The following is a 72,089-nucleotide window of genomic DNA, read 5'->3' as shown; positions in this document are numbered from 1 at the left end:
GGTTTCCCGAATTTTTCAGTTTTGCGCCGAATTTCGCCTAGATTTTGGCGCACACGACCGGATTTTGGCGCAATCGCGCCGGCTTTCACGTGACAGAAATCGGGGGGCGTGGCCTTCGGGCAACCCGACGGATTCGGAAAAACCGCGGAATTTAAAAAACGAAATGTTTCGCAAGATCAAGCACTTACATGCACCAAGAAGAAACAGGTGAACTCCGGCGGACCTCGGCGCAGCAGCGACACCTACTGGATATCGGGCGCACGACCTTAGTGAATCCCGGCAGAACACGAATCCAAGTCGGACAACGCGCCGCAGGATCGCGACTGGACCGGGTAAGTAAATGAGCCCCAATGTATTCTGTTTTGCTTCTCTATCAGTTATGCGGCATACAATTTGGGGAGCCACTTACTACATAGAAAATAATAAGAGCATCTAGGGATAGTTTTATGTAATTGCCATGTCTATTTCTGATATGGTACTAAAAGAAATGGTAATTTAATGGGATATAGATTATTATTGTCGGTATTGTGGTTTGGACTTCTAAAAATTCTTTTTTGATATGATATTTTCCAGTAGCCACAATAGAAGATCTTCTTTTATAATCCGTGAAGAATCACCATTGTGATCACAAAAATGATTAGAAGCTTTTACCTCTATATGACAGCCTCTTGTAGCCAGCACAAAAACACAGCAATTAAGGAAGGTACAGGCTGTACGCGGTGAAAGATGTCATGTCAATCATATGTCCGGAACAAAGAGCTCACGTAACAAACATTAAATGTTCCAATTAACTGCCTTTAATTTTGTCACTAATTTTACGCAAACACGTTGGTCACGTTCCTATAATATCAATGGATTCAGAACAAGAAAATAACGTTTTTAACGCCTATTTGCGTGCATAATGACACACAGAATTTTACTTAGCTCCATGTGCTCGGCTGTGGTGTGCGGTTTGTGGCTCACAAAAATAGTAATAATTCTTATTTATATAGCGCCTACAGATTACGCAGCGCTGCACACAGCATGTCAAATTGGTCCCTGTCCCCACGGGGCTCACAATCTAATCAACCTACCAGTATGTTTTACAGTGTGGAAAGAAACCGGAGGACCTGGAGGAGCCCACTAAATCACGGAGAGAACATACAAACTCTTTGCAGATGTTGGCCTGGGACTAGAACACAGGTCCCCAGCGCTGCAAGGCCGAAGTGCTACCCACTAAGCTACTGTGCTGCCCTAAAATATAGTTTATGTGCCATTATTTTGCCGATCCCTCATATAACATTGTGGCTTGTATGCATATGTATGCATATGGTAGAGGTTGGAGCAGGGTCATACTGGACCCCACCAGTGAAATTGATCCTGGGTCCCACCCTACTGGTACATAGAAATATTCTTGGAACCGAAAAACATCAGGAAATGTATTGGTACTGCTACGCAAGCTGAGAATTGTCTCACAATCTGACTATCCGTGTTTAGACACAGGCATAGGGCCTACTCTGTGATACTTTAGAGTTGTGCACCTGTTTGATATCACATCACCATCAACAGATTTGTATCCACTGGAAGTACTGTGGACTGACAGCAAGCAGAGATCTAGAAAACTCAGGAAAACTGAGGAATTCATAGAGAAAGTATAAAGGAAAAGTGTATAACTTTTTATTACACAAAAAATATCAATTATTTTCTGAAAGTGGACAACCCCTTTAAGTATTAACCAATAAAAATAAGTGACAACATGAAGAGTAGTCCAGACCATTCCCATTTGTGGGTCAGTTTTATTACATTGATGCCAAGTCTGAAAAATGATGGAAAGAAAGGACAGTCAATGATAAGGGATGAGACATGCTGTATATCCTTAAAGGGCACCTACCACCACGATTCTACCTATAAAGGTAGAACGGGTGGTAGGTGGATGAATGGGACGTAAGGATAGCCCTTTTTGGGCTAATCCTAACGTCCCGGCTATCCTTTTGTAAACTTTAATGTCTTTATATGCTAATTTTTTTAAGCGGCTACTGGGGTGTGGAGTAGCCTGACATGAGGCTACTAGTCGCGGCTACTCCACGCCCCAGTAGCCTCGTTCCAGCGCCTAGCAGGTAATCTTCGGCGCACAGCTCCTCGTAGCTGCGTGACCTCGTGCGAATACCCTCAATTTACCTCAAAAACTAAATATATTTTCATAAACTGCCATTAGAGAGCATTGCCTCTATCCCTTCATTGTCCCTCTACATGCCTGTAAACTTAAGCAATAATGTACTAAAGCACACTCCCCCCTGTGCTTGACTGACAGCCTGTATAATGGCTCCTCCATGTGCTTCCTGCTGCTGGCCACCCCTGCAGCCTGTGTGTATGAGATACTACTATACACATGACTGACAGTCTGTATAATGGTGTGAGGTATAAAGGTGTAATGGCTCCTCCATGTGCTTCCTGGTGCTGGCGCCCCCTGCAGCCTGTGTGTATGAGATACTACTATACACATGACTGACAGTCTGTATAATGGTGTGAGGTATAAAGGTGTAATGGCTCCTCCATGTGCTTCCTGCTGCTGGCCACCCCTGCAGCCTGTGTGTATGAGATACTACTATACACATGACTGACAGTCTGTATAATGGTGTGAGGTATAAAGGTGTAATGGCTCCTCCATGTGCTTCCTGGTGCTGGCGCCCCCTGCAGCCTGTGTGTGTATGAGATACTCCTATGCACATGACTGACAGCCTGTATAATGGTGTAATGGCTCCTCTATGTGCTTCCTGGTGCTGGCGCCCCCTGCAGCCTGCGTGTGTATGAGATACTCTTATACACATGTCTGACAGCCTGTATAATGATGTGAGGTATAATGGTGTTATAGCTCCTGTATGTGCTCCTTGGTGCTGGCGCCCCCTGCAGCCTGTGTGTGTATGAGATAGGGTGATGCCACACATGGCGTTTTTGGTCCATTTGTAAGCATTCATTTTCAGTCTGCTTAACCCCTTAGCGCTCCGCGCCGTAGCTGTACTGCGCTGAGTCCTGCGAATACAGCTATGCATGGTAACATGCATGGTAACACTGGAAAAAGCATCTCGTCCCGCAAAAAAAAATGCTGTCACATGGCCCCAATAACGAAAAAGCAAAAATTTTATAGCCTACAAAAATGGGCCAATGAGGAAACTAAAATCTTGGCAGCTGCAGGTCCCTCCTTCCCTTCTGCGCCGTGCACCCATAAAACAAGTAACGGCCACATGTGGGGGGTCTCTGTAGTGGGAAGAAATTTCATAAAAAATTGTATGATGGGATTTCTCTTTTTATCTTTTGGAAATGTGTAAATTTTAGGGCTAAATGAACGTATAACCGACAAAATTTGACTATTCTAAATTTCACCTCCATTTTGATGTAATTACTATGAAGATCTCAAGGGGTTAACAATCTTCCTAAAAGCTGTTTCTGATAGTATGAGGGGTGCAGATTTTAAAATGGGTTGGTTATATAGGGGGTTTTTAATGCTAAATATGTAAAATTTCATTTAAAACAGTATTTATCCCCAAAATAGCCAATACTGAAAATATGGAAAAGCGATATTCGATTTGTAAGCCGCGCGACATCAAAATATATTATCCAGACATTTCAAAAATTATGAAAATGTAAAGTAGACATATGGGAAATGTTATTCAGCAACTTATTTAGGTGGTAAATCGATCTGCCTGAAAATGTAATGATTTCGAATTTCAAAAAAGTTAAATTTTTCAAAAAATTCATCATTTTTTCTTTTTTTGGAAAATAAACGCAAAACTTATCAGCCAAAATTTACCATTAAACCGAAGTACAACATGTGGGGAAAAAAGATTCTCAGAATTTCTTTGATAAGTAACAGTGTTCAAAAGTTATAACTAGAGATGAGCGAGCACTAAAATGCTCGGGTACTCGTTATTCGAGACGAACTTTTCCCGATGCTCGAGTGCTCGTCTCGAATAACGAGCCCCATTGAAGTCAATGGGAGACTCGAGCATTTTTCAAGGGGACCAAGGCTCTGCACAGGGAAGCTTAGCCAAACACCTGGGAACCTCAGAAAAGGATGGAAACACCACGGAAATGGACAGGAAACAGCAGGGGTAGCATGCATGGATGCCTCTGAGGCTGCTTAATCGCACCATTATGCCAAAATTATGGGCAACAGCATGGCCATGACAGAGTGACCGAATGAGGCTAGATAGCATCTAAAACATCCAATAATTGACCCTGACACTATAGGGGACGGCATGCAGAGGCAGCGGCAGCAGTGGCAGGCTAGAGAGTGTCATGGCGACATACCCTAAATGGACTCAGGTTTCCCCAAAAGAGGTGAAATGATTTCCTATGTGAACAAAAGGTTGACGGTATATTTAGTATGGTGGCGACATAGTGACCAAGTTCCATAACGTATCTGGTGAAACACCCGAAAAATGAGCCTGACACAGCTCGTTTGATAAGGGGACGGCATGTGGAGGCAGCCATGGAGACGACTTCCATGATTAAGAGCAACAGTATGGGGCATTCATATTGCGCTGCTATGATTGCAACTTCAGGTCTCCAGCATGGCGGCGACAGATGGGCCGAGTTCCACTATGTATCTGGTGAAACACCTGAAAATTCTGCCTGACACAGCTCGTTTGATAAGGGGATGATGTAATGCATATCCTCTCGTGCTCCAGCGTCTGGGGTATAGAGAGTTGAAATGAGACATTGGTGGACGCTGTGGAGGAACGTGGAGGCAAAATGGACAGGAAACAGCAGGGGCAGCATGTATGGATGCCTCTGAGGCTGCCTAATCTTGGGATGGAGCTGGCGGTCCACTGCCAGCCCCAAGCCCCTGTCTCTCGGCTCCTCCCCACCCAAAATGGGCCTCGGGGCCAGAAGCGTTTACTTTGAAAAAATTATCATTTTCAAAGCAGGCCGGGTCGTTTGAATATTTCACCTAGGAATAATGGAATAACATAGTGGTTCTATTTTTAATTGTTTTTACGGAAATGGTTCCATGATTAAGAGCGACAGTATGGGGCATCCATATTGCCCTGCTATGATTGCAACTTCAGGTCTCCAGCATGGCGGCGACAGATGGGCCGAGTTCCACTATGTATCTGGTGAAACACCTGAAAATTCTGCCTGACACAGCTCGTTTGATAAGGGGACGATGTATGGAGGCAGTGAACTAGTAGTAGATTAAAGGTGCTGCAGTTAAAACTATGTTAGTTGGATCTTGAGATGGAGCTGGCGCTCCGCTGCCAGGCGAGCTTTCGCCAATCCAAGCCCCTGTCTCTAGGCTACTCCCCAAACAGCACTTCTAAGAACTTTTTGTATAAGATCAAGTGTAGTAGCGTTCTTATAGGTTTAGGATATGGCGGGTGAGGGGAATGTAAACAGATGCGCAAGAAGCGCTGAAATAATATCGGTAAATGATAAAAGTTTGCCAGTATATTTTGTGGATAACACAGCAGGGTGGCGACAAAGTTAACAAGTTTGATGTGGAAGCCATGAAAACAACCCAAAATTCTGCCTGTCACAGTTCGTTTGATAAGGAGACCATGGAGGCAGCTATATGGACGACTTTTGGAGGCAGCTATGGAGACAATTTAATTTGGATAGTGCCTGTATGTGGCAGTCCAAAAAAGTTTTCAAACCAGAGGAGCAGGTAGGTGGTCCTCCAGAAAAATTAAATACATAAAGTACTATAGCTAGAGCCAGAGCCAAAAAATAGCCAGTTTCCTATGCTTTAGTGTACAAAGAGGAGGAGAAGGAGGACAATGAGGAGGAGGAGTGCATACATTATTCAGGTTGAGCTTCTTTCACCTGGTGGAGAATGAAAATCCGGAGAAATCCAGGCTTTATTCATCTTGATAAGCGTCAGCCTGTCAGTCGACAGGCGTGTACGCTTATCGGTGATGATGCCACCAGCTGCACTGAAAACCCGCTCGGACAACACGCTAGCGGCAGGGCAGGCAAGAACCTCCAAGGCGTACAGCGCCAGTTCGTGCCACATGTCCAGCTTTGAAACTCAGTAGTTGTAGGGAGCTGTGTGATCATTTAGGACGATGGTATGGTCAGCTACGTACTCCCACACCATCTTTCTGTAAAGATCAGCCCTACTCTGCCGAGACTGGGGACAGGTGACAGTGTCTTGCTGGGGTGACATAAAACTGGCAAAGGCCTTGTAAAGCGTACCCCTGCCAGTGCTAAAAAAGCTGCCTGCTCGCCTACTCTCCCTCGCTACTTGTCTCGCAGAAGTATGCCCTCTGCCGCTAGCGCTGTCAGAAGGGAAATACTGTTTCAGCTTGTGCACCAGGGCCTACTGGTATTCATGCATTCTCACACTCCTTTCCTCTCCAGGGATGAGAGTGGAAAGATTTTGCTTGTACCATGGGTCCAGGAGACTGAATACTCAGTAATCGGTGCTGGAATAAATTCTTTGAACGCGAGGGTCACGGGATAGGCAGCCTAGCATGAAATCTGCCATATGCGCCAGAGTCCCAACGCGCAAGAATTCACTCCCCTCACTGGCCTGACTGCCCATTTCCTCCTCCTCCAACTCCTCCAACTCCTCTTCTTCTGCCCATACACGCTGAACAGTGAAGGACTGAACAATGGTCCCCTCTTCTGTCTCGCCAACATTCTCCTCCTCTTCCTCCTCATCCTCCTCCACCTCCTCCGATATGCGCTGAGAAACAGACATAAGGGTGCTTTGGCTATCAACAAAGGAATCTTCTTCCCCCGTCTCTTGTGACGAGTGCAAAGCTTCCGACTTCATGCTGATCAGAGAGTTTCTCAACAGGCCAAGCAGCGGGATGGTGAGGCTGATGATGGCGGCATCGCCACTGACCATCTGTGTTGACTCCTCAAAGTTACTCAGCACCTGACAGATATCAGACATCCACGTCCCCTCCTCATTGTAGACTTGAGGAAGCTGACTGACCCAACTACCAGTTCTGGTGGAAGTTGACATCTGGCAGTCTACAATCGCTCTGTGCTGCTGGTAAACTCTGGATAACTTGGTTAATGTTGAATTCCACCTCGTGGGCACGTCGCACAACAGTCGGTGAGCGGGCAGTTGGAGGCGGCGCTGCGCTGCCCTGAGAGTGGCAGCATCTGTGCTGGACTTCCTGAAATGCGCACAGATGCGGCGCACCTTCGTGAGCAAATCAGACAGATTGGGGTATGTCTTGAGGATACGCTGAACTATGAGATTTAACACATGGGCCAGGCATGGCACATGTGTCTGTCTGCCGAGTTGCAGAGCCGCCACCAGGTTACGGCCGTTGTCACACACAACCATGCCTGGCTTCAGGTTCAGCGGGGCCAGCCACAGATCAGTCTGCGCCGTGATGCCCTGTAATAGCTCTTGGGCGATGTGCCTTTTATCGCCTAGGCTCAGCAGTTTGAGCACCGCCTGCTGTCGCTTAGCGACGGCACTGCTGCTTTGCCTAGAGCTACCGACTGATGGCGCTATGCCCACGGATGGTAATTCGGAGGAGGAGGAGGTGGAGGAGGGGTGGGAGGAGGAGGAGGCATAGTAGGCCTTTGAGACCTGGACCAGGGTAGGCCCCGCAATCCTCGGCGTCAGCAGTATATGACCAGCCCCAGGGTCAGACTCGGTCCCAGCCTCCACCAAGTTAAGCCAATGTGCCGTCAGCGATATATAGTGGCCGTGCCCGGCAGCACTCGTCCACGTGTCCGTGGTCAGGTGGACCTTGTCAGAAACGGCGTTGGTCAGGGCACGGATGATGTTCCCTGACACGTGCTTATGCAGGGCTGGGACGGCACATCGGGAAAAGTAGTGGCGGCTGGGGACCGAATACCGAGGGGCAGCCGCCGCCATGAGGTTTCGAAAGGCCTCGGTCTCTACCAGCCTATAGGGCAGCATCTCCAGGCTAAGCAACTTGGAGATGTGGACGTTGAGGGCTTGGGCGTGTGGGTGGGTTGCGCTATACTTCCTTTTGCGCTCCAGCGTCTGGGGTATGGAGAGCTGAACGCTGGTGGATGCTGTGGAGGATCGTGGAGGCGAAGATGGGGTTTTCGCACGAGAGGTGTTTGGGCCGGGGTCCTGGGCAGGGGGCTGACTAGCAGATGACACAGGGGAAGGAGCAGTGGTGTGCCCGGCCGGAGGTGAACGGGCTTGGTGCCATTGAGTGGGGTGTTTAGCATTCATATGCCTGCGCATACTGGTGGTAGTTAAGCTAGTAGTGGTGGAACCCCTGCTGATCCTGGTTTGGCAAAGGTTGCACACCACAGTCGGTGGTGTTTCTTTAAAGAACCTCCAGACTTCTGAAAATCAAGCCCTCGACATGGGAGCTTGACTACGGGCAACATTTGACGCTGATGCACCAGCTCTGGCCCTGCCTCTCCGTCTGGCCCCACCACTGCCTCTTCCAACCTGTTCTGCTATAGGACTCGCCTCCGTCTCAGAAGCACTGTGTTCACCCGGCCTATCAACCCAGCTTGGGTCTGTCACCTCATCATCCTCCGATCCCTCAGTCTGCTCCCCCCTCGGACTTCCTGCCCTGACAACAACTTCACCACTGTCTGACAACCGTGTCTCCTCATCGTCCGACACCTCTTTACACACTTCCACTACGTCAATAATGTCATCATCACCCACAGACTGCGACCGATGGAAAACCTGGGCATCGGAAAATTGCTCAGCAGCAACCGGACAAGTGGTTTGTGACTGTGGGAAGGGTCCAGAAAACAGTTCCTCAGAGTATGCCGGTTCAAATGCCAAATTTTGCTGGGAGGGGGCAGACTGGGGGGAAGGAGGCTGAGGTGGAGGAGCTGGAGGAGTGCTGATTTCGGTGACATGGTGGACTGCGTGGAAGACTGACTGGTGGACAAATGGCTAGAAGCATTGTCCGCAATCCATGACATCACCTCTTCCCACTGTTCTGGCCTCAACAGTGCTCTACCACGAGTCCCAGTAACTTGAGACATGATGAACCTAGGGAGTGTAGCTCTGCGGCGTTCCCCTGCTCCCTCATCAGCAGGTGGTGTCTCACCCCGCCCAGGACCACGGCCTGTGACCCCTGCAGTAGGTGGACGCCCACGTCCACGCCCTCGTCCTCTACCCCTAGCCTTCGGGTTAAACATTTTCAAAATTAAAGTGTAAACTTCAAATTTTTTTTTTTGTGTTTTTTTGTGTTTTTTTTTTTTTAAACAAAACGATGCTATCCTATTGCTATGGCTAGTTTCTAACCTACACTGACAGCACACAACTGGATTTTGTGCTGTGCCTGATGACTTTGAGCTATATAAAGAAATAAAGGTAAAAAAAAAAAAAATCAGCAGACTCTGCCTAATTCTAATCAAACCCCTAATAAATTGTCCCACTTTGGTGTTTGAGGTGGATATGTGTGTCACTAAGAGCTAAACACAACGGTCGCAAGTCTCCCTGCAAATTCCTCACAATATGGTACTAGCTGCACTACTAATGCCAGCAAGCCCAGCCACAAGCAAACCAAAAAAAAGTAAAATAAAACGTTATTGTAGCCCTAAGAAGGGCTGTTGGGTTCTTGTAGAATCACTCCTGCCTAACACTATTCTAATATAACACCCTAACGCTTTCCCTGACCAGCAGCAGCTCTCTCCCTACCGGCATCCAGACAGAGAATGATCCGAGCAGCGTGGGCAGGGGCTAGTCTATCCCAGGGTCACCTGATCTGGCCAGCCAACCACTGCTATCGACGTGTAAGGGTACCACGTCATGCTGGGTGGAGTGCAGAGTCTCCTGGCTTGTGATTGGCTCTGTTTTTGGCCGCCAAAAAGCAAAACGGCGGGAGATGCCATTTTCTCGAACTGGCGACATACTCGTCCGAGCAACGAGCAGTTTCGAGTACGCTAATGCTCGAACGAGCATCAAGCTCGGACGAGTATGTTCACTCATCTCTAGTTATAACTAGAGATGAGCGAGCACTAAAATGCTCGAGTGCTCGTTATTCGAGACGAACTTTTCCAGATGCTCGAGTGCTCGTCTCGAATAACGAGCCCCATTGAAGTCAATGGGAGACTCGAGCATTTTTCAAAGGGACCATGGTTCGGGAATAAAATGTGTTAATTAATTGAAAAAGAATGTCTTCTGATAAGTTAGCAGATGTATACAAACATCTGCAATCTATTCTTCACTGTTCCGCGCGTATATTATCTCCCGACAAGTTAGCAGATGTGAAGAACAGTGAAGAATAGGATCATTTAAGTGAAAAACACAGTGAAGAATAGATTGCAGATGTTCGGCACATCTGCTTACTTGTCGGGAGATACGCTGTCTCCGTGCCCCGCTGTCTCCGTGCCCCGCTGTCTCTGTGCCCCGCTGTCTCCGTGCCCCGCTGTCTCCGTGCCCCGCTGTCTCCGTGCCCCGCTGTCTCCGTGCCCCGCTGTCTCCGTGCCCCGCTGTCTCCGTGCCCCGCTGTCTCCGTGCCCCGCTGTCTTCGTGCCCCGATGTCTCCGTGCCCCTATGTCTCTGTGCCCCGATGTCTCCGTGCCCCTATGTCTCCGTGCAACGATGTCTCCGTGCGGCTCCCCGCCGCTCCCCGATGTCTCCGTGCCCCGATGTCTCCGTGCCGCTCCGTGCCGCTGCCTGATGTCTCCGTGCTGCCGCTGCCCCATGTCTTCGTGCTGCCGCTGCCCCATGTCTCCGTGCTGCTCCCCGGTGTCTCTGTGCTGCTCCCCGGTGTCTCTGTGCTGCTCCTCGTTGTCTCTGTCCTGCTCACCGTGTTCTGCAATGTGTTCTTCACACATATATATTGTTCTTCACATACTATTTTGTTCGCACCGTTCCGCGCGTATCTCCCGACAAGTAAGCAGATGTGCCGAACATCTGTAATCTATTCTTCACTGTGTTTTTCACTGTGTTTTTCACTTAAATGATCCTGTGGTCACTGTGTTCACTGTTTTTATTCTATTCTTCATTGTTCTTCACTGTGTTTTTTTAATTAAATGCTCGATCTCGAGCAGGGGAAATACTCGTCCGAGCAACGAGCCGTTTCGAGTACCTTAATACTCGAACGAGCATCAAGCTCGGACGAGTATACTCGCTCATCTCTAGTTATAACCATATAAAGTGACGCAAGTCAGAATCCAAAAAATGGGGCTGAGCCTTAAGCTACAAAATGGCTGCGTTCTTAAGGGGCTAAAAACGCATGTGTAGCTGATGTCTGTGTCCCATACACACATGTGTATGGGAGGATGCAGCATGTCAGCAGATAAAGCACAGACACCAGCAATGAGGGGGGGCACTGCTGGACCTTATCCTTACCAACAGACCTGATAGGGTATCAAAACTACAGGTTGGGGGGAACCTGGGGAATAGTGATCATAATATTATTGATTTTGTATTATGCTTTACTAAGAGCGTTAGTGAAGGGGCAACCAACACTCTAAACTTCAGGAGGGCAAATTTTCAGCAACTAAGGGAAAACCTTAAAGGCATAGACTGGGATAATGTTCTCAAAGACAAAAGTACACCTCAAAAATGGGACTTTTTCTTATATATTCTGAAAAAGTCCTGTGAGAAACACATACCTTATGGGAAAAAGCATAAAAGGAACAAGAAAAACCCTTTGTGGCTAACTAGTCTTGTAAGGAAAGCAATAAGCGAGAAAGATAAAGCGTTTAAGGTGCTAAACGTGAAGGTAGCGATGAGGCATTAGAGGATTATAGAGAGAAAAATAAATCCTGTAAAAAGCAGATAAAGGCCGCAAAAATAGAGACTGAGAGAAATATTGCCAGGGAGAGCAAAAATAATCCCAAATTATTTTTCAAGTATATAAATGATAAGAAACTAAAAACAGAGAGTGTGGGTCCCCTTAGAAATAACATGGGGGTCATGGTGGAAGGAGATGAGGAAAGGGCCAATCTACTGAATGTCGCCTTCTCAACTGTCTTTACCCAGGAAAATCCCCTGGTGGAAGACACAATGAGGAATAATGTTAATTCTTTTTATAATGTCAACAGTTTAACCCAGGAAGAGGTACGGCGCCGCCTCGCAACCACTAAGATAGATAAATCACCTGGGCCAGATGGCATACACCCCCGGGTTCTGCATGAATTATGTACGGTGATAGACAAACCGTTATTTTTAATATTTGAAGATTCACTGAGGACTGGTTATGTTCCACAGGACTGGCGCATAGCAAATGTGGTACCAATATACAAAAAAGGATCAAATAGCGATCCTGGAAACTACAGACCCGTGAGTCTAACTGCTGTGGTGGGGAAAATATTTGAGGGGTTTATTAGAGATGCTATCCTGGAGTATCTCACTGTGCACAACCTTATAACCCAGCGTCAGCATGGGTTTATGAGAGATCGGTCCTGTCAGACTAATCTGATTGGTTTCTACGAGGAGGTAAGTTCAAGACTGGATCTGGGGGACGCTGTGGATGTTGTATATCTGGACTTTTCAAAGGCATTTGACACCGTGCCACATAAAAGGTTGGTATATAAAATGAGACTGCTGGGAATAGGAGAAAATCTGTGTATTTGGGTAAGTAATTGGCTTAGTGATAGAAAACAGAGGGTGGTCATTAATGGCACATTCTCAGATTGGGTTGAGGTTACCAGTGGAGTGCCACAGGGGTCAGTATTGGGGCCACTTCTTTTTAATATTTTTATTAATGACCTTGTAGTGGGTTTACACAGTCAAGTTTCAATATTTGCAGATGATACTAAGCTGTGTAAAGTAATAAATACTGAGGTCGATAGTTTAGCATTACAGCGGGATTTGTGGAAGCTTGAGGGATGGGCAGAGAAATGGTTGATGAGGTTTAATGTAGATAAATGTAAAGATATGCACTTGGGCCATGGAAACAAAAAGTATAATTATGTTCTAAACGGTCAATTACTTAGTAAAACTGAAGCTGAAAAGGACTTGGGGTAAAGATGAGCGAACATGCTCGTCCGAGCTTGATGCTCGGTCGAGCATTAGCGTACTCGAAACTGCTCGTTGCTCGGACGAATACTTCGCCCGCTCGAGAAAATGGCAGCTCCCGCCGTTTTGCTTTTTGGCGGCCAGAAACAGAGCCAATCACAAGCCAGGAGACTCTGCACTCCACCCAGCATGACGTGGTACCCTTACACGTCGATAGCAGTGGTTGGCTGGCCAGATCAGGTGACCCTGGGATAGACTAGCCGCTGCCCGCGCTGCTCGGATCATTCTGTGTCTGGATGCCGCTAGGGAGAGAGCTGCTGCTGGTCAGGGAAAGCGTTAGGGTGTTCTATTAGCTTACTGTTAGGCAGGAGTGATTCTCCAAGAACCCAACAGCCCTTTTTAGGGCTACAATAACGTTATACTTTTTTTTTTTTATTTGCAGCTAGTACCATATTGTGAGGAATTTGCAGGGGGACTTGCTACCGTTGTGTTTAGCTCTTAGTGACACACATATCCACCTCAAACACCAAAGTGGGAAAATTTATTAGGGGTTTGATTTCAATTAGGCACAGTCTGCCATTTACTTTTTATTTTACGTTTATTTTTTTAATAACTCAGTGTCATCTCATCTGGCATAGTAGTGTGCTTTCATACTTGGCTAGAAAATAGCCATAGGAGAATCCAAACGGCTTACTTACGCCTACAGTAGCGTTATATATTTGATTTCTGGTTGATCTGCTGGTGGCTGTACTTGCTGCAGTGCATCTACTAGCAAATTGTGAGCAATTTGTAGTGAGACTTGCGACCGCTGTGTTTTGAGCTTAGTGACGCACATATCCATTGCAAAGACCGAAGTGGGAAAATTTATTAGGGGTTGGATTTCAATTAGGCACAGTCTGCCATTTCCTTTTTTATTTTACGTTTATTTTGTTTAATAACTCAGCGTCATCTCATCTGGCATAGTAGTGTGCTTTCATACTTGGCTAGAAAATAGCCATAGGAGAATCCAAACGGCTTACTTACGCCTACAGTAGCGTTATATATATTTGATTTCTGGTTGATCTGCTGGTAGCTGTACTTGCTGCAGTGCATCTACTAGCAAATTGTGAGCAATTTGTAGTGAGACTTGCGACCGCTGTGTTTTGCGCTTAGTGACGCACATATCCATTGCAAAGACCGAAGTGGGAAAATTTATTAGGGGTTGGATTTCAATTAGGCACAGTCTGCCATTTCCTTTTTTATTTTACGTTTATTTTTTTCATAACTCAGCGTCATCTCATCTGGCATAGTAGTGTGCTTTCATACTTGGCTAGAAAATAGCCATAGCAATAGGATAGCATCGTTTGGTTTTAAAAACTAAAAAACACAAAAAAAAAAAAAACACAAAAAAAAGTTAAAAAAAAATTAAAGTTATAACTCTCATTTTAAAAATGTTTACCCGAGGGCTAGGGGTAGAGGACGAGGGCGGGGACGTGGGCGTCCAACTACTGCAGGGGTCAGAGGCCGTGGTCCTGGGCGGGGTGAGACACCACCTGCTTATGAGGGAGCAGGGGAACGCCGCAGAGCTACACTCCCTAGGTTCATGTCTGAAGTTACTGGGACTCGTGGTAGAGCACTGTTGAGGCCAGAACAGTGCGAACAGGTGATGTCGTGGATTGCCGACAATGCTTCGAGCAATTTGTCCACCAGTCAGTCTTCCACGCAGTCCACCCATGTCACCGAAATCGGCACTCCTCCAGCTCCTGCACCTCAGCCTCCTCCCCCCCAGTCTGCCCCCTCCCAGGAAAATTTGGCATTTGAACCGGCATACTCTGAGGAACTGTTTTCTGGACCCTTCCCACAGTCACAAACCACTTGTCCGGTTGCTGCTGAGCAATTTTCCGATGCCCAGGTTTTCCACCAGTCGCAGTCTGTGGGTGATGATGACCTTCTTGACGTAGTGGAAGAAGTGTCTAAAGAGGTGTCCGACGATGAGGAGACACGGTTGTCAGACAGTGGGGAAGTTGTTGTCAGGGCAGGAAGTCCGAGGGGGGAGCAGACTGAGGGATCGGAGGATGATGAGGTGACAGACCCAAGCTGGGTTGATAGGCCGGGTGAACACAGTGCTTCTGAGACAGAGGAGAGTCCTCGACCAGAACAGGTTGGAAGAGGCAGTGGTGGGGCCAGACGGAGAGGCAGGGCCAGAGCTGGTGCATCAGCGCCAAATGTGTCAACTAGTGAAGCTCCCGTGGCGAGGGCTCCTGCGGCGAGGGCTAGATTTTCAGAAGTCTGGAGGTTCTTTAAGGAAACACCGGATGACCGACGGACTGTGGTGTGCAACATTTGCCAAACCAGGATCAGCAGGGGTTCCACCACTACTAGCTTAACTACCACCAGTATGCGCAGGCATATGAATGCTAAACACCCCACTCAGTGGCAACAAGCCCGTTCACCTCCGGCCGTGCACACCACTGCTCCTTGCCCTGTGTCAGCTGATAGTCAGCCCCCTGCCCAGGACCCTGCCACAAAAACCCCATCGTCGCCTCCACGATCCTCCACAGCATCCACCAGCGTTCAGCTCTCCATACCCCAGACGCTGGAGCGGAAACGCAAATATAGTGCAACCCACCCGCACGCCCAAGCCCTTAATGTCCACATCTCCAGATTGCTTAGCCTGGAGATGCTGCCCTATAGGCTAGTATAGACCGAGGCCTTTCGCAACCTCATGGCGGCGGCCGCCCCTCGGTATTCGGTCCCCAGCCGCCACTACTTTTCCCGATGTGCCGTCCCAGCCCTGCACCAGCACGTGTCAGACAACATCATCCGTGCCCTGACCAACGCCGTTTCTGACAAGGTCCACCTGACCACGGACACGTGGACGAGTGCTGCCGGGCAGGGCCACTATATATCGCTGACGGCACATTGGGTTAACTTGGTGGAGGCTGGGACCGAGTCTGACCCTGCGGCTGGTCATATACTGCCGATGCCGAGGATTGCGGGGCCTACCCTGGTCCAGGTGTTTCAGGCCTACTATGCCTCCTCCTCCTCCCACCCCTCCTCCACCTCCTCCTCCTCCGAATTACCATCCGTGGGCATGGCGCCATCAGTCGGTAGCTCTAGGCACAGCAGCAGTGCCGTCGCTAAGCGACAGCAGGCGGTGCTCAAACTGCTGAGCCTAGGCGATAAAAGGCACACCGCCCAAGAGCTATTACAGGGCATCACGGCGCAGACTGATCTGTGGCTGGCACCGCTGAACCTGAAGCCAGACATGGTTGTGTGTGACAACGGCCGTAACCTGGTGGCGGCTCTGCAACTCGGCAGACTGACACATGTGCCATGCCTGGCCCATGTGTTAAATCTGATAGTTCAGCGTTTCCTCAAGACATACCCCAATCTGTCTGATTTGCTCACGAAGGTGCGCCGCATCTGTGCGCATTTCAGGAAGTCCAGCACAGATGCTGCCACTCTCAGGGCAGCGCAGCGCCGCCTCCAACTGCCCGCTCACCGACTGTTGTGCGACGTGCCCACGAGGTGGAATTCAACACTGACCATGTTATCCAGAGTTTACCAGCAGCGCCGAGCGATTGTAGACTGCCAGATGTCAACTTCCACCAGAACTGGTAGTCAGGTCAGTCAGCTTCCTCAAGTCTACAATGAGGAGTGGACGTGGATGTCTGATATCTGTCAGGTGCTGAGTAACTTTGAGGAGTCAACACAGATGGTCAGTGGCGATGCCGCCATCATCAGCCTCACCATCCCGCTGCTTGGCCTGTTGAAAAACTCTCTGATCAGCATGAAGTCGGAAGCTTTGCGCTCGTCACAAGAGACGGGGGAAGAAGATTCCCTTGTTGATAGCCAAAGCACCCTTAGGTCTGTTTCTCAGCGCATATCGGAGGAGGTGGAGGTGGAGGAGGATGAGGAGGAAGAGGAGGAGAATGTTGGCGAGACACAAGAGGGGACCATTGTTGAGTCCTTCACTGTTCAGCGTGTATGGGCAGAAGAAGAGGAGTTGGAGGAGTTGGAGGAGGAGGAAATGGACAGTCAGGCCAGTGAGGGGAGTGAATTCTTACGCGTTGGTACTCTGGCGCATATGGCAGATTTCATGCTAGGCTGCCTATCCCGTGACCCTCGCGTTCAAAGAATTTATTCCAGCACCGATTACTGGGTGTTCACTCTCCTGGACCCACGGTACAAGCAAAATCTTTCCACTCTCATCCCTGGAGAGGAAAGGAGTGTGAGAATGCATGAATACCAGCAGGCCCTGGTTCACAAGCTGAAACAGTATTTCCCTTCTGACAGCGCTAGCGGCAGAGTGCGTAGTTCTGCGGGACAAGTAGCGAGGGAGAGTAGGCGAGCAGGCAGCTTGTCCAGCACTGGCAAGGGTACGCTTTACAAGGCTTTTGCCAGCTTTATGTCACCCCAGCAAGACACTGTCACCTGTCCCCAGTCTCGGCAGAGTAGGGCTGATCTTTACAGAAAGATGGTGAGGGAGTACGTAGCTGACCATACCATCGTCCTAAATGATCACACAGCTCCCTACAACTACTGGGTTTCAAAGCTGGACATGTGGCACGAACTGGCGCTGTATGCCTTGGAGGTTCTTGCCTGCCCTGCCGCTAGCGTCTTGTCCGAGCGGGTTTTCAGTGCAGCTGGTGGCATCATCACCGATAAGCGTACACGCCTGTCGACTGACAGCGATGACAGGCTGACGCTTATTAAGATGAATAGAGCCTGGATTTCTCATAATTTCCAATCTCCACCAGGTGAAGGAAGCTCAACCTGAATAATTTATCCACTCCTCCTCCTCATTTTCCTCCTTCTCCTCCTCTTTGTACAGTAAAGCAGAGGAAACTGGCTATTTTTTGACAGGGCCAACTGGCTCTAGCTATAGTACTTTATGCATTTAATTTTTCTGGAGGGCCACCTACCCGGTCCTCTGTTTTAAACAATTTTTGGGAGTGCCACATACAGGCACTCAATCTATTCAATTTTTCTGGAGGGCCACCTACCCGGTCCTCTGTTTTAAACAATTTTTGGGAGTGCCACATACAGGCACTCAATCTATTCAATTTTTCTGGAGGGCCACCTACCTGCTCCTCTGGTTTGAAAACTTTTTTGGACTGCCACATACAGGCACTCAATCTATTCCATTTTACTGGAGGGCCACCTACCTGCTCCTCTGGTTTGAAAAGTTTTTTGGACTGCCACATACAGGCACTCAATCTATTCAATTTTTCTGGAGGGCCACCTACCCGCTCCTCTGGTTTGAAAACTTTTTTGGACTGCCACATACAGGCACTCAATCTATTCCATTTTACTGGAGGGCCACCTACCTGCTCCTCTGGTTTGAAAAGTTTTTTGGACTGCCACATACAGGCACTCAATCTATTTCATTTTTCTGGAGGGCCACCTACCCGCTCCTCTGGTTTAAAAACTTTTTTGGACTGCCACATACAGGCACTATCCAAATTAAATTGTCTCCATAGCAGCCTCCACACGTTGTCTCCATTGCTACCTCCAAAAGTCGTCCATATAGCTGCCTCCATACATCGTCCCCTTATCAAACGAGGTGTGTCAGGCAGAAATTTGGGTTGTTTTCATGGATTCCACATCAAAGTTGTTAACTTTGTCGCCACCCTGCTGTGTTATCCACAAAATATACTGGCAAACTTTTATCATTTACCAATATTATTTCAGCGCTTCTTGCGCATCTGTTTACATTCCCCTCACCCGGCATATCCTAAACTTATAAGAACGCTACTACACTTGATCTTATACAAAAGGTTCTTAGAAGTGCTGTTTGGGGAGTAGCCTAGAGACAGGGGCTTGGATTGGCGAAAGCTCACCTGGCAGCGGAGCGCCAGCTCCATGCGCATCATGCGCTTCTTGCGCATCTGTTTACATTCCCCTCATCCGCCATATCCCAAACTTATAAGAACGCTACTACACTTGATCTTATACAAAAGGTTCTTAGAAGTGCTGTTTGGGGAGTAGCCTAGAGACAGGGGCTTGGATTGGCGAAAGCTCGCCTGGCAGCGGAGCGCCAGCTCCATGCCAAGATCCAACTAACATAGTTTTAACTGCAGCACCTTTAATCTACTACTAGTTCACTGCCTCCATACATGGTCCCCTTATCAAACGAGCTGTGTCAGGCAGAATTTTGGGTTGTTTTCATGGCTTCCATGTTAACTTTGTCGCCACCCTGCTGTGTAATCCACAAAATATACTGGCAAACTTTTATCATGTACCGATATTATTTGAGCGCTTCTTGCTCACCTCCTTTGGTTCCTCTCTCACCCATTGGTTTGAAGCCTGAGTCCATTTAGAGTATGTCGCCATGCCACTCTCTAGCCTGCTGCCGCTGCCTCTGCATGCCGTCCCCTATAGTGTCAGGGTCAATTATTGGATGTTTTAGATGCTATCTAGCTTCATTCTGTCACTCTGTCATGGCCATGCTGTTGCCCATACTTTTGGCATAATGGTGCGATTAAGCAGCCTCAGAGGCATCCATGCATGCTGCCCCTGCTGTTTCCTGTCCATTTCCGTGGTGTTTCCATCCTTTTCTGAGGTTCCCAGGTGTTTGGCCAAGCTTCCCTGTGCAGAGCCTTGGTCCCCTTGAAAAATGCTCGAGTCTCCCATTGACTTCAATGGGGCTTGTTATTCGAGACGAGCACTCGAGCATCGGGAAAAGTTCGTCTCGAATAACGAGTACCCGAGCATTTTAGTGCTCACTCATCTCTAACTTGGGGGTATTTGTGGATGGTAAACTTAATTTTAGTGACCAGAGCCAGGCGGCTGCTGCTAAAGCAAATAAAATAATGGGATGTATCAAGAGAGGAATAGATTCTCATGATAAAGACATAGTTTTGCCCTTATACAAATCCCTGGTCAGACCACACATGGAATATTGTGTACAGTTTTGGGCACCAGTGTATAAAAAGGATATAGTAGAGCTGGAACGGGTGCAGAGGAGAGCAACCAGGATTATTAGGGGAATGGGGGAACTAGAATACACTGACAGATTAAAAAATTTGGGATTATTCAGTTTAGAAAAAAGACGACTGAGGGGAGACCTCATTACAATGTACAAATACCTGAACGGACAGTACAAGGATCTCTCCAAAGATCTTTTTATACCTCGGCCTGTGACCAGGACAAGGGGGCATCCTCTACGCTTAGAGGAGAGGCGATTTTACCATCAACATAGACAAAGGTTCTTTACTGTACGAGCAGTGAGACTATGGAACTCTCTGCCGCAGGAGGTTGTTATGGCGGACTCTATGTACATGTTCAAGAGAGGCCTGGATGACTTTCTGGAGAGAAAAAATATCACGGGTTATGGGGATAAAACATTTATTTAATTCTTAAAGGTTGGACTTGATGGACTTGCGTCTCCTTCCAGCCTTATATACTATGATACTATGATACTATGAATGCTTTACTATACATTACACACAGACATGAGCAGGGGGAGGAGAGGGGAGGGGGAACAGGGGTGACATCACTGCCTCTGACCATGTGACCAGCCTCATTTACATAATAAAGAAATATGATTTTAGAATGATTAATGTATGAAATGACTAGATAAAGGCTGGGATGGATCCTAGTGAGCTGCTCCAACAGGTAGTAGTGATAGGACTAGCGACAGAGACCTGATGACAGGTGTCGAAGTTAGAAAAATGGGTGGTCTGTGGGTTGTTTTTTATTTCAGGAAATGCCCCATCTTGTATATTGGTGTTATCCGCTATTGCAAATCTATCTTGTCCTTGATATATATTTAAAGATAGATGATGCTATCAGCTTTCCCCCATTGCCTCCACAGTTCATTCTTAGAAGTTGGAAGCATTTTGTACTTTGTACTATTACACATGGAATAATTTAGAGTTCTGGGACCTGGGTTGGCCATTCTATTGTTTTGGGAGACCCAGCAGTTGTACATCTTGATCTTCAGGACAGTTGCCTGGGGTTATTCTATATTTTATTTTTTTATGCTGTCGAATTCACAATATCTTCAATCAGAAGGAAATCCCGAAGTTTTACATCCTCGCACTTATAGTGATCCCTACCATGGGGATACATACAGAATACACAGCCTTTGGTCATGTCTATACATCTCACAGTGAAGGAGTTTTTTGGGGTGAGGCTGCTGATGACTTCCTCTTCTTAATCCTGAAAACCCCTTTGAAAGGAAACCTACCACTTGCAAATAGTACTTCTAAGTAGAAACGCTGATGCGATCGGCCCGCGGCCCGCCCCGGTGGGTGCGGCTTTGTCTGCGTTTGTGTTTTCAAACGCAGACAAAGCGGTGCATGTGGCACCAGCCTAAGCATCAAATACCGAGCACCAGCTGAGGGTGAGCTTATCTTCGTTATGTGCATAAACCGCTGTATTGCTTTTAAATACTTTTGTAATCTTTATATTCGAAGCAGCTTCCGCACACGCATGACGTCAACGGCTCTCCGGCACTTCCTATTCAGCCGAGCGTGCACCACCGTGCACCGAAGATGCTTCGAATATAAAGATTACAAAAGTGTTTAAAAGCAATACAGCGGTTTATGAACATAACGAAGATATGCTCCGGCACCAGCTCACCCTCAGCTGGTGCACGGTATTTGATGCTTAGAAGTACTATTTGCAAGTGGTAGGTTTCCTTTAAGATCCAGCTTAAGATCCTTGATGTCTTTTAACGTGGCAGCACCTACAGGTCCTTGATGTAAACTTTTAGGGTGCTGCCACACATGGCGTTTTGAACCTGTTTTTGGTCCATTTTTAAGCAGTCCGTTTTTTGAAAACCCATCCGTTTTTGACCAGTTTTAATTAAGATATTTGGTAAAACCTGTCAAAAACGCATGCGTTTTTTAACGGACTGCTTAAAAACGGACCAAAAACAGGTTCAAAACGCCATGTGTGGCATCACCCTGAAAACGCATGTGTTTTTGTCCGTTTTTAATTGGGCAAATTCGGAAAACCGGACAAAAACGCATGCGTTTTTTACAATCTGAAAACGCTCTAACTAAAAACGGCCCAAAAACGCCACGTGTGGCATCACCCTTAGGATGAATGCACACATCTGCTGTGTATTACTGCAACACTACCGTGTTATTCTCTGAGATTTTGTCCACATTCTGTTCATCTACTCTTAGGGACTCTGCACACACAGCCATGTAAAATGTATATGAGCTCCAATACTGAATCAATATGTAAATCCCATCAGGGCATATATATGAAATAATCAAGGTAGATATATAGACGTGTTGTCGCACCTCGGGAGCACAGAGGTTTGTCTGTAGATCATAAATGATTCAGTGAGACAACACCATCCCGCTGAATAATCAAGGCTCAAGCCTCCAATCATGATGTTCTCCTGAGGGCTACGACCTTGACAAAGTTTGTTAAAGTCTAAAGGCTTGTAACTAAGTAGACGGCCACCTGCAATCCTTCCTTCAAGGGCAAAACTTTGTCAATATAATACGGAATATATGGTCTGGAATCTTGTCTGTGCTATGTCATATCGCCACCTTGTGTGCAAAAGTGGAAATCGGGGCCTGGTCGTCTTACTAACCTGTCAAGTAACACAAAGGAGGCTTCATCCTATATAACATGAGAAAACAATCCCTGTATATAACTCATCAAATGTGGATGTTTATTACTCTACTACTAAAGAAGGGAGCCAAAATATCGGTCAATGCCTGAAATATACCAGTGTATATACCGGTGTTTTGCGGTAAATTAATGCAAAACACCGGTGGCTCGTTCCTGATCGCAGGCGTTTCCAACCGCGGTGGGCGCGGTTTTGTCTGCGTCTGTGTTTGCGAACGCAACGTGAGACAGCGCCCTCAATGCTGGTAAAATCTCCAGAAATGTGTTTGATAGTTTCACATTATAAAGTCAGTAACACTTACAGCTTAGCATAGTTATTTTTTGCTTTCCTTTTTCTATTAGTTCATTAATAAAGCTGCACAAGGACTTGTTTTTTGTGGGATGAATCAGTCTTTAATTTGATGGAATCGTCAGGTACTTCTGAGGAAGGTTGTCTGAGTGGAGCACTGTTTATCTTTGGATTTATACCTTTAAATTTAGCGATTTTGTGATTGGCGTAAAATCTCATCACAACTGTCCATATTATAATGCACCTCTGCTCTGAGAACATGATGGGGGAGACCCACTATACCAAGTATTCTGCTGGAGAAAGCATTTCTCCCCCTCCCCGCAAGTTTTCTGGATTTTCCAACCTGTAAGTTAATTGTGGCGTGGCTGTGCAGGAGGGGGGCAGAAATCGCTGGAAAACTGGTGGAGACTGTAGCAAAAAGAAAAATCTCTGATAGTTCCGATGTAGTCTACAGGAACTGGTGGAGTTTGCACCCATATTCACTAAGAGACCAGATCCTCCTAGTGATCACAGGGGGAAACTTAAAAGGGAATCTGTCACCAGAACCCCCTTTTCAGTGCACCCCATGTTCACATCAGCAATAGTAAGCCCTAGTAACAGTCTTTACAACAATCCTTGCTCCATACATTTATTTTAAAGTTTACCTTCTCTTCTGGTGTGTCCAGTGTCAGCTGGGTGTGTCCAGTGTCAGCTGGGTGTGTTCCCACCCTAGGGAAACCGCTCTGTCATTATGCAGATTAAAAAAACCACACCCATTGCATTATAACACCGCCCCCCCCCCCCTTGATTCTCCCCTCCTGACATCCCAATCCTGGTCCCGCCCCTGGCTCCGCATCAGGCAATTCTCACACCTACACAGGATTGCCAGGCAGTCAGGCGGGTACATAACTCACTGGGGCAGTCTTGTCACGATCCCACGCTGCGCTGTACTACGAGGATTCGGGTCCGGCGTGTTTACCAACATTGTACGCCCGAGTTCCTGCATCCGTCGCTTCTGCGCTGAGGTCCGCCGGAGTTCACCTGCTTCTTCCCGGTGCCTGTAAGTGCGTGTCTTGCGACACAATTTTAAATGTTAAATCCCGCGCGTTGTCCGAATCCGTCGGGTTGTCCGGCAACCACGCCCCCGATTTCTGTTGCATGCAAGCCGGCGCCGATGCAACACACTCTAATCGAGTGCGCCAAAATCCCAGGGCAATTCGAGGCAAGACGGAAATCGTCGGGAAACCCGATGAAAATGCGTCCGACGGACCCTTAGTAAACGAGCCCCAATTTGTAACTTGCTATTAGTTTGCATAGCTTCCGACACCTCAGTCTAGCATCCCCTAGCTCAGGGTGGCGCATGCGCAGCCATCGGCCAGCTGTGTCATCTGTGCATGAAGATGCTCGTGGCCAGTGAGAAGTGGAGCCATGGGTAAGACCGGGATTGGGATGTCAAGAAGGGAGAATCAAGGGGGGTAGTGGTAGTAATGTGAGCGGTTTCTTTAGGGTTGCGGGGACTGCTCCTCAATGAACACATCCAGCCGACACTGGACACACCAGCAGAGGAGAGAAAATATTATTATAAAAATTGTTTAGGATAGGGCTTACTATTGCTATTGTGGACATTGAGTGCACTGAAAAGGGGGTCCTGATGACAGGTTCCCTTTAAGACTACAGTTCTAAATGAATTCCCACCAATATTTTAGTGAGTAGCAGGTTTAGTGTAAGAAACAGAAGTGGAGTGGCTTCGGGTTTTGGCCGGATCCATCTGACTTGGGTCCCAGAGATTCCTGTTAGGACAATGCTCCTCTAAGCACCTGATTGTAGGAAGTGACACAAATGTCCTGGGAGCCCATCAATGTAGAAGGATAATGTAGGTAATCTGATCATCTGGATGGCTGTGAGCTGTTCCATTAACACTTCGGCAATCAGTAGGATCTGTTATTAGTCCTCTCGGTTTTATCTAAGGGTGTCATTAGTCGGGTTAGGTAATTATATCTTTCTCACCATCGCTATTATTGCTGGAAAAGAACAAGTGATTTCTTATGATTGCGGAGACATAGATTATAGGCCATGCTAGTGCGGAGAAAATGTTTTTCCATCAGAAATGACCACCTTTAAAATATTCCAGGTGATCATTTGTTTGATAGTGTCCTTCATCTATGAGCGGGGACACCAAGCCGTCCTCTGCAGACCTATGACCCAGGAGGACAATGCAGAAAAGTTTGCTTTGCCTGTTTTTTGTAAATGTAAAAAAAAAAGTTAAGTGTACTGTACCTCTTATCAGCTACATGCACAAAGACATAGGGGGACAATAATCATGCACTACACCAAACGAAAATTGTCCTTGGGGGCAGCTGTACGAAGTCAAGTCCTGCCTGGAGTAGAATTGTGCTATACAAACTAACTGGCCTGAATGTGTCCAGACTATAGCTAGTACCCAGACACAGGGTGGTACTGCCCTGCACCAGTCCATGCCCCATTCCCGTCCCTCCAAGCCATAGAGATGGAGAAAATGGCAGCAATACCTGACAGTTCATTAGTAATTGCTATTATTTCAGGGTTTGGAGACCACAAAACTGGCGTACAAGTCCTGATAAATGTCCCCCATTGTTTTAACAACTGGCATACAGCTTCATGTATTTCAATGGGCTCATACAGCAGGTTCTATTACCATGCGCGTCTGCGGCTCAGACAGTCTCTATTGTTATTGGTGTCTGAGTGGACCATCACATCATTGAAACAAGGGCTACAAACCACAGGGGGGAAAAAAGCACAAGGGGGTATGCAGGGAGTCTGAAAGTGTATGGGTAATGAACCATGTAGATTACCAAAGGATAGAGTCCAGACAGGGGAGGCTTAAAGGACCTCATACACCAGATCAAGGATTGTAGACCAAGCACACTGACATACTGGTGTGCGCCCCTCTGGCAGGATGTACTCTTCTTTTAGCTTCTTATGTCCTGGTATTTAAGAAAAAAAGGGCTTTAAAAATTAAGTCCTATGAAGCCTGGAGCCCCTCAGGCTCATTTGCATAATTAAAAAAGGTTTTCTTAAAAATCAAGCCATAAGAAGCTAAAAGATGAGCAGATGCTGCCAGATGGGGCCCGCACCAGTATGTCAGTGTGCTTGGCTTACAATCCTTCATCCTGGTAGTAGATGTCCTTTAAGACTTGGAACATCAAAAGTGTCTGGTGATCCTTACTCAGGGCAGTAGAAATGTGTGAGGTCTGTATATTACAGCGTGTATGCAGATGCTCAGATTGGCCTATGGTCTCATACTGCAGCTGTAATTCGTAGCATCACTCTTCATACAAGTCACTGGAGCTCAGGACAAGTTTTGTCTTGCACTTGATTGATCTCAATGAGAATCCTGGGAAAACCGATCTACAAGACTTCATTCCCCATAGTGTAACGTTGGGGTACAGCATGAAGAGGGGGATATGTTTCCTACATTCCCCTCCAGGACAGGAAGCTGAACAAAATATATACATGACATAGAGCTTCTATTACTCCATACTCATCAATGTGGGGGCAGGGAGAGAGGGGGCCATGTGATTTATCAGGGGTCGGGGGAAAGCTTAAAAGTTATAAGCAAGGTTTTTATTTGTAAGTGGGGAAGTTAAGAAGATGGGAGTTAATAGGTGGTGTCTGCATGTGTAGCCGTGTGTAGAATAATGTTGGCTTTTCCTTGCTAAAAGGTGCGTCTTATAAATGGAAATAAATATGGTACAGTCATACTTTCCTAAAGCAACTATTAAAATTGTTCCTGTTACAATTGAAGGCGATTGCTTTTGTATGGAAAGCAGTTTTGGATAAATTCCATGCAGCTGCATAACTTAGTAGATTTTTAGTGTCCCCCCCCCATTAACTGTGCAGTGTCCTGTTTCATGGAGAGACCACAGTGCAGAGGACGGGCCACTCTCCATAGATCACTATGCACAGGCTCATCCTCTACACTGGGGTTGGCAGGACACTGCACCCTCCACGGTTCACAAATTCATCATGGTCGCCTGAAACTGCCTTAACACCAACATCAGTATGAGTAATGTCCGATTCTCTCTTATTCTCTGCTCCGATACCCCATGAAGTCGCAGTATGCCCAGATATAGGGATACCAATACAACACCCCATACCTGACAGTTATCTATTTATGGAATCAAGAGATAACGAATATGGATCACGATATTAATCCATATGTGGAGTTTCCATACGGAAAGTTATTAAAAACAAGAAAACAAACTGGTTGATTTTAAACATCACGAAAATTTTAATCAAGCAGGCAGGCACGACTGTAAAAAAAAATGGATCCCCTTCCATAGAATGCACAATAAAAGTTCTGTTCAACATCACAATTTTCATCAGTTTGACCAAAGTACATTTGTTATTACGACCACAGAGAAAGCACATAACACAATCATCCAATGCTAGAGACTAAATGCCAAGCAGAGTGTATGCCGGATATATCTGTATATATCTCAACGTTATCAAAAGGTTTTCCATTGTGTATAGAGAGGAGTAGTGGACGAGATTAAGCGATTGTACCTGCACCCCTGACCCCGAGTGTGAGGTTCAGTAACAAAGAATGCAAAGATTCGTCCATTACAACTGATGTATTAATGCATGTATATGCCAGAAGTACAAAAAGATTGATAAAAATGTGCTCAAAACACAACAATCAGCTGTCTCACCGTATACACAGTCTACATCACACACAGCACACCTATGTAGATCCACTGTATATCGGAAGCAGAGGCCGTGGTAGACAGACAATGGCAACACTGGAGAAGAGCATCAGCGGACAGAAAGGTTCAAACTTACTGAAAACTTTTTTGTGTACATCTTCCATTTTTAAAGAACAAGTGTTTTATACATTGAGCAATTAGGCTGGGGTCACAAATGCTATATATTTCAGTCCTTAAAGGGGTGTTGCCATTTCAGCGAGTAAATTGTTATTGTTTGAATAATGAAAAAAGTTATACAAATTTCCAATAAAATTTCTGTATCGATTCCTCACGGTTTTTCTAGATCTCTGCTTGCTGTCATTCTATAGGAAGCTGAATTGTTTATTTCCAGTGGATAGAAATCTGACCGTGGTCACACAGGTGCACGGCTCGTCTGTCTGATTACTATGTGATACTAACGGGCCGTGCACCTGTGTGACCACGGTCAGATTTCTATCCAATGGAAATAAACAATTAAGCTTCGTATAGCGTTACAGCAAGCAGAGATCTAGGAAACTGAGGAATTGATACAGAAGGTATATTGGAAAATTGTATCATTTCGCATCATACAAACAATAACATGAATTGGCTGAAGTGGGAATAACCCTTTAATAATTTTACTTGGACTCAAACAATGTACCACAAAGCAGCATGTGCGAATCCAGCCGTAGTAACCCAAAGCGATTAGAGGGTAGGTGCATGAAACCCTTAGGATATCAAAGACTGACATCAGTGCCGGGATGGGACTCCTTACACCATAGTAACATATGCAAGTTGTCCCATTTCTGGCACGGAGGGTCGGTCTGAATTGCTAGCGCACAGTATGTTGCTCATGGACCTACAACAGTTGGATGGCACCAGACTTACTAAAAAGGCCCATTAAATGCAAAAAAAAATAAAAAATTATACATATAAATCTGCCACATGATTAAATAGTTTCATTATTGCTCAGTAATGTACATTAATGTCACCTTAGAGGGCAAGATCGTAGAGAAATTCTACTACATAGGTCCAAGTTTTTCTTAAGGGACGCTGTGTGAATTGATCGCGTCCTCAGTCTGCTGGCAATGGGGAAGCTATATGCCATAGTTTCCAGATCCTTAGCCATTTCAGCTCCTCTTTCAGACTAGGTTCACATGTGATAGCTGAATGTATGGTATCTTACAGAAGAGCTAACCATCTAGTCTATCGTGATTTATAAATGGAACTCTGTCACCAAGCAGAACCCGTCCTAAAACCAACCGTCCAGCAGCTTAGATTGAGCCTCCGCCTTCATCAGGACTAAAAGTATTTCCATTGTACAAGTGTATTCCTTTAATCAGGAATGGGTTTCAATTTTTTGGTATAAAAATGTATTTTGGTTCTCCCTATATTAAAAAGTTCTGTCTGCGTCTTAAAATAGAGGTTGGGTAAGTGTGCGGCGCTGAGAACCCTCTACTGACGCACCGTAGAAGAAACTTTGCTCCACTGTCAGGCGATTTTACCTCTCCCAGTATTCAGTATTCTAAGCTTTGCGGCTTGCTTCGTTATGAGAAAGTTACATGTGCATTTTTTTTTTCTCTTTTGTACAAGTTTTAAAAGACTATATTACAAAGCGATGTAAATAAATAGCGGGCGAGTAGAAAAAGCTCTTATTTACACTTGTACAAATGAACTGTATTCAGTGGAAACGCCGTTTCTTAAAATACACAATTCTAGTAATGCAGGTTTTTTTTTTTTTTTTTACAGGAATTCAGTTAGACGCGCCAATGTGTGGTATTAAGAAAAAAAAAAATATTAAAATTCAAGTTAAATGTAATACATTTCGTTGTGTAGAATTAAATATAGACAAACCCATTTATATCCAGAATGGCGTCTGTTAAAGTGCTGAGAAAAAAAATATTTCTGTGAATGTTCAGGAAATATACTAAAACATTGCTTAAAGCTGCGAGTCTCTGCAGACGCTGCAATGTAGTAGCGTCGTCTCTCTCCGGCTGTCATCACAGATGTAGTCCAGAGGTCTGGCTCATCCCTCCGCTGCAGTGTCCGGCTTCACGATTTGATATGTGATCAGGTATTCCGGATATGCCTGTAGGAGGAGGAATATGGATTTTAGTAATTTCTTCACCCGCGCCTTAGCTTTCATAACAAATACTAAGCTTTCGTATTTGACCGCAAGTCGGGCACCATGAAAAACGGACCATGCACTGGATTTCACACTTATTTCACACAGCAGGGGCACGACTCATCATAGTGATATATAATACGAGGTGTCCCTTCTTCCCCCCTGTAATCATAATCCTAGTTTAGAGCGGCCATTTTCAAGAAGGGATTGTTCATATCAGTACGATGCTCCACGTCTGGTCTCCTCAATGTTGTCGTTCCATGAAATACAGTAAATTGAACCTGTCCGGGCAATTTGGGACACTAAACCACCTGTTACATCCCGCATCGTGAGAGGAGGTGCACATCGGTGAGAACTTCAGATGGGACTCCGATGCTCCTCATCGAACTCGCATATATAAAATATGTTTATTATTTTTTTTTACATTGCCTCCACCCTTAGACCTCATAAAGGCCATTCTGGGACCCTAAACCACAGATCCATATGGACCTGTATTTCATTTTGGGTCCCAAAACTGGACATTGATTCAAGGTTGTGTACGGCTTACTCACAGTTGATTATCCAGGACCAAAAGTTAAGAGGCTTCCTGAGATATTTATATGGCTACAGTGACAAACTATACTCTCCATTATTGCTTCTATGCTATTCCCGCAGAGGCGAAACCACTAGTCACAGCGCACCACCTCCAGTTTGGATCGCTTCAATTAGGACTTTGTTATTTCAGCGGGAAATTGGATGGAAATTGCAGAACTATTTTTTTTTTTTTGTTTGAAATAACAGAAGAGGTGCAAACAGACACCAACAGAAGCAATTAAAAGTCTACTAACATCAATGGACATCTTTACAAATCCACATTTCACGCAGAAAAGCTGCTTAGCAAAATCACAGACAATACACAACATGTGCAGGTGCTCTTAGAGGTTTTTATCCCATCAGGAGGGCACGGTTCCATTATTCCAGGGCAGAGTACAGAGAGCAACCCTATACTGGACATTACAAAGTCTGTGGAAAACCATGTGATAACCATACCTGTTCTCCCCTATAGATTACATACTCCGCCAAAGCAAGTCCATTAACACTTGGCCGGCCAGTGACAGAGTGATGACCAGGAGGAGAATGCGCCATCTTCATTGCACTAAACTGAAGGAAAGACTTCCCCAACGTCACTCGACAGAACAGCAGCTGTCTGTAAGAACAGGAACAAAATATGCTTAAAACATATCCATCATGACAAGGGTAAATAATATATCGCACGTGTTTTATGTTTCCACCTGAGGCAAGAGTAACTAGAACCAACAGGTACAGACTGAATAATAGGAAATATGTGAAGGGTTTCCATAACAAACAAAGGTGAAAACATGCTTTTCCATTACATGTCCCATCATGTGAGGTGACCATGAGTGCAAAGCATTGGGCTATACGAGAGGATCCCAATCAAGGGAGATGCTCTCAATCCTCATAACACAGAGTATAGAAATCATTCCAGCCACGTGCACTCACCTATGGCAAACATAACAAGATCTGTCCTTGTGAATTGGGCATCCGGTGCCCCCTCCAATTCCATAAACATACTGGTTGCTCTTTGACGAGTTTTCGGCAAAATAAATACCTGCTCCAAACATGCCACCGATGTAAGCGTGCCTTTCATCAAACCCCTTGTGAATAATGGCATTTACAAATGGAGAACCTGGAGAGAGTGGAGCACATCACAAATATTATGGAAATTCCCCGTCCATAGCACAAGCTCAGCCGTCAATATGCCGTAAAGTGGTTTTAGTAAAAAAGGGAAGTAAAGTTGAGATACATTTAATAATGGGAAACCTAAGCCGGGCTGAGGCTTACCGTGAAATAGCATTCTTTCATTCGCATGGTTATGGTTTTCCTCTGTAACTTCTTTCCTCCGGTGAGTGTATCTCTCCCAGAGTTTCTTATTGCATACCTTCTGAATCTAGATGTGGACAAGGAATAATAATTACTATAACATCTTATTAATCCATCTACATCCAGCAAAAAATGGCTGCAGACAACACATCATCTCAATAATAATAAAGATTATTACAATTATCTTACCTTTAAGATATTATATCTGTTAAAAACTCCCCCGGCATGTCCCCCGTCTCGATGCTCTCGCACTGTACTCTGCATCTAGGGAGAGTGAAAAAAATTTGCAGGTTTTTAACCCCTTTGTGACCAGGCCCTTTTTGGTTTTTGCATTTTCATTTTTTACTCCCCACCTTCAAAAATCGATAACCTTTTTATTTTTCCATGTACAGAGCTGTATGAGGACTTGTTTTATGCGCAACAAATTGCACTTCATAGTGACGGTATTTAATATTCCATGCCGCGTACTGAGAATTAGAATTCCAAATACAGTAATATTGGTGAAAAACGCATTTGCGTCATGCTCTTGTTGGGTTGGATTTTAAGTCTTCCACTGTGCGCCCCGTGCGATCACGGGGATACCAAATTTAGACAGGTTTTATCATGTTTACATACATTTCCAAAAATTAAAATCTCCTGTCCAAAAAAAATTAAAAATCTTCATTTTGCCACCTGCTGGCGCTATTAACTTTTTCATAGTTCGGTGTACGCAGCTGTGGGTGGAGTTACTTTTTTTGAGACTTTGGGCGCTACTTTCCATTAGGGATACATTTATATCAGTTCTAGGGAAAGCGGTGCGATAAAAAAAAAAAAAAAAACTAAAAAAAAAATGTCTAATTTACCATTTTTCAGACCCAATAGAGTACTTTAACCTGTCGGAACTTAAATGTAGCTTTTACAGGGTTAGCACTCGATCGGTGCCAGTACGGACAGTGGGTGTTTGCTGCAATATGCACCAAATGCCCAGCCTGTGACCCTCTCCACACACCCGCAGCAGACGTGCGAGATACAGATACGTCACACTTCGGTAAGGGGGGTAAAAGAAACGTTGGCAAAGCATGACTATGTGAAACTACTGTAGAGTATGATCATTGCCATTTGCATGTGTGCGCCTGTATTGTGCTCCCCTTGGCCCACAGGACCTGTTCTTCCACAAAATACTGCTGATCAGTTTACTAATTTGCTTGTACCCTAAAAGGACATCTATCACCAGATAAAGGATTGTAAACCAGACACACTGACATACTGGTGTGCACCCCTCTGGCAAGATCTGCTCTTCTTTTAGCTTCATATGCCCTGCTTTTTAAGAAAAAAAGGCTTTTAAAATGGAGGGGGCTCATTTGCATAATATTTTAGGCTTTTTTTTATTAAACCAGGGCATAAGCAGCTTAAAGAATAGCAAATCCTGCTAGAGGGGGCCCACACCAGTATGTCAGTGTGCTTGGTTTACACAAGTACTGCAATAGAGGTAGGTGATCAAGGTCAAGGAGATCGGTGGAGGGTTGGCAGCCAGCACTGAAGAGAGCACCGCTACCACATCACAGTTCACAATTTGTGTGTAAACCCCAGCCCCATTTAGCTGAATGAAGAGAAGATGCAGTACCAAAGCCAGTGGATGTGAAAAGGATCACAGTCCATGCCCAATTCCCAGGTGAGAGAAATCGAAAATATTTTACCTCTTCATCAACAGATAGAAACTCCTTATCATCTGGAGAAAGATCAATTAATATAGTCCCACTGTTTGAATTGTTAATGGTCAAGTATGGATTCAAGCCTAAAAATAAAACAAAGGTCTTTAGAACACACACCACCACAACATATTAAAACGAAAGACTAGAAGTTACCATTAAAAGACCATTTTTAGGCAACAATATATGTGTCCCAGCCCGAATGTGGGTGCAATAAGCAGAAAGATCAGCATTTATTGTCCACATGATGTAGTTAGTTTGGGCCATAACATTTCACTTTTTCGGGCAGGGCCCTCACCCCTATTGTTCCATATGACTGTTTGTACTCATGTAATATTATATTTGTACATGTCCCCTAGGATTTGTACAGTCCTTTTTACTGTAAATTTCTAAACGACTTTACAAAATTCACTACTATAAATATATGAACAAATGGGTCCAAGTTTAATCCCATCAAACATGCTCTGATCAGAATTACAATGAGCAATCTCACCTTGCTATTGGGTAATGCTACATTATGTGTTTCCAAAGGACACAATATACAAAGAACATACCACACACACACAAAATAAAAACGCGTTACCTTGTTGACCAGATATGAGCCTCTCTACACCTTTTATGATTTTATGTCTATGTCCATAAGCATTGATTCCAATTTCCTTAAATTCTTTGTGCCCCATTTCAATTAAGACATCTAGAGTGATCTGTGAAGAGACCAACATAAACATACATTAGAAGGAAAAATGAGCAATTGGGACAATGGCAGCCAGTAGCACATAACATACTTCATTCTAGGAGAATTTGGACTTTAACATGCAAATGTGAACTATGTTGCCCCATAGGGCCCCATGCAAGACCAATATGGTAAAAAAAAGTATGTTGTGTGTGAGAAGTGCCTTAGTAATTCCACTGCTTCCATTATAATACCTTATGCTGATAAATCCTAATCATTCAGAATGATCACATTCTGGTGACACTGCAAAATCCTCTCCAACTTACCTGTTCCCTTTCAAAGATGTCAATAAGGTGCTCAAGTCCAAGGTTCCTCAGAAACTGATTGATGCTGAGATCAACGCCATGTACTAAAAAGAAAGTTATTACAAAATCAAATGAAGAACAATTTGCTATCTGTTAGCAAAAGTTTATATATGGGACGGTATAGTGAACACAGGTTATTAACCATTTCACGGGTATCAAGATATAAAGAAAAAGGCAGGATCTGCTATATATTACAGAAAAAAAGTGATTGGCTATTCACAAGCCATACTTGTTGTACAGGCTTCCCATCACAGGATAACAAAAGTAGTTGCCGAGGGTGCCAGCAGTCAGACCCTGACGATCAGCTTGTTATCCCTTGGTTAGAGGGTAACTTGAAATATTCAGACAGCCCTTTTAATAAAAAAGCATCCAAAATAGACACAAACATGAAGTACCACTTAATTTCTACACTGCCATTTACCTTCTTCCTTTTTCTCTAAGCCGACCGCTCCCTCAGCGACGCCACTGTTTCCAGATGGTGCATCAGGGAAGCTGGAAGGTAAGTCGTCCAAGCTGCTGGCGGCAGTGAGCGTTGGTGGACTAGGGGGCACGGATGACAGAACAGCCACGGATGTGTTTGTAGGCTGAGCGACGCTGAGGACTTGCGGTTTGTAAAACGTTGGCAGTGCTGCTGAAGGCATAGCTGCTGTCAGGAGCGCCCGTACATCATCAGCCTGATTAAAGAACAAAAACATGGAATTCACACTTTGCTTCTTGGGGTTTTTTTAACACACAAAGAGAATACAGCCACTTCTATTGTGTCCAGCTGTACGGGCAAAATGGTTACAAAAGAGGAGACTCACACTCGGAGATTATAACAAATACTTACTGTAACCAGGTCTAGTGAGGTTTGTCCCTCTTGATTCTTCAAAGTAGGATCTGCACCGTGCGCCAAGAGCAGGGCACACAGCTGGGTCCTTCCTTTCTGAGCAGCTTCATGCAGCGGTGTGAAAGCCCACTTGTCAGTGGCATTGACGCATGCATTGTATTTTATAAGTAAAGCGGCAACGTCCACATGCTGCGAACAACAACATGCTGGTTAGTTCTACGGGTTTACAGATATTCCGACAGTACGAGAGAGATTAATATATAGGACATCCTAAACTGAACAGAGCTAGAAGACATACATTTCATTTATTAAGTATAATAAAAAACTTTACCTGGCTTCCTGCCAGATGTTTCAGCCAAGTCCACACATCTGCTCCTTTGCATATTTCCTCCCATCCTCGTCTCATCTCCTTCCACATCCCCTCCCCAATAACTTAAAGGAAACCTACCACTTGAAGTGGCAGGTATAAGGGGGAACTACCGAGCACCAGCTCAGGGTGAGCTGGTGCCGGAGCTTAGTTTTGTTAGTGTTTTAAACCGGAGTATCGCGGTTTAAAACACTTTTTAAACTTTATGGCCAAAGCTGCTTCGGCGCAGGGAGGTACGCGCTCGGCGCACCATGCGCGCGACCGTGCCCGCGGCTCTCATTCACTTCCTATGTAGCCGCGGGCACGGTCGCGCGCATGGTGCGCTGAGCGCGTACCTCCCTGCGCCGAAGCAGTTTCGGCCATAAAGTTTTAAAAGAGTTTTAAACCGTGATACTGCGGTTTAAAACACTAATAAAACTAAGCTCCGGCACCAGCTCACCCTGAGCTGGTGCTCGGTAGTTCCCCCTTATACCTGCCACTTCAAGTGGTAGGTTTCCTTTAAGCTCACTGGCATGGACAACCCTCCACCTCAGGCATGCACAGGGAGAAGTGAGCCAGCTTTCCACACCTCCATTCTCATTGCGCATCCGTCAGAGTGCTACCCGCTTGCTGCTGTGAGCCAATGTCATCGAGTGGAGGAGAGATGAGAGAGGGTGCGGCAGGCGGTGGAAGAAGCTGGAGATGCAAGGAGTGACGAGGATGGGAAGAAGTATGCAAACAAAATGTTGGGATTTGAAATGCCGCCACCACCACAGGACTTAGCTGGAGATTCTGGCAGAGAGCTAGGTAAAGTTTCATAAACTTTATTTCAGAAACCATAAAACACACAAATTTTGTAAAAATCTGTGTGGGATACACAGTACTGTGTCTATGGAAACCTGTCCCCCAATAAAAAAGTAAATAAAAAATTTTGCAAACCGCATGCGCACCATACATCCATTGATCAGCTGTCGAACACTACACAAATAACAAGGAGAAGACTGCCCCATGTCACTATAGACAGGACATTTTTACTTTGAAGCCTGCAACACCACTTCAATAATCATGAGACATCTGATACAACTCCCTTGGCTTTCTATTGCCCAGTGCCAATAATGTAAGTAAACTGCACTTCATTTGCACCAATCTCCTGACGCATAGCTTAAGATTTCATCTTCTTCTATTAATACTCAGTAACAACATAGTCATTATCAGCGATTCAGGATAAAATACCACAACCTACCCCATAAGATGCTGCATTGTGCAGTGGTATCAGTCCTCCTTTATCCTGTGCGTTTACATCAGCGCCGTGTTGGAGCAAATATTCTGCAACTTCCAGGTTATTGTACCCAGCTGGTAGGAACACAAAAGAGACATTTATTATGTATATATTGTACATATATTATACATATATTAGTCTGATAGAAGGTGGCTATTAGCCACTACTGACCAGCTAAATGTAGAGGAGTAGAATGACGGCCCTGTGTATCCCTGCAGTTGACATTCTCCACTGTGCACAATTTCTTAACTCTCGCCACGCAGCCTCTTTTAGCGGCATCGAGTAATGCAGCATCTCCTCGCAGAAGATCTTGAATGTCTGTATCTCCATCCTTGACCAGATCCAATGCTGTGTTACCATCTCGATTCTTCTTTGTTGAATCTGCACCATGCTGAAAAAGAAGACACATTTTAGTATTAAAACTAAAAAATCTGCAAATGTAACATTCTAACAACCAACTATGTACATGCTTGGAGACAAAAGGGGCATTTCTTCTTTCCCATTCTAGAGGGAGCACATGCTGTGTACTGTGTCAATGTTCAGAACATTGCATAAACAAATGCTAAAGTGACTTTAACAAAAAAAACAAAACAGAAGGTATAAACCTATTGTTAATGGATTCCAATGTGTGTACATATTTTTTTTTGTTGGTGGTGTTCAATGTGTTACCTTCTGTCCTTATGACTCAATAGTTTTAATATGTTGAATCTTTTATTTTTAAAAGTAAACCCATCAACAGAGACCTGGTATTCACTAAAGAACGGTTACAGAAGTGCATTACAGCTGCAGTGTAAATATGCCTTTCTGCTTTCTCTAAGCATTTGCATTAGAGTATAATAGTGTGTTATAACTTACCTTGCACCTTGACAGAATCCTCTGTGTAGTCCCAGGGGTTGGGCTTTGGTTTGGATGCATTTCCAAAAAACATGTAACTTGTGTGTGCTGCAAACTGCTCAGCTCTCAGCCCCCACCTTTGTGTTCATGTACAGCTCCTCCCTCCTGGTAAGCCGACAAGAGTGGTAGAGAAAGGAGCTGTACAGGAGCACAAAGGTGGGGGCCGAGAGCTGGGACTACACGGAGGATTCTGTCAGGGTGCAAGGTAAGTTGTAACACAATTATATTGTAATGCAAATGCTTAGTACATTTGCAATGCAGCTGTAATGGGCTTTTGCTACTTGTCTTTAGTGAAAATTAAGTCCCTGATGGCAGGTTCCCTTTAAATATGTAGTTTATTAATTTTAGGATCAATTGAACATGGGGCTAATAGAACCTCACCAAACACAGTGAAAACTGTAAATAAAGCACAGAAGAGGCTGTAATTGGTTTCTGTTATCTATTCTGTAATATGTCACCGGTTCCTGTTACAATAGTAAAGATTTGGCAGCATTTGTGCAGAGCATTGAATATCTGCCTCATGAGCTGACTGGCAGAGGGGACAAAAGTTGGACCTTCATCGACCTCATAGCGATCACTAATCTAAAGCATCAACTGTGATTTCATAAACTACTTTAATTTCTACCACCAGCATATAAATTGTGAAAGTTTTTGTACAAAAACCATGACACGCAGTCAATAGACTATTTCTACTGACAACTGAAGACTTCAAAACGTAATAGTCTACAGGACGATCTTTGCCGAGATCTTTGCTTTCTGATAAATCAAACAAGTAAAAAATTAAAAAAAGTTGTGATCCTCATACCTGAAGCAGTAATTTGCAAATCTCATATTTCCCTTTTGCTGCAGCTTCATGTAGAGGTGTAAACTTCCACAAATCTGCCACGTTAATGACCGCACCATGTTTAACAAGCAGCTCTGCTACCTCATAGTGTCCGTACGAACATGCGTTGTGTAATGGAACCAAGCCCCTGAAAGAAACAAAAATATTAAAAAGGAGGAAAATAAAAATAAATATCACCAAGCATTTTACCTGCTGACAAATATAGCATTAAATGATATATTTTTCTAAACTTATTTAGCACGATACACCGCTTATCATTCCTCGACCACTCACACAGAACTGAATAGTGCGGCAATGCACATGCTCGGCCTGCTGCTCCACACCTAAATATGGGGTGGCTCCCATCACCTCTCCCGAGGATCGAGTTGGCACAACTCTTTTAGGATCTCTGCTTACATAGTATACACTGCCTGGACGCCAAGCCGGGGCACGCCAAGTAACTACAGCTATGTAATCTGACACGGAACAACTCCTTTATGATCCACCATAACCCAATAAATATATGATGCAAAGTTAGACAAGAAATTTTAACTATGCAGCACAATTAATACCCAGTACCAGATGCTGTGATATATTTGTTACAATGTTTGCATTTTTTGATCAAAATAAAGTGCAATTATGGAACAATTGCAAAAATCAATTAAAAAAAAAAAAATTATCTGATAAATACTTGCCCTTTATCTTTTGCATGGACGTCTGCACCGTGTTCCAACAGATATTCCACTACAGCCACCCTATTGTATCCTGCTGCGAAATGGAGCGGTGTAGACTGGCGGCCTTCTACATCTCTGCAGTTAACGGTCTGTGAGTTACAAAGTTTCTAGGAAGAGAGAATACGGCAGCTTGAAATAAAAATCTACGACTCACAGCACAAACACATCTGCAAATAATATCATTAGAGGAAGTTCAGAGTGAGGCTAAGCAACCGCAGCAGATTCATTCTGATAGACGAGTAGCAGATCCCTGGCGTCAGCCGCTACACCGTAAACAGAGCTGTACTGATGACTCCATTCTGTGTGTGTCAGTGTCTACCCACTATCAGTTATATCAAGATATATAATATCTATCCAACAACCCCCCCCCATCATAAATTATAAACGAATACAAGAAATATTCTAGGCAAAAATTAAACACTCACTTTCACCGTTTCTAGGTCTCCGGCTTTTGCAGCTTCTAGTAGTTGTCGGTCTGCATCTGTATTACTAAATGATAGGCCTTCTGTAGAAAAGAAACAGAACATTAGATGGTTACAAATCGTTTTACATCAAAGACAAATGATAAGCTTCCCTACTTATCTACAGGGTATGCAATGATAGAAAGAGGTAATGTGTACCTTGAAGGATTTGCTGCACTCCCTCATTCCCCATCTGAAGGGCAGTGAAACCCTGTAATGATACGATCGCTGGGTCAGATCCTGAGTTTAAGAGAATCCGGCAGGTTTGCAAATGGCCACAATGAGCAGCACGATGGAGGCACGTCTGTCCCAAGTTGTCCACTGCATTAACCTATCGTAGGAGGGGGAAAACAAAAGTTACATAATGAATGATTTTCACCCCTTCTAGGGTCTGAAAAATTTGAAAAAAAAAAAAAAAAAAAAAAAGGGTCAAATCGCCCCCCCTTTCCCTAGAACTAATATAAATATAAATAAGTAAAAATCATAAACACATTAGGTATCGGCCGCGTCCCCAAAATGTCTGATCTATCAAAATAGAATAACGGATATTCCTGGTGTTTAACCCTGTAACGGAAAATAGCCCCAAATTCAACTTTGCCATTTTGAAAAAAAAAATTCAATAAAAAGTGATCAAAAGGCTGTACGGTGCCAAAAATTGTAGCATCGAAGAAGTCATCAAAAGTCACAAAAATTTAGACCACACACAGCTCCGTACACCAAAGTATAAAAAAAGTTATTAGAGCCAGAAATATGGCAAAATGAAAAATTTCTTTTTTGGCACAGGTGGTTTTTATTTTTTGTAAATGTATGAAAACATAAAACCTATAGAAATTTGGTATCCCTGTGATCGCACTGACCCAAAGAATGAAGCAGGCATGTTATTTGGGGTGAAGGCTGTAAAATCCAAACCCACAAGAATACGGCACAAATACATTTTTTCACCATTTTCACTGCATTTGGATTTTTTTACCGCTTCCCAGTGGCATGGAATATTCAATACCATCACTATGAAGTGCAATTTGTTATGCAAAAAACAAGCCCCCATGCAGTTTTTGTTTTTTTTTTTTACAGGGAAAAATAAAAAGTTAATAGATTTTTGAAGGTGGGGATTGAAAAATGAAAACGCAAAATAAAAAAGGGCCTCCGTGGGAAGGGGTTAAGGTCATACGATGAGTGGAAGAAAGGATCTCTATTTTGTTCTATAGGACGCAGAGTGGCAGACTATACAAAAAGGAAATTATGAGGATGAGGACCAGACTGCAGGAATTAGAGGAACCTAAAATAGTAGTTACCAGGACCTGGACCTACTGGCTGTCACTGTAACATTCAATGGAGTTTAGTCCGTGGAGACCTTCAACTCCCCTCCCCAAAACAGTTTGTAAATGACTATTTTGGACACCCAAGTCCCAGGAAAAATTCCTACCTTTGCCTCATGCTTCAGTAACACCTCTACAACATCATTGTAGCCCTTTTCTGCGGCAACGTGGAGCGGTGTCAAAAAGCTTTTAAAAGCAAATGAGAAAATTGGATTTTGAGAACCATAAAAAAAAAATGCCAACAATCACAGAAATGCCATAAACAAGACTTACTCTTTGGTCTTTTCGTTGACATTGCCACCTTTCCTAAGCAGCAGCTCGCATACTTGTTTCCTCTTGGGGTATGGAGATGATGCAGCAAAATGCTGTAAGACACGGAATAAATCATTCAGTATATTTGTTATATACATTTACAAAAGTAATTCAACGCCTTTCAATAACATCTTTCCGCATCACATAATGTAACTAGATAATATTTTTCTATATAAAACTCAAATCTTTCAAAAAAATTCCCATCTTCAACTTTAGCTTTTTCATATAAATGGAAAACACTGCAGATTAGCATCTATTCCCTGGAGACTTGCTTTACTGGGAAGTGGGGTCAGACAGATGACCTGTGAATACTTGACTGTAGAAAAATGTCCAATCTGTGTTTTTTCATCCTACAGTCTATGACATACGTTTATTTTCCAGGCAAGCAAGAGCGCTGTGGAATTCTCTCATGAGAAAGTTTTAAAAAATATATATAATGTTACACGTGGCTTTAGGGTAAAGTTTAACTACTTTTCAGACTGCAGGTTTGTTTTACAAAAAACCAAAAAGCAATTCATGGTGAATTCCTTATAATAATAATTTCCGATTCATGTAAAGGAAAAAACATGATCTAATATATACATCCTAGACGTGATGGCGAACCTTTTAGATATCGAGTGCCCAAACTACAACCAAGACCCACTAATTGAACACAAGTGCCAACGCAGAAATTTAATTGGTGATTTATACTCCCTGCTCTGTCACAGATTTCATCTCTGCTCCCTGAGGACACCATTAAAGCACAAAATAGAAATTTGGATGATCATTGTAGATTCCCTCCAGGGTCCCATAAACAGGAAGAATTGTCAGGGCCGGAGCAGGAGCTACAATGATAATCCAGATCTGTCCGCACCTTCCCACTCCTCCAGTAGTCCCAGGTAGGACTGCCACATTAAAATACCTCTGTGCACAGCAAGTCCTGGGCTGTCTGGGACTGCAGGAAGATACCTGGAGTCCTCTCTGGTGATGGCCTAAGTGCCCACAGAAAGGGCGCAGTGCCACCTCTGGGCACCTGTGACATAGGTTCGCCACCCCTGTCCTAGACAATTGGTCTATAGCAGTGATGGCTAACATATGGCACTGGTGCCAGAGGTGGCACTCAGAGCCCTTTCTGTGGGCACCTAGGCCATCACCAGAGATGACTCCAGGTATCTTCCTGCAGTCCCAGACAGCCCAGGACTTGCTGTGCATAGAGCCATTTTAAAGTGACAACTGTACCTGGGACTATTTTCTGCATTATTTGTGTCCTCAGGTTGCTGGTATCAATGAAAACTGTGACAGAGAAGGGAGTATAAATCACAAATTAAATTTCTTTGTTGGCACTTTGCGATAAATAAGTCTATGTTGTAGTTTGGGCACTCGGTCTCTAAAAGGTTTGCCATCACTGGTCTATAGGATAATGTATATCTTAGGGCTCATGCACACATTGTTTTCGAGTATTGTTTCAACACCTAGAACACATCCATTTTATCTCTATGGGCTCATATAAGCTGTTGTTACCAAAAACAGTTCGAGAGCAGACACTACTTTTTTTATGGTGTGTAATCGGACCTCACATGGACCATTGGCGCCGTGTTTGAGGCCAGTTATTGCACCAGTTCTTGTGTGGGAGGCGTTGAACTGCAGGGACTATGCCCATTACCATCACCATTTACTACATTTCCTGTTTTATAGAGGTTCTATCTGTAGAGACTTAAAAACTTTCCATGCTACTGCAGCTTTTGAAAGCCAGATTTAAGCCACCCCTTTATTTCCATAGAGGGAGAACATTAATCAAAATTTCCACCACTATTAGTGTACATTATTTGTGGAAGGCATTATACCCTTGGGAAGTATATAAGTGTGCAGAACATACACTGATATAAATAACAGCATTTACCAGCGCTGTTTCATGAGTTTGCGGATGTTTGAAATTGACTATTTCCAGTAAGAGATGTTTCTTAATTCGTGCAACATCTGCTTCCCTCGCAGCCAGCAGCAATGAATGACCCTTAAACTCATCTAGATGGGAAACACAACAAATACATTAGATTTATAAGGGGAAAAAAAAACAACAAGAATTCACATAGGTTACTAAGCAAGGGACACCCCATACAGAAGTGTGTCCAAAGTGTGGCATAGCCAGCTATTCACAAAAATACTTATTCTGGTAAAATATACAGAGGACACTCCTTATGTAAACCACCCGTACTCACATGCTAACCGTTCCTTCAACTGTGGTGTTGGGGCCAAATCAATGGCACTTTTATTGTGACAGTTCAGCATGTGGGGATCGGCTCCATAACTAAGCAGCAGGGAACAAACTTCCACCCGGTTCTTTGAGGCGGCTTCATGCAGAGGAGTGAATTGCCAGAGGTCCATTGCATTTACACAGGCTCCATGCTGTAGGCAAAAAAGGTCATGTTATGCAAAAGTCTTCATAACCGTAACCCCCAGCAGCCCCATACAGCGTAATAGATGGAAACTCAGTGAAAACCACCAACAAATGAAAATACTGTTACCTTAACAAGAAGTTCGGTCACTTCATAGTGACCGTACGAGCATGCGTTGTGAAGCGGCACCAAGTCTCTAGAGAAAAATAAGGCATTATATCAATATCATAGCACAAACATAAAACAATATGCTACCATATAGGAAAATGGCTAGAATTATACAGTCTCAGTCCTGCCTTGTTCCTTCACCACTGCTTGGCTGCTCACCGCCAGAGCTTACACACTAATATTCTGGACACAGGCAGACCCCCTGCTGAGGTACTGTGGATATTAAAGATGAATAACATCTTGTGCAAGGAAAACTAGACATTGCTGAATCTTTCATACAATAAGTGGGAGATAGGGATGGATTTCCAGCATTCCCTTCTGCACCATGTACAGAACATGTCTGCTAGCAGTCAATGAATTGCCCTCCTTGAGGTACTGGCTGGCCTGCCTGAGGGGGTCCTGCCCAACACCACCTCCACTTTGTTTCTCCTCCTCCTATTTTATCATACAGGCGGTCCACTACTTAAGGACACCCAACTTACAGACAACCCATAGTTACAGACAGACCCCTCTGACCTCTGGTGAAGCTCTCTGGATGTTACTATAGTCCCAGACTGCACTGATCAGCTGTAAGGTGTCTGCAATGAAGCTTTAGTGATAATCCTTGGTCCCATTACAGCAAAAAATGTTTAAACTCCAATTGTCACTGGGGTCAAAATTTTTTTTTGTCTGGATCTACAATTATAAAACATACAGTTTTGACTTGCATACAAATTCAACTTAAGAACAAACCTCCGGACCCTATCTTGTACGTAACCCGGGGACTGCCTGTATTCCCCTTCCATCTAACCCCTCTTGCTCCTCATTTCTACCTGTTTGTTTGGAGAGTAAAAAAGGTTCAGGTTCTGACCCAGGGAGGGGTCAGCCATAGCTCCTAACATTGTTAAATAATAAAACCATGTACCACCCTGTCTGGCAATTGCCAACTAGTAAAAAAAAGTTTGAAGACTTTCTTCTCACATTACAGAGAAATGTATTAAAAGAGAAAACAACATTTACATTTTAATTCGGTACTTTCCTATGGCATATACATAGTGTCAGTTTCTGATACAATATACTGTACTGTAATCCTGGAGCTTTTCAGCTTTGTTCCATTACTTCCTCCTCAACAACAACTTAACAGTTATAGACACTGTACGTAAAAGTAGTTCTTGAACTACAACTATTTTGTGAATGGTCTGTAGAAGCCATATGGTGAAATATGATGCACCATCCATTTTTATGGGAACCGCACATGGATTACCTAAATCTGAATCTCTCATAGGAATCAGGGCAGTCATGTTTCTGGATATTCTGCACAGCAGATAAATAACCAAAACACACTGTCAGTATTGTTGCTCCCTATAAAACGGTCACACATTAAAATCTGTTATTGTCCAGGCTTTTCCATAATATCCATAAAAAAAAAAAAAAAAAAAAAAAAAAAAAAAAAAAAACTTATAAAACAGGCAGCTGCCTTAACCCCTTAACGCTCTGCGCCGTAGCTCTACGGCGCAGAGGTGCAGGGAATGTATGAAGAGAGCTCACGGGCTGAGTCCCCTTCATACAAAGGTGGGGGGTTTTTGCATATTGCACAAAACCCCCACCGCTAATAACCGCGGTCGGTGCTTGCACCGATCGCGTCTATTAACCCCCTCGTTGCCGCCGGCGGCATTTAAAAGATTGCGGCGCGCGGACGCCGCCATCTTTTTTTCGATCGCCGCGCCCCCGATCGGTTGCCATGGTAGCCTCGGGTCTTCGTTTGACCCGAGACTATCTGGCATCTGCAGATTCGTTACAATGAGCCAGTGGCTCATTGTAACGAATGTGCTGCAAAAATGCCATATATTGCAATACAGAAGTATTGCAGTATATGGTAGCAGCAATCTGACCATCTAGGGTTAATGTACCCTAGATGGTCTAAAAAATAGTGAAAAAAAAAAAAAAAAAAAAGGTTTAAAAAAAAAAAAATTAAAATATTAAAAATTCAAACCCCCCCCCCTTTTCCCTAGAACGGATATAAAACATAATAAACAGTAAAAATCACATACATATTAGGTATCGCCGCGTCCCAAAATAAGCCCTCACACAGGTCTGTACACGTAAAAATGAAAAAGTTATGGATTTTTGAAGTTGGAGAGCGAGAAATGAGCCGAAAAACCCTGCGTCCTTAAGGGGTTAAAGGAAACCTACCACTTGAAGTAGCAGGTATAAAAGAGGGAACTACCGAGCACCAGCTCAGGCTGAGCTGGTGCCGGAGCTTATTTTTGTTAGTGTTTTAAACTGCAGTATCGCGGTTTAAAACACTTTTTAAACTTTATGGCCGAAGCTGCTTGCTCGGCGCACCATGCGCGCAACCGTGCCCGCGGCTCTCATTCACTTCCTATGTAGCCGCATGCACGGTCGCGCGCATGGTGCACCGAGCGCGTACCTCCCTGCGCCGAAGCAGCTTCGGCCATGAAGTTTAAAAAGTGTTTTAAACCGCGATACAGCGGTTTAAAACACTAACAAAAATAAGCTCCAGCACCAGCTCACCCTGAGCTGGTGCTCGGTAGTTCCCTCTTATACCTGCCACTTCAAGTGGTAGGTTTCCTTTAAGATCCTTCACTACTATACTTCTGCATTTTGATTAAATGTCTACCATAAGACGGCTATACACCACAGATTGATGAAAATTGACGATTTCAACCATAACAAAAATACTCTGGGAAATGGAACTTAATTAGGTTAATTTTAATTTGGTGGAGCTGATCTCTGGTACATTTCCATATTCATTGAAAACCCCTTCAATTACAGGTGTTTACCTGGTCTTAGTTTAACTTAATTAAATCTAGAAATGGCTTTATCTATAATAATAATTAAATAAATTGTATATCAGTCAAGTGAATTTACATTCACTGAGTGCGGGAGCTAAACCATATACATAACAGACTAGATCTCTGAATAAAACTGCATAAAAGCAAATGAATCCATCACTGGTTAAATATGACAAAGTAAGCCATGAGATTAAAAATAAAGAATCTGCCAAGAAAACTTCCAGTCTAGACTTCAACTACTCAAACAAATTAGCAATAAGTGACCGTGCATTAAGTGATCTGCTCTCTATGTCGTCCTGCGTGATGACTATTCGTTAATTATTTGAGATAAATGAAGAGGAGGCCTGAGTAAGTCAAACCAACTCCTCTGCCAAGAGTTGGCATAATTTTTGTCGGAAACACTAAGCACCGTCTCCATTTAGTGTACAATCCCTTAGAGACAAGTAGCTGCCATCATATAGGCATAAATTACAAAAGCAAGAGGGGAAACCAATGGAACTATAGATGGGAACATAACTTTTACTGATCCGTTTAAAAAGTGACAGAAGTCTAGAGTGCGCCAACTAGGGCTGGGACAGTCTTGTAGGGTCCATTAGATTTTTGTGACTCGATTTGATGACCTCGGTTCACATCTACAAAACGGATCCCCATAAACCCAGGTTTGGTGAGAGGTTTCATTTCCTTACAAGCCCTGGATTGGCTTTCCTTGTTCCTGTTTATATATTGTATGCCTAAGTGGTATAACATTAGATATAAATAAGTTTGTTAATATAGGGCATATTAGCCAAGACATCTGGTGGCTTCCCCAATACATCATGAGAGTAATCTGGTGAATTACCCATGACCTCTCCTTAGACAATTCTCTTATCTAAGAGACTTTTTAAACAAGTATTCTGGTGGTATTCACAAGTGTCTTGTGTTCATAATGAAAATCAGTGACTTTTTTTTGTAATTAATAACTTCTGTCGGCATTGAAAGCCATGCGGTTAGGGGTTGATGATGATGATGATGATACACATACCAAACTACTATGGGGCTTGGAGATTTCTCACTGGTGGATGGGCAGAGTGCATGGTGCACAGATGTATTTTTGGGATGGTAGGAATAAAAAAAAGCTGTATATAATATCAACTACAAATAAATAAGAAAAGTCATAGATTATAACTAGTACCACTGCGCTTATAACAAATCTCATTATTATTAGTAAGGAATAGTCTTGTACCCCTTGTCCTTGGCTTGTACATCGGCTCCATGTTGTAGTAAGAGCTGTACAATTTTGACACGGTTGTAGCCTGCAGCTAAGTGCAGCGGAGTTGACTGGAGAATAAAAAAAAATAAAAAAAACAGATAGTTTATATATATTACACATTTATACAGAGTACTATGCAAGAGTTTAATGTGCACGACAACCTCTACAGAGCCCTGATCTCAACACTGAGCCTGTTAACATGAAATCAGCACAATCTTAGGTAAAAATGATAGACAGATGCCATTTAAGGATATATTTTTTTTTACGGGATCTGATATGTGAACAATTCAATGAGGCCCATCTTCTGCTGCTACATTGTTCCTTGTAGGAAGGGATTGGGCTGCAATACACTGCATACAGCAAGGTGTAGTTCAAGGACCAAATGAATGATATAGTGAAAACAAATGATGTATATTTTAATCCCCTAAAACGACCACAGTATTCGCTCAGGGGAGAACAGGGATGGATGCCATTCAGCAGAATCCATCCTCCATAGCTTCTAATAGCCAGTGTTGATGCATTTTTTTTCTTCATCCAGTGTTTCCTGGTGGGTGCGACATATAATGACCATTTATTTATTAATTCTAGATTCAAAGGCAAAAAGGATGCCCCCACCTGCAAGTATAAGTCTGTGAAAATGTTCAGCGAGTATACAAGGAGCTCTCATGGTGTACACATGCTAAATGCATCCAAAATATACGATCAGCCTTACTGTGGCAATACTTGGACATTTAAAATAGTAAAAAGAGAAAAGCAAAACTGGTTATAAACAGGAGATAGAAAAATACCTACACAAGAAAGGACCCAACCAGATAGTTTAAATTGCCTAAAAAAATAATAGTTATCATGCATCAGGCTGCAGCTTGGACAGAAGGTAGGAAACGTATTTTCCATACTCGCAATGTCCAACTAAATTGGCACCAAAACAGTGATGATGCACACAATTTAACAATGTAGTAATAATAATAATCCTTTATTTATATAGCGTACACAGATCACGCAGCGCTGCACACAGCTTGCCAAATCAGTTCATTGCATGCCCATTCACATCTGATTGAATTTTCTGCTGCTTAAGTACATTTCCCATTCCCCCCAAAAAAACGCAATGCACACTTTATTGATCCCCAGCTGCCACCCGGACACACATGGCTCACCCAGGTCGGCAAAAGTCCAGTCTAGTGACTGACTGGATGAACTGTTTTTCCTGTGTGAATAGAGACCAGGAAGCTTTAAAATGGGAGCCGCTTCCTTTTTTCAACCCATCCTGTTCAGGAAATACACAAATTTTACCCATACAAACAATCCCTTCACCAACTAGAAAATCAAATGTATGAATAATTACGTTTTGTGAAGCTTTTACCTTTCTTCCATCACTGGCATGGGAATTAACGTTTAGGGGTGTTAGGAGAGCCATCATTTTTTCCTCATTTCCACTTCTACAAAAGAAAAAGTTAACAGAATAATAGTCATTAATCTCAGACAACACTAAATGTACTGTAGCCTTGTCCCAAAAGGGTTGTATTTGTTAGTCATGGTTTGATGAGCGTCTAAAGGGGAACCCAGTCTATTGCAGAACAGGAAAATAAATCTCCATAAATCTCCAGCTGAAAAGGAGGCTACTACACCCAAAATGCTCCCAAAATGAACACCCAAAATGTTCATACAAAATCACTAAGATAAGATAATCCTTTATTAGTCCCACAGTGGGGTAATTCACAGCGTTACAGCAGCAGAGGGTACAGAGAGTGAAGTACAAACTATGCAGACAATATGGAAAAAGCTGTCAAGATAGAAGAAGTCACATTCCAACATTTATGGCTACATACCGGGCACTTTCCAAAAGCTCATCTTTCTTGTACTCTCCTAAAAAGAAAAATCACAGAAAATATAAGTGAAGTGACTTGGTTCCCTCACCTTTCCTTATGGCTAATATACACACATGCAGCTCCATCTGCCAGGACATTTTGACAAAGAGTTGACGACAAAGGCTGGGTTCACATCAAGTTATTTTCCATACATTGTAAGGACATATCAGGAGGATTCCTACATGTCCTTAGGACATATGACACAAATGTATCCCACTGTATGCCTATATAAATATGCCGCCTGGGGACTCTTCACCCACCTGAATGTGGGTGGAGGAGTATATATCAGCAGCAGCCACAGATTGGCTGCTGCTAATGAAAGCGGCGTTTCCACAGTGATGTTACTGTCTTAATATGGACAGAACAACACGGGGCCCGCCCTCCTGCTGAGTGACGTTTGTGCTGCAAGGAGGGATGCAATACACTGAATCCACTCCGCACAGCCGTCCATTGCCTCCGCTGAGCACATACGTCGCTCAGCAGGAGGCTGCAGGATGACAAGACGTAGCATCCTACGCTTTTCCATCTCTGCAACTATGCCTCTAGCTCCCACTATTTGTCAATGTATACCCCAAGCGTAACGCCGGGTGCTTTCCCAACGTATATACTAAGCACATACAAAAAAGCGTGGTGTGAATCCAGACTAAGTGTTCTATAACTATAATGCAGTGAGCTCCTGAACGGGAAATGTCACAACACTAAGCCAAACTACAGCTGAAAGGTCGATAGAGTAGATCACACGCCCTCCCAGAATTCAGATCACACAAGTGTGGCCTTTCCAAGTAAAAAAGGCTGGCACACAAAGTTGCAGCATGGGTGGTACTGTCAGAAACAATTACTACTACCATTTAACTCTATCGAATATAAATCATGTATTGAGGGTAAAGCAGGGATCATGCCTTTACCAGTTATTTTTGTCTAACTTTGTTATTTGGAGAAAGTATGGGTTAAGCCTAACCCTAAGGATGTCTGAAATGAAGGGCAACAACAAAGCCCAGAAGTTACCACTGGTTAGCTAAGGGCTAACTGGGCTTTAATTTACACATTGTGCACAAAGGACTGCGTCACGGAGGGTTTTTGAAATGCGTCTGAGCTGTCAATGTAACCTACTTCATAATTTCAAAGATTCAAGAAAAAAAAAAGAAAATGTAATTACAAATAAACACTAAAAGCACAGTTAAAAGTCAACTGGGACTGTGGTAGATACATTCTGCAAACGAAGACGTTCAATATAACAATCCACTTTAAACCATTACCTAAAAGCACTGCCTTGGCTGATGGGTCCGATAAATCCAATGCCGTCCTGTTGTCTGTATTGCGAATTGTTGGATCTGCACCATGCTGAAGAAGCACTGAAAATACAACACAAGACAACATGAACGATGTGTTCTTTCTCTACTAGAAAAGATGCAGGAGGAAAAAACAACATGGGTGGACCTAATAGACCAGCCATGTGAAAGTTAATTAGCACACTGTAGCCAAACATAGAACTTTACATATATTTATCAATACAAGAGCTAAAATAAAAACATAAAACATGCACTGCATGGTATCCCTATCTGGTGTTTGACAGACAAGCCTACCTATGCAGACATCTATTTTGCCCTTAATAGCGGCTTCATGGAGAGGGGTGTAATTCCAATTGTCACGGGCATTAGGATCAGCGCCATGTCTCAGTAGGAGATTGACGACTTCAGCGTGACCGAAGGAGCAGGCATTGTGCAGAGGAATAAGACCACCGTCATCGCGAGCGTGAACATTGGCTCCGCTCTGCAGCAAATACTCCACCACGTCCTTCCGACCAAATCCTTGGAGACAAAAAAGAAAAAAAATGCCATCATTTTTCTGCGATCTTTATATTTAACATATAATCTTGATGAATAGAGCATCAGATTACTGATACATTGTTTCATTCATTCAAAGTCCTAAACATTCTACAATCCCCGACACATTCAGAGCAGCGTTCTATAATGTAAGTAACATTAAAAAGTACTCAAAGCTGTAAAAGATGACCCTTGTGGACAATTTAACCTCACGGTTCAGTCACTGGTCGTTCAGTGTAAAAGTAGATCTATAGCTTAGTTCATTACTTGGTGTATGAGATAATCGAGACAATCCATAATGTGAAAGGCTGTCAGTCAGCATGAATTACTAGTATGGTGCAGACAGTGGACAGCCAATTCTACAGACCATTACGTGGCAAATGTTGCTTTTCTCGTATCTGCATCATCACCGCACATCCAAGGAGCCTGCGCCTAGTAATAGCATCACATCCATGGGGCTATTAGTCATTATTCACCTTCCCTCTTATGGAACAGATCTCCCCCTATATTTGGGAAGATGCACATCTAGACAAGTATTAGTGATATAGGACCAGGCTGCGCTCACATTTACCAACCACAAAGGCATTAAGGTCTTGTGAAGGATCTCTGCTAATTATTCATTTCTATAGATCTCTATAATTGGACATAGAGCGCCCAATGTACAGGTACCTCCTCTAAGATACTAGACATAACATTTCTCCCAGCGTGTTGAAAAATATTTCCAATAATTGGGGTTTAGGGTCCACCCTCACCATCAAAACCCAGGCCATTACCCTTCCTTTACCAAACATAACACTGGCACTTGCATTGTGCTGGCAACCAGCGCACCCACATTTGTCTGCCAATCAGTGTTGAGATTAATTCTAGGCACTTGACATTTGTGCACGGAGAGGTCGGGCGCCTGTCAACATTACTTCCAGCAGCAACTTGCGCCTTGGCAGTGATGGGAACCACCCAGAATAAAGATAGCCAGAATAATAAATGACCTGGAACACGTGGAGGCTTTGCTCTTCGCCCTACTTTCTGTGACTTCAAGACCAAATCAATACGAACAGAAATTATATAACCATGATGCAGATTTCCATCTAATTCCATATCTGTAATGACAGGTTTGGTATAACACAGCTCACCGACTCCAAGGCTCAATTCATGGAGAAATAAAGAGACCAAAAATCAATGAGCAGCAATAATCTGCAGCCTGCTTTGCACATAAAAAAACCTCAAGCTTATGGATTGTGGTCTCCTGATCTATACTCATTTGAGTTAAAGGTGCTAAATAGTTTAACCGAGGCATCTGGAGAGGAGGAAGTGTAACCCGCTCCCCCCATAGAGATGCACCGGGGAAAGACAGGACATGTCCCATCTTTTATAGCTCCATGTGGTCATTGCCGTCTATGGAGGATGTATGCAAGACCGCAAACTTGCAGCCGTACATTTGTCCCCCATATGTTTGTGTAAATGCAGCCCAGGTCTGATCCAGTCTGCCTTTATGCAGGTTCTAAATCTGCAACAAGGCATTTCAGCATTGTGGTAAGAGCATTAACTGAGACAACAACACTGTATGACAACAAGCACTGGGTCAGTGGTACAGAAGCATTACAGCAGCTGTGTGCTGAAAATAGACAACCCCTTAAATGCTGCACGCTCTGTGACCTGTTCAAAGTTCATCATGCAGTGAGGAGGATGTGAGGTAATAACCTGTTTTCAATCGCAGATCCTGTGTTCTCTCTAAATAAAGGTGTTACCTGTACTGTAAGCAGTGTTACCAAGTGGTGTAACATCAGGACTGTGAAATAGGCTGTTATACTCTAGGATTGTAGCTGGACTTTAAGAACTGGGCTGATGCCATATTACTACTGTATCATCTCATGAAAACCTAGAGCACCTCTTAGTTTATGCTATGTCTGATTTCCTAATCACTATACACACAAAAACACACAAAGGAAAACATACGAATGATGAATGATATGTACATAATCATAATTAATTAAAAAAAAAATTAGTTAACACACACATACATTAAAAAATACAGTACAATTGTACAATGAGATTAGTAGTGCAGGTGGAATAGAGCAGGAGAGCCCAGAAACAACTGGTCACAAAATAATCTCAACAGTATGAATATATGGGTGTAATTCAGTTATGATATACACTCATATAAGATAAGGATAATAAACCTAATATCAGGGGAGCATAACAGATGAAATGATCTCACACTATACAGATACCAAACAATCCATAATATAATACTTTTATGGCAAAGTGACATCAATTCATAAAAATTATATACAAAAGCCTGAAGGATAATAGTTGTTTGCTAAAGACAATTGTGTAGTTGAGGCGCCCGAGTTGGGGCAATGTAGTCCAGTGTATAAAGTCCCCACTTATTACATGACAGACTGAGGACGGATTCCCATGTGGCGATTGCATGGTAAAAGTATTTGGAAGTATGAATGTTGCGTCAACAGGGAACGCAAATGCTGTCCCCACGTGGGAATGCGGCTGTAGCAAGATACAAGTACATAAGAATAAAACATACCACAAGACACGTTGAAGAAACCTGAGAGCGTAGAAGAAACAGAGTAAGCCACCTCAACGAGCGTCTCATCCTGCTAGTAACACACCAAAGAAAGCACACAGCTCTCCAGGGCCAATACTAACACTGTCCGCTCTGTATAGCAAAAACTGCTGGTATACTCCATTCTATCCCTCTCCTAAAGGATTCTTTGTGTTGATGAGTAAATAAATTGCCCTACAAAGAATGGCAACATAAAAAGCTAATGGCCTGATGAAGCCACCAGAAATTCACAGAACGCCCCTTGGAGGCTAATCCATCATCTTGATGGCTGTTCTAACAAACAAAGGCCAAAAGAGGCTCCATGGCACCTAACAAATTCCAAGGAAGCATTTATCTGCATTGTAAAAGGACACTGCCTTCAGTAGAGGAGGGGTGAATTGTTACACAGCTCCCGCAGCACCTTTTGACTCTCTTGACGTCCGTACATTACACTCTCTAGGAAACATTGAGCAAATTGGACGTAGAACCTTAGTCAGGTGTTTTAAGTTATACTTGTCCTGTTTTACAGACTGCAGAAAGTCCAGGTAGACGTCCCCCCCCAATGATCCAATATTTATTTTCCATCTTTTGGGTCTGAGCTCCCGATATGTTATTACCATTATTACGACTTAATGCAAAAACATTCTATTAACATAATAACATAACATAATGCAAGTGGTTCAGGGGTCACAAACCTAATTAACTCTTCCAACCTACAGTGTAAACAGACTAATGACACTAACCACACAGAGCCCTGACCTCAACACCATAATACAACTGGAATCAACTAAAGGAGAAACTGCAAGCCCTCTGATTGGGCAGTCACAAACGGATGCAATAGATTTTATCAACTATTTATTATTTAAATAAATATACGCTACATATTTTTTGCAAAGCATAGAATCTAGCGCTTACGTGCCACATGTTTCGTCTTCGTCAGGGGCATGCGAAACACATGTCAGGTGGTGTCCACCTCTGGTCTGTATACAAGCAAATACTTTGACTAGTTGTGAGGACTGCACCTTCTATACCAGCTGATCATGATTTATGTGCTATGTATATGTAGTTATTGTGACCACTGGGGGCCCTTTTCTGTGTATGTTATCTTTTAATGTATGTGATCTAATAAAGTGCATTCTACATTCTGGTTTTTGTTTCCCCTTTTTTGTTGTGTGACACTCCTGCTCCTGTGGCAATGGGGCCCGGCTATACCCCCCCCCATCATGTGGTATTGGGGCCCGGCTATATACCACCTCCCCATCATGTGGTATTGGGGCCCGGCTATACACCCCCCCTCCCCATCATGTGGTATTGGGGCCCGGCTATACACCCCCCCCTCCCCATCATGTGGTATTGGGGCCCGGCTATACACCCCCCCCTCCCCATCATGTGGTATTGGGGCCCGGCTATATACCCCCCCCCCCCCCCTCCCCATCATGTGGTATTGGGGCCCGGCTATATACCCCCCCCCCCCCTCCCCATCATGTGGTATTGGGGCCCGGCTATATACCCCCCCCTCCCCATCATGTGGTATTGGGGCCCGGCTATATAGCCCCCTCCCCATCATGTGGTATTGGGGCCCGGCTATATACCCCCCTCCCCATCATGTGGTATTGGGGCCCGGCTATATACCCCCCTCCCCATCATGTGGTATTGGGGCCCGGCTATAAACCCCCCCCATCATGTGGTATTGGGGCCCAGCTATAAACCCCCATCATCATGTGGTATTGGGGCCCGGCTATATACCCCCCTCCCCATCATGTGGTATTGGGGCCCGGCTATAAACCCCCATCATCATGTGGTATTGGGGCCCGGCTATATACCCCCCTCCCCATCATGTGGTATTGGGGCCCGGCTATATACCCCCCTCCCCATCATGTGGTATTGGGGCCCGGCTATATACCCCCCTCCCCATCATGTGGTATTGGGGCCCGGCTATATAGCCCCCTCCCCATCATGTGGTATTTGGGCCCAGCTATAAACCCCCCCCATCATGTGGTATTGGGGCCCAGCTATAAACCCCCATCATCATGTGGTATTGGGGCCCGGCTATATAGCCCCCTCCCCATCATGTGGTATTGGGGCCCGGCTCTTACCTGCGGCGAAGTGCAGCGGTGTGGACTTCCGTCCCGCGGTGTCTCTGCTGTTCACGTTGTCGCCGTTCACCAGTTTCCTCACCCGTTCCACATCTCCGTTCCTACAGGCCTCGAACAGCTCCCGGGCCGGCTCCCCGCTCCCCCCGGTGTCTCCTGGGGAGGCCGCAGAACCCGAGGCCCCGGCGCAGCGGCGGCCTGACATCCTCCACCAGCAGCAGTCCCCGCCTGAGGAAGGAGGAGCCGTTGCGGCCGGGATCCTGTGAAGAGCCTGAGCTCCCAGGCCGCAGCTCCCCTTACTGACTCCCGGGCGTGTCACCGACACCCGGAGGCCATCACCGGGGGAGTCTGCGCCCACCTGGCCCCCGCGAGCCGCCGTGTCGCCCGATGCTCCCGGCCCTATCTCAGCTGTCGCTGCGCTCCATGGCCCCTCAGTGATACGACCTCTTATGGCCTTAACGAGACATAACTCGGGACCGACACGGACGGGAAGACGGTACGGCCAGGCTCTCGCTCTATCACGTGACGTAACGCTGGAAAAACACAGCCCGGCGCGCGTCCACGGCGGCGCATACCGACACACAGCACGCGCACGTCCGCTGCGGCCCCGCCCACCTCCCCCTTGCCTGATGTCCCGCGCATGCGTCACAGCCGCCCACGGAAAGGGGGTTAGGTGAGGAGGCAGCGGTCACTCCCGTGTCTCCTCCTGTCAGTCACATGTCCGGGCATGTCCGAGGATTACTGTATTATAGAGATATTTGTGCATCCTAAGCCTCTGGTATAGACGCCTGATATGGGAACCATATGGGTGACACATGATCGCCAGTACATCTGGGAGCTCTAGTGGGAGACACTAGTATAGTGTGTAACTATATAAAACCTGGGGAAGCTCTGCTATTTATATATAGCATGAGTGGTTCTTAGAGGGCTTGTCTATGATAATTACCAAGTTAGGATTAGGATGTGATCACACGTGACGCTAGCGTTGCATTTACTAACACAACATTAGTGACCTCGCCCTGATCCCGTATGCGATTCCAGTGAAACGCATGCAATTGGTAACCAGCACCCGGCGTCTCGTATTGTATAAATGGGAGAAACATGGAAACACATGTGTGAGCGTGCCGAGGTTTGTGACCGCACCCTTATGGAAGGGTTTGGGCATTTAATTTTGGTAATTTTTTTCCATAGGACATGTGGAACCTACATATAAAGTTGGTTGTAGGAGTTTAACTAATTTGGGAACAATGGGGCACAATTACTAAAGTCCTTGCGCCAGTTTTCTGTCGGACTTTGCACGTTCTTTCTAGTGCAAACTGCTTGTACAGGTATTTAAAACGTGCCTGTGTCACATTTTTGTGGCACGCTACCCTGCACTCGTGGCTGCACTATTCTTCATGCGACACAAATTTCTGCACCGTAGTGGCCGTTCCAGTGCTCAGTCGGACCGTGCACCAGATTTGACAATCAAAGACAGAAATGTGTTGCATGCAGTACACACAGAAAACAGGCACGCCGGCCCTTCTTAACATGTACAATACAGACACCATACAGTTAGTGAAAAAGAAAAGAGTCCTGAATGGAGAACAAACTTCTTCAAACCCCTGATTCAAGAAAATATCCCACCTCAATACCAGTCATTAGGCCCCATTCCCTTACCCAACACCCCATCTACCCAAATATCCCTTCAATTGCTCCAACAGATACCACCGCATTAACGTGAAAGGGCTAAATATGTGTTCTTTTTCCGCTGTTGTGTAATGCCGCAGAAGGAAACACCTCCATTTCCTGAATGCCTTGGCCGTCAGCCTTGACTTTCCCCTTTCCGCCTCCAATATCCCCAGATTACCGTAATTTTTACAGACTATAAGGCGCACAAAAAATCCTTGATTTTCTCAGAAATCAAAGGTGCGCCTTATAGTCCAGTGCGCCTTATATATGAATTGTACTTACAGACAACAACTGCCTTGAACTGTGCACAGGTCTGCCCCCTACTCCTTATTGTCAGGTGCGCCTTATATATGAATCTAGACGTTTAAGCAGGCATTTATTAATGGTGCGCCTTATAATCCGGTGTGCCTTATAGTGCGAAATATACGGTAAATAGTTTTTTTTTTTAATTTGTGACACTACATCCTACGGTGTGGGAGTCAAGCCACCGCTGCAACAGGCATCTTTTTGCCACAATGCTTATCGTATGAAGCAGTTTCAGCAAGCCCATCTCGTGTGTGTTAACCTCCTCCCCCTTTGGTCCTGATCATTGTATAATAGTTAGATTACCGGTTCCCTCCAAATCGTCCCCCAAATTTCTAGAGATCCATAGTTGGGGTCTGACGTATGGAGCACGCTGTCAATCGATTGGGAAAGTGTGGTGATGGGGGGAGATTAAATCCAAAAATCGCCCTATGAATAATACTAAATTATACGTATCTCGCCACATTTTGTTCTGAATGCTGTCCCTAACACCTTTCCAGCCATTAAAGATTTTAAGTCATTCAATTTTATAACCCATCCTGCAAAAAATGTTGTTTTGCACCCCAGCACCTTCTGAAGCACTCGGTACACAATAGAGATGGCCCTCCATTGCATGGGAACCATAAGCAGTTCATCATCGCTTCCTGGGATGGATCTACCAGTCCCACCATATAAAACTTCTGTACCTGAATGTATTGAAAAAATTGCGCTCCCCCTATCCAGACTACTTGCTACTACCTCTTCCCTAAACAACCATCTATGCTCCTGTAGGTGCATCAAATCTTTTACCGTGTGAATCCCCTTATCCCTCCACTCCACAAACAGCCGACTCTGGTGCCCTTGTGGGAACTCTAGATAATTCCAGAGTGGGAGGTGCTTGGACACTCTCCATGACAGTTTATACCCTCTACGGAGGATCTTCCATGCCGCTAACTGTTGCTGTCTCCAACACTTTTGATCCTTTGATCATAGTAGGCTGTTTTCCCATGGGGACATGCAAAAGTGTATGCAAGTCCCCTGGGGAACATAAGGCCAATTCCAGCACCGAGTCCGAGAACCTACTTGAGCCCTTAAGCCAATCCGCTATGTGCCTGCTGAGAGATGACAGGTTGTAGCATTGTATTTCTGGTAAGTTCATCCCTCCTTCACCCCTTACCGCCATCTATTTTTGTTGTCTAATGTGTGGCCCCCTTCAGGGGAAGTGCGAAATAACCTTATTGGTAGACATCACCTCCACATGTTTCAAGAGTAGCGTCTGCAATGGATACATCAATTTTGAGATGCTCATCGTCTGACGAGCTGATTGCGCCCCAACAGTGAGAGGGGGAGGTCATGCCATTTTCACAATTCTTAAATTATCTTCTGAAACAATGGGGAGTAATTCAGTAGGTATAATGACTCTGAGGTTCTGCTTATGTTGATGCCCAAATATTTAACCCAGTGCTCTGCTACCGGCACTTGGAACGAGAAAGAGAATCTCACATTTCGATTTGTTCACCTGGAAGCCTGAGAATCTTGTAGACGAGCAAGAGTGTTGTGGGTGGTCATAGCACAGAGAAACTGTGGGTCGCTTCCAGGATAACAGTTCTAAGCAAAAAAAAAGACAAAAATCGATGGGAAACAATCCAGCTTAACCTGAATATATAATGTTAGAATAAATCTTACATTTTGTAAGAATATGTTAAAAATAGGATAGGAAATGAAGTGTCATTAACCCCTTACCGACACTTGACATAATAGTCCTGCTTCTATATGGAGCCAGAAGCTTCTGGTATCGGCTGTATATTATAGCTGACACCTGCCTGATTGAGAGAGTTAACACCTTAAATGGAGCTGTCAAGCATGACCGCAGCATGTAAGGGGCTTCTGATGTGGATGCCCCCCCCCCCCCCCAAAACGCCATTTACAGAGGCAGTCATCCTTCAATGGCATCCCCATGGGCCAACAAGTGCTACAGGGCTGTGCGATCTCAAGACCCGGATGTAACACACTGAGCATGCGCATGTATTGCACTATGTTAAATGAATAAGAGCTTAAACAGGCAATCAGAGGATCTCTTGTTCAAACCAATCTGTAAGTTAAAAAAAAAACAATTTACTGTATATACTCGTGTATAAGCCAAGTTTTTCAGCACAAAAATTGTGCTCACCTCGGCTTATACACAAGTCTATAAAAAAAAACCTTACATACTCACCTTCCGGCGCTCCCAATGCTCGGTGCGGGTCCCTGTGCGGGTCTTCTCTTTGTGCTATTAGCCGGCAGAGGCACAACCATGTGCTCTGCAGGCCGGCACACAATATGATGCAGCAGTGTTACAGAAGAGAGAAGAAAGCCACGGGGAAAGGAGCATCGAGGAGCCTTGCATCGGAGCCCGCCGAAATGTTAGTAGGTACGTTTCTTTTTTAATGTGCCGGGCAAACTGTAATAGAATATTAAATTCTGATACTAGGAAGTTTAATTTGTCCCACAGATAAGCCCTCAAATGGCTCTGTACATCGGGAAAAATAAAAAGCTATGGCTTTTGGAAGGAGGGGAGTGAAAAATTGAAACAAAAATTACCAGGTTGTTATGGCGTCGCCAAATACCCTAGGGCAGTGATGGCGAACCTTTTAGCGGCCGAGTGCCCAAACTGCAACCCAAAACCCCCCTTATGTATCGCGAGGTGCCAACCAAAAATTTATTAAAAAATTTGCAGTAACTTATTGCTCCTTGTTCAACAACTTTCAATCATATTGGCCTCCTGAGGACAGCAACACAGTAGAAAGATGGAAAATGTTCTTCATTGTAGCTTCATTCCAGTTTTCCTCTGTACACTGAGAATCGTGGGTCCAGAAGTAGGTCCTCCAAAGATAATTCGGCCCTGTCTACTCATTCTCCCTCTTCCTACAGTACCAAGTAGCAAAGAAAGTATCAAAATATGACTGAAAGCAGCATCTTTTAAGTTGCTTGGAACTGCAGGACAGTTTCTGTCTGTTGTGCTGGAGCGATGGCTCGGTTGCCCACAGAAAGAGCCCGGAGTGCCGCCTCTGGCACCAGTACCAGGGCCGCATCTGCCATGAGGCGAGATGAAAATCTCGCTTCAGGCGGCAGAATGCGGGTCCCTGTAAAGGGCGGCGAAATTCGCCGCTCTAAAGTGGGCGATTCGGGCGTCCATTAACGCCCGAATCGCCCACCAGCTAAATAAATCGCGCCTGTCTCTTTAAGACACAGGCGCGATTTATATGCGGAGCGACGCAGCGCCTTTCCGGCAGCTGCGTCGCTCCGTTCTAAGCAGTGACACAGGCGCCATGACGTCATGGCGCGGCGCCTGTGTCACTGTGCGGAGCCGCGTGAACACCGGAGCCGCGCCGAGGGAGCAGCTGCCTGCAGGTGAGTATGATTTTTATTATTTTTCATGTATTTAATTAATTGTGGCTAATAATTAATACTGCGGGGGGGGGGGCCAGAATTATTTTAAACTGGGGGGGGGGGGGGATCATGGAATGCTATTTTATTTGGGGCTATAATTATTTCTTTATTACTGGGGGGGATGCAATATATATTTATATTATTTGGGGCAATACTGTAATTATTTTATACTGGGGGGAATGCTATATATATATTATTTGGGGCTATGATTGTTTAATACTAGGGGGATGCTATAGATATTATATGGGGCCAGAATTATTTTATACTAGGGGTGGGGGTGGGGGTTCTGTATATTTTATTTGGGGATTTGGAGCTATAATTATTTTATACTGGGGGGGGATGCTATAGATATTATTTGGGGCCATAATTATTTTATACTGGGGGGGATGCTATAGATATTATTTGGGGCTATAATTATTTTATACTGGGGGGGGGATGCTATAGATATTATTTGGGGCTATAATTATTTTATACTGGGGGGGGATGCTATAGATATTATTTGGAGCTATAATTATTTTATACTGGGGGGGGATGCTATAGATATTATTTGGGGCTATAATTATTTTATACTGGGGGGATGCTATAGATATTATTTGGGGCTATAATTATTTTATACTGGGGGGGGATGCTATAGATATTATTTGGAGCTATAATTATTTTATACTGGGGGGGGATGCTATAGATATTATTTGGGGCTATAATTATTTTATACTGGGGGGGATGCTATAGATATTATTTGGGGCCATAATTATTTTATACTGGGGGGGATGCTATAGATATTATTTGGGGCTATAATTATTTTATACTGGGGGGGGGGATGCTATAGATATTATTTGGGGCTATAATTATTTTATACTGGGGGGGGGATGCTATAGATATTATTTGGAGCTATAATTATTTTATACTGGGGGGGGATGCTATAGATATTATTTGGGGCTATAATTATTTTATACTGGGGGGATGCTATAGATATTATTTGGGGCTATAATTATTTTATACTGGGGGGGGGGATGCTATAGATATTATTTGGAGCTATAATTATTTTATACTGGGGGGGATGCTATAGATATTATTTGGGGCTATAATTATTTTATACTGGGGGGATGCTATAGATATTATTTGGGGCTATAATTATTTTATACTGGGGGGGATGCTATAGATATTATTTGGGGCTATAATTATTTTATACTGGGGGGGTGATGCTATATATATTATTTGGGGCTATAATTATTTTATACTGGGGGGATGCTATAGATATTATTTGGGGCTATAATTATTTTATACTGGGGGGGGGATGCTATATATATTATTTGGGGCTATAATTATTTTATACTGGGGGGGGGGATGCTATATATATTATTTGGGGCTATACTTATTTTATACTGGGGGGATGCTATAGATATTATTTGGAGCTATAATTATTTTATACTGGGGGGGATGCTATAGATATTATTTGGGGCTATAATTATTTTATACTGGGGGTATGCTATATATATTATTTGGGGCTATAATTATTTTATACTGGGGGGGGGGGATGCTATAGATATTATTTGGGGCTATAATTATTTTATACTGGGGGGGGATGCTATAGATATTATTTGGGGCTATAATTATTTTATACTGGGGGGATGCTATAGATATTATTTGGGGCTATAATTATTTTATACTGGGGGGGATGCTATAGATATTATTTGGGGCTATAATTATTTTATACTGGGGGGGTGATGCTATATATATTATTTGGGGCTATAATTATTTTATACTGGGGGGGTGATGCTATATATATTATTTGGGGCTATAATTATTTTATACTGGGGGGGGATGCTATAGATATTATTTGGGGCTATAATTATTTTATACTGGGGGGGGGGATGCTATATATATTATTTGGGGCTATAATTATTTTATACTGGGGGGGGACGCTATATATATTATTTGGGGCTATACTTATTTTATACTGGGGGTATGCTATAGATATTATTTGGGGCTATACTTATTTTATACTGGGGGGGATGCTATATATATTATTTGGGGCTATAATTATTTTATACTGGGGGGGATGCTATAGATATTATTTGGGGCTATAATTATTTTATACTGGGGGGGGGGATGCTATAGATATTATTTGGGGCTATAATTATTTTATACTGGGGGGGATTCAGTATATATTATATGGGGCCAGAATCATTTTATACTGGGGGGTGCTGTATATATTATATATCACTATATCACTAAGCTGGGGGGATGTATATGGGATACAGTATATTACTAAGCTGGGGGGATGTATATGGGATACAGTATATTACTATGCTGGGGGGGGCTGTATATCGGGTACAGTATATTACTTAGCTGCAGGGGCTGTATATGGGATACAGTATATTATATGTATATAGATTTTATCCCTATATAATGAAGGGATGTGTTATATGTGGGGTAGCGTGCGGTCAGTTGTGTTGTGAGGGGTATATATTATTTAGGAGCGCAGTGTTGTTTTCCAGGAGACTTCATACTGTAAGTGACTGTGGTATTTTTAGGGGCGCCGGGTGGAGATGCTGCACGGAGCTGAAGATATCTGCCCGTGAATTCAGCAGTGATACGTCATGGATTGGAGAACCCGGAATAAAGTCGTCCTGATGGAAGAGATTGTCATCTATAAGGTACTAGATGCCACTAATGCCTCTCAGATCCTGTAGTCAGTCACACAGTGTCAGGGAGCTGTCTGTAGGGTTGTTAATTGTTAGTAAAGTTTTCAGCATTTACTTAACAGGGAGCGTGGGGGGGGGGGGGGGGGTGGGCAGCATTTTAATATTCGCCTCAGGCAGCAAATATGCTAGAATCGGCCCTGACCAGTACCATAGGTTCACCACCACTGCCCTAGGGAGATTAAAAGAAATTGTATAAAAAATATAAAAATTAAAAACACTACCAAATCCCCCACCCCCTGTGACAGGGGTTGTCTTAACATTACAAATGATCTTTTATCCATCGGATAAGAGGCTAACAAACTGACTGCTGGAATGAAACTCCCAGCAGTCTTGAGAATGGGGTCTGTTCTCACTAATGCGGCTCCGTTATATATTATACAGCAGAGAACAACACTCGACTATCTCCGGCAATTTACCACTCTACCATTTTCTTCTGGAGGTAATGATTTGTATAAATGTGCATTACAGACAAGATCACGAAAATGAGGGATCTGATGAGGTCCCACGTACCTCCATCTGATTCCTCGTCGCTCTGTCAGAGTAATGGAGCAGGCGGCCACGCATGACCGTTCTGCTCTATACATCTTTATGGAGCCGACGGAAATTGCAGCAGCTTGGCAATCTCCATCAGCTCCATAGAGATTGATGGAGCAGAATGGTCATGCGTGGCCGTCTGTTCCATTACTCTGACAAAGCGATAAGGGGTCTGAGGGAGGTGCGTAGGACCCCAATGGACCACTCGTTTTCGTGATCTGTGGGGGTCTCATCACTGAGACCCCAACGATCAGCAAGTTAGGTTGGGTTTGTGGGAAAACCCCTTTAAGAAAGGTTCATTGCCTGTCTGCAAGAGCATATAGTCAGTGAGATACCCTGTATCGCCTCGACTGAATTTTAAACACCTATGACAGGCCTCCTAATAATGGACTACTTATAATGAACAGGTTTGCTGACTATTTTTGCTGGTCTTGACCATTGACCATGACATTGACTTGCACAAGTCTAATCAATTAGTTGGTTATTTTCTTGTTTGTTGTTAATTCACAAACATTGTATAACCCAGGGAATTCAAGATTTTTTTTGTTAAAAAACATATACCTGTATATACTCGAGTATAAGCCGACCCAAGTATAAGCCGAGGCTCCTAATTTTACCAAAAAACCTGGTAAAACCTATATTTTTTTTACTCGAGTATAAGCCGAGTTTTGGTTTTCAGTACATTTTTTTGTTCTGTAAAAAATAGGCTCATACTCGAGTATATATGGTATATAATGTATATATTATTCTGTCATTAACTTCTAATTTGTCAAGATACATGGATTAATATCTGCAACCCTATCTGAAAAAAATGGCCAGCTACATAAGAGTCACCAAAACAGATTGAGAAAGTTTTGGAGAGTATAAAGTAGGAGGAACACATTTTTGGAACATTGGACGGACGTTCCCTTTATACTTGCATTGACCATACAAAACGACTGCAAGTGACACAACATCATCTCATGAAGGATCCTACTCTCCAGGCAACCCTGAAGAACTTTTACATTGGAAGGCATTGAGTACATACTTAATCACAACTATTTTTATTTTGATAATGAATATTATTTTGGGGAGAGCCACTGTGACCAGATTTGCGCCCAATATTGCCCCAAAGCTGGCCGCGGATCTGGTCCTCTAGCGCTGTTACATTGATTGTGTTCATTCTGACGAATCTTCATACAGGGTCTGGATTCGTCAGAATTTGACCTCAAATTTACCCCGATGATAAGTAAAACCAAAATAGAAGTTCTTGATCTGTTAATAGAACCAATGTCACGGTTCGATTGGCGAACCGTCAGAAAGTCTCTGTGGGAAGAGTCTGTAGACTCCCTGGACCACCGCAGGGAATGATGATACTAGCCGCAAACCCGGGACCGAAGTCTAAGTGGCTCCTGGTCTTCGCCAGAGCCTGCTGCAAAGCGAAATGGTCTTTCGGGTGCGACCAGGCCCGCAGTGGCAGCCAAGGTAGGGAAACAGGAACCACAGGAATCACAGGGACGGATCACTGGAGTAGGAACCGCTGGGAGGATCACAGGAGCCAGACACAGGAACGGACCTCGGCAGGATGGCAGGACCTCAGGATGACCACTGGGATACCGGACCGCCACAGGAATACAGGACCGCCACAGGAGTACAGGACCTGTTGGAGTTGGAGGTGGAACAATGTACTTAACAGTTAGAGATTAAAAAGTATCCTAAAGATCTTGGACAGTTCCCTATCCAAAGCCATACAATTAGACTAAGTTTCTTCAATAAAGAGGAAGACACACAATTAGGGTGCGTTCACACGTTGCAGTTAAAACTGCATCGCAATTAGTTTTGGGTTGGTTTTAGGTGAAATTACTTATTTTAACAAGTGAAAGACATCAAATCAACAGGTGAATGAAATTTGTGGAACAGCTTTCTCCTTCAAAATCAAGTTCACTCGTTCAGTTCATGTCTTTCACCTGTGAAATTTACAAAACTGTACCCTAAAACCACCTCAAAACTAATTGCGATGCAGTTTTAACTGCAATGTGTGAACGCACCCTTAACTACAGGTGTCACAATAGAAACAGAAGCAGTGATCAAAACCATCATTGTATCACCTTCTAACACATGATAATCAGACCACTTCTGCCAGAGAAACTTCCAATAATATACACACAGGCTCCTAAAAGGTAAAATTCAATCTAAGACCTAGCTAGTTTCAAAGGGGTTTTTCAGGTGTGGTCTATGTAGTAACTGTAAAAAAAGCAAGTTTCCTAGAAAAATCTCTAAGATTATCTCATCCTCTAATGGTTCTACATATCATATCAAAGAACTTTTAACCTGTAATTCAGTGTCACTGATTTATCTTGCAGAATGCCCATGCAAAAAACAGTGGGGCACATTTACTTTTCCGGTCCCTGATCCGGACTGTCTGGAAAAGTCGGGAAAGCTGACCAAACTGCGGATGCGGGACCCTTAGTAAATAAGCCCCAGTATATAGGGCGAACATGAAAATCTTTAAAACAATGAATTGGAGAACAATATACTCGAGTATAAGCCGACCTGAGTATAAGCTGAGGCACCTGATTTTAACATATATAGCCAGTGCCTGCCCCCCAGTATATAGCGAGTACCTGCCCCTCAGGATATAGCCATAGCCTGCCCCCAGTATATAGCCGGTACCTGCCTCTCAGTATATAGCCAGTACCTGCCCCTCAGTATATATCCACAGCCTGACCCCAGTATGTAGCCAGTGCCTGCACTTCCCTGTATATAGCCATTGCTTGCCGCCCCCATATACAGCCGGTGAATCCTCCCTCCCCGTATATAGCCAGCAGCCCCCTCCCCAGCCTAAAAAACCCCAAAAAACTCTGTACTCACCTTTCCGACACCCCCCGCAGGTCTTCTGTCTTCAGCTCCGTCTTCCGCTCCCCTCGCGGTCCCGTCGCATACTCCATGACGTCAGCACCTTGCTGACATCATAATGTGTGCCGGAGGTTTCCGATAAAGCTAGCAGTGTAACGCTGCTACATCTGGGGTAGCTCTAGGAGCTGCTTACCTTAGTAGTGCTTTTCTTATGGGTGGCAGGTCCTATTTAAAATTAGTCACTGGCCCTCTTTGCACCACATGTGCTAACAGCCACTAGCCGGTCAGTGACACAGACAATAGTGGCATCTAGTACCTCACAGGTGACGATCTGCTCCATCAGGAAGAGGACTTCATTACGTCTTCTCCCGCCCAGGACTGTTGAATTTGCTGCCAACACATCAGCTACCAGCACCACATCTCAGCACTGCGCCAATAGAATAGCTCACTTACAGTATAAAGTCACCTAAATAACGGTGCTCCTAAATCATATAAACCTCTCAGGACACTCTGACCCCCCCCCCCACCTCCTCTTCATTTATTTTAATATTTGTAATAAATGCTCCTTTTCACCAATTAAATCGTATAAATCGTATAGTTTAATTTAAATCCAACCCCTATATCCAGATTCTCCCACATATTTAACTATATACAGATGTACCGCCCCAAAATGTTATTTAAATCGTGCCCCCACTCACTTAAATGACATACAATAACCCATATAAACCCCCCTCCCTTTTATATACAGCCCCCTCCTATATTGATATAATTCTTTACCCTCAAATTATATTATATAAAATGTAGTTAAATTATGGTTAAAAGCCACGCCCAGATTATATAGTGTCCAGCCCCCATTATTATATAATATGCAGTCCTTGTAATAATATATTACTTATTATAAAATATGCATCTCCCGTATTCTATAATATACATCCCCCTTGCATTTTATGTAGCCCCCTTATTATATGTTATACAGCCCCATGTTCTATAATATACAGTCCCCTAATTCTATAATATACAGACCCCATATTATTATATACAGCCCCCTTGCATTTTATGTAGCCCCCTTATTATATGTTATACAGCCCCATGTTCTATAATATACAGTCCCCTAATTCTATAATATACAGACCCCATATTATTATATACAGCCCCCTTGCATTTTATGTAGCCCCCTTATTATATGTTATACAGCCCCATGTTCTATAATATACAGGCCCCTAATTCTATAATATACAGACCCCATATTATTATATACAGCCCTCTGATTATAAAATATGCAGCCCCCTTGTATGATTTAGAGCCCCTTCTTCCTATTATATACGGCCTCTCTTTACTATTATACAGCCTCCCTTTTTCATTATATGCAGCCTCCCTTTTTAATTATATGCAGCCCCTCTTTTCTGTTATATACAGCCCCCTTTTTCTATTATATACAGCCACCCTTTTTAATTATATACAGCCCCTCTTTCAATATATACAACCCCCCGTTTTCATTATATACAACCACTTTAAATATATACAGCCCCTTTCTAATTATATACAGCCCCTCTTTCATTATATACAGCCCCCCTTTCAATATACACAGCCCCCCTTTTTCTATGAAATGCATAATAATGTATTTTATAAAATAATAATGTAAATACTCACCTCGACTCCAGTCACGCTCTCCCGCCGCCGCTCATGTCAGGCAGTGTGATGTCATCTTTCAGAGAAGCAGAGCGGCACAGACAGAAGGATCTGTCTTAAAGAGACAGGTGCAATTGATTTTTCATGTGGTCGATTTGGGTGGCAATGGTCACTTGAATCGCCCACGTTACGGTCCCAAAGTTTGCCGCCTGTCTCAGGGCTTGGGCATCTACCGCCTGAGGCGAGATTTTCATCTCACTTCATGGCAGATGCGGCCCTGTGTGTGCTCCCTCTGGCAGGATCCACTTTTCTTTAAGCTTCCTTTAAAAGGTCTTTCAAAATGATGCAAATGAGCCTGAGGAGCTCCAGGCTCCATTAACACCTATGAAGACTAGAGCCCCTCAAGCTCATTTTCGTAGTTCTAAAAAGATTTTTCTTTTGTAAAAAGCAGGGCTAAAAGAAAGCAGATCCTGCCAGAAGGGCATACACCAGTATGTCAGTCTGCTTGGTTTTCAGTCCTTGATCCTGGTGGTAGATGTCCTTTATGGGATGTTCCCGCTTTTGGGTTGATCCCAGTCGGGTTTTGGTGATACCCTCACCACTTCAGCTGTTGGGAAGATTTCAGACCGGGTATTATCAGATTTCCCAAGTCTGCGGAGGAGGTTCTATTAAATGGATGGAGACAAAGCAATAGCCAAGACTATTGAGAAAGAATTAAATACCTTATCTTCATATTGCTGAAATTAGGGACTGGGCATATAGCCCTCCACATTCAGAGTGTAGAACTACTCCACCATAGCGAATATACTACCACAAAAAACGGAGTTACAACGTTCTTTAGTAAAACCAAAAAATCAATGGGGCAGATTTACTTACCCGGTCCATTCGCGATCCAGCGGCGCGTTCTCTGCGCTGGATTCGAGTCCGGAAGGGATTTATTAAGGTAGCTCCTCCGCCGTCCACCAGGTGGCGCTGCTGCGCTGAAGAGCATCGGAACGCGCTGGAGTTCACCGGCTCGGGCTGAGTGAAGGTAAGTGCAAACTCCGCGACAGATTTTTTGCTTTAAATGCGGCGGTTTTTTCGCAATCCGTTGGGTTTCCGTTCGGCCATGCCCCCCCATGCGGCACAATCTGATCGAGTGCGCCAAAATCCCGGGGCAATTCAGGGAGAATCGGCGCAAATCGGAAATATTCGGGTAACACATCGGGAAAACGCGAATCCGGCCCTTAGTAAATGACCCCCATTATCTTTATTTAATGCATAAAACAACACAAAATTGTATTGTCATGAAATAATTAATGTGACAGAGGAATTCCGAACAATAAGTCTGACAGCACAAAACCACATGACCACATTGAAGGGTATATAACTCATTCCCTTAGGTGACACATCAATGGTTAATGTTATTTACACAGCCGTGTATGTCAAGAGTAAACATAAGATGTGCACCTAAAAAATAAAGTTCACAAATAAAAGACTGGTGTCCTACCCATATCACGCAGTCTATGGTTGCCTCTCAGACTCCCCATCGTGCGTTTCGCCCACGCTTCTTCAGGGGGTGCCTATTGAGAAAGAAGCTGGTAGCTTCAGCATTGGATGTTCCGTTTCAAAGATCGGCAACAAAACCTTATTTACCTGTGAATGCCAAGATTTTAACTTACTACTATGTGCTGATATTGAAGTGGACAATTACCCAGCTGTGCTACATTTATATAGCAGCAGTATAAAACTATGAAGATTTTGAGAGGTTGTTATCTCACAAACATCATACTTACACCTATGTTTGTGAGAACGGGATGGTGGGGATCAGCTGACCCAGTTGAGAATCAGTTGAGAATCAGTGGAGGTGCGCTGTGCACAGCATGGCTTATGTGAGTAATATCAAGAAACCAGGAAAATGTGCTAACCTTTGTCGGACTGAGTACAAACTAACATTGGATGTTAATACAGCAAGGCCAATAAAGTTCATTACAAAACAATAGATCCCGGACAAACTGTGGGTGGACTCAACATATAATTTATACAACTGGATGTCGGACCAGGCCTAGTTGTCTCAGTGCAAATAAGGACAATGGGGCTTATTCACTAAGGGTCCCGTGGACGCATTTCTGTCTGGTTTTCTGACTTTTAGGGGACAGAGATTTAGAAGGGCATTGTGTCACACGCGATCGGATTTTGGCGCAATCGCGGCTGCTTGCATGTGACACAAATTGGGGGTCGTGCCGTCGAACGATCTGACGGATTCCGCCAAACTGTGGGATTTAACTTTAAAATTGTGTCGCAAGCCAAGCACTTACATGCACCAGGAAGAAGAAGGTGGACTCCGACGGACCTCAGCGGGGAAGCGACAGATGCAAGAAATCGGATGCACGATCTAAGTGAATCGCAGCAGCTGTGCATTCTTGTTGGGGAATCCACCTTGGGAAACGCGCATGGGCGGGTAAGTAAATGTGCCCCAATATCTTATTATTGTTGCCCTCTATATCACAAATAAGAACAGCACTTTGCAATTGTTGCTCCATTTATATTAGAAATATACTGTATCATATTTATTGCCCTTATCAGTGCTCATAGACAATGGGGCTTATTTACTACGGGTCACAAATCGCCCTTTCGTCTGACTTTCCGATTTGCACAGCTTTGACAGGTATTTAATAAGGGTCTGTGAGCCGAGAAGCGTCACATGCAAGATATCGGGTGGACGGTCTTAGTGAATCACTGCAGAGTGCATTATGGTCGGACAATGCACATTCGGGGAACTTCGTCGGACAAGTAAGTAGATGTGCCCCAATGTCCTTTAAGCGAGAAAGGTGCAGAAGCCATATGCCTGTGTCCGGGCAGAACATATACAAGGAATGATATAATTACCGTAGACTCTTTTTAGTTGGTAGTATGTGTATGGTCTGTTAGGTTTGAAATACATTGGAAGTCTATTTTAAGT

At 44.1% G+C, this 72,089-nt stretch overlaps 1 protein-coding gene across 2 annotated transcripts; it reads right to left on the bottom strand.

Moving 5' to 3' along the window:
- Positions 1–26,958: 26,958 nt before the first annotated feature.
- On the bottom strand, positions 26,959–56,672 carry TNKS2 (tankyrase 2). 2 transcript variants are annotated; one of them, XM_072130573.1, is made up of 27 exons: positions 56,067–56,672; positions 51,174–51,398; positions 50,847–50,942; positions 49,552–49,588; positions 49,068–49,161; positions 47,699–47,793; positions 43,643–43,709; positions 43,337–43,523; positions 43,021–43,142; positions 41,103–41,194; positions 40,937–41,015; positions 39,673–39,844; positions 39,478–39,557; positions 39,014–39,159; positions 38,301–38,466; positions 36,773–36,992; positions 36,566–36,675; positions 34,977–35,165; positions 34,569–34,821; positions 34,109–34,191; positions 33,693–33,813; positions 33,098–33,195; positions 31,611–31,685; positions 31,383–31,488; positions 31,041–31,227; positions 30,570–30,726; positions 26,959–29,504 (listed from the first exon to the last, which is right to left on the bottom strand). In XM_072130573.1, exons 1-27 carry the CDS (start codon positions 56,266–56,268, stop codon positions 29,442–29,444), a joined length of 3,522 nt encoding a protein of 1,173 aa, XP_071986674.1. In that variant the 5' UTR covers positions 56,269–56,672; the 3' UTR covers positions 26,959–29,441. The 2 variants fall into 2 exon arrangements, with proteins under 2 accessions (XP_071986674.1, XP_071986672.1); XM_072130571.1 differs by having other exon boundaries at positions 49,086–49,161; positions 56,067–56,408.
- Between the last annotated feature and the right edge of the window lie 15,417 nt (positions 56,673–72,089).

The sequence above is a fragment of the Engystomops pustulosus genome, chromosome 11, assembly GCF_040894005.1.
Source record: "Engystomops pustulosus chromosome 11, aEngPut4.maternal, whole genome shotgun sequence".
Classification (NCBI taxonomy): domain Eukaryota; kingdom Metazoa; phylum Chordata; class Amphibia; order Anura; family Leptodactylidae; genus Engystomops; species Engystomops pustulosus.
The sequence above is the reverse complement of the archived record's forward strand: the minus strand, read 5'-3'. Positions and strand labels throughout refer to the sequence as shown.

Coding starts and splice junctions, on each gene's coding strand:
- TNKS2 (XM_072130573.1), bottom strand. CDS start 56,268: ATGTCAGGCCGCCGCTGCGCCGGGGCCTCGGGTTCTGCGGCCTCCCCA. Junction 43,524..43,642: donor TGACCGAACTTCTTGTTAAG/GTAACAGTATTT, acceptor TTTTGCCTACAG/CATGGAGCCTGTGTAAATGC. Junction 29,505..30,569: donor TAATCTATAGGGGAGAACAG/GTATGGTTATCA, acceptor CTCCTCCTACAG/GCATATCCGGAATACCTGAT.